Source organism: Glycine soja, chromosome 15, assembly GCF_004193775.1.
Source record: "Glycine soja cultivar W05 chromosome 15, ASM419377v2, whole genome shotgun sequence".
In the NCBI taxonomy this organism is placed as follows: Eukaryota; Viridiplantae; Streptophyta; class Magnoliopsida; order Fabales; family Fabaceae; genus Glycine; species Glycine soja.
In genome coordinates, this window is record NC_041016.1 from 47233895 (window position 1) to 47305983 (window position 72089).

The 72089-nt window shown below is 34.7% G+C and overlaps 6 protein-coding genes across 7 annotated transcripts in view; 2 read left to right on the forward strand and 4 right to left on the reverse strand.

Annotated features, from left to right (window-relative positions):
* The first annotated feature begins 10031 nt into the window (after positions 1-10031).
* LOC114387214 (C2 domain-containing protein At1g53590-like) lies at positions 10032-15943 on the forward strand. 2 transcript variants are annotated; one of them, XM_028347351.1, is made up of 13 exons: positions 10034-10276; positions 10400-10528; positions 10745-10819; positions 11251-11394; positions 11627-11719; positions 11824-11955; positions 12346-12498; positions 12587-12628; positions 12800-12848; positions 13395-13487; positions 13565-13748; positions 14433-14556; positions 14740-15943. In XM_028347351.1, exons 1-13 carry the CDS (start codon positions 10256-10258, stop codon positions 15724-15726), a joined length of 2226 nt encoding a protein of 741 aa, XP_028203152.1. In that variant the 5' UTR covers positions 10034-10255; the 3' UTR covers positions 15727-15943. The 2 variants fall into 2 exon arrangements, with proteins under 2 accessions (XP_028203153.1, XP_028203152.1); XM_028347352.1 differs by lacking the exon at positions 10745-10819 and having other exon boundaries at positions 10032-10276.
* Positions 15944-17163: 1220 nt separating this feature from the next.
* On the reverse strand, positions 17164-18351 carry LOC114386230 (pentatricopeptide repeat-containing protein At3g14580, mitochondrial-like). The gene has a single exon (XM_028346200.1). It carries the CDS (start codon positions 18349-18351, stop codon positions 17164-17166), a length of 1188 nt encoding a protein of 395 aa, XP_028202001.1.
* A 115-nt stretch (positions 18352-18466) lies between these two features.
* On the forward strand, positions 18467-19916 carry LOC114387215. Its single transcript, XM_028347353.1, has 3 exons — positions 18467-18867; positions 19213-19341; positions 19422-19916. The coding sequence occupies exons 1-3, from the start codon at positions 18637-18639 to the stop codon at positions 19674-19676; spliced, it is 615 nt and encodes a 204-aa protein (XP_028203154.1). The 5' UTR covers positions 18467-18636; the 3' UTR covers positions 19677-19916.
* A 6478-nt stretch (positions 19917-26394) lies between these two features.
* LOC114387996 (putative callose synthase 8) lies at positions 26395-48739 on the reverse strand. The gene is made up of 41 exons (XM_028348314.1): positions 48390-48739; positions 47151-47251; positions 46695-46810; positions 46497-46584; positions 46252-46350; positions 46017-46136; positions 45715-45807; positions 45541-45632; positions 45154-45280; positions 44566-44703; positions 44417-44493; positions 44156-44324; positions 43838-43963; positions 43630-43747; positions 41031-41359; positions 40535-40587; positions 40371-40431; positions 40199-40280; positions 40072-40121; positions 39754-39840; positions 39536-39667; positions 39357-39448; positions 39202-39286; positions 38939-39099; positions 38646-38769; positions 38451-38542; positions 38197-38365; positions 37864-38015; positions 37438-37544; positions 37232-37354; positions 37081-37149; positions 36807-36975; positions 36611-36722; positions 35698-35817; positions 35477-35592; positions 29489-29572; positions 28830-28942; positions 28514-28743; positions 27316-28161; positions 27022-27207; positions 26395-26911 (listed from the first exon to the last, which is right to left on the reverse strand). The coding sequence occupies exons 1-41, from the start codon at positions 48640-48642 to the stop codon at positions 26675-26677; spliced, it is 5898 nt and encodes a 1965-aa protein (XP_028204115.1). The 5' UTR covers positions 48643-48739; the 3' UTR covers positions 26395-26674.
* A 16738-nt stretch (positions 48740-65477) lies between these two features.
* On the reverse strand, positions 65478-71149 carry LOC114386232. Its single transcript, XM_028346201.1, has 4 exons — positions 70316-71149; positions 67045-67443; positions 65602-66375; positions 65478-65525 (listed from the first exon to the last, which is right to left on the reverse strand). The coding sequence occupies exons 1-4, from the start codon at positions 71147-71149 to the stop codon at positions 65478-65480; spliced, it is 2055 nt and encodes a 684-aa protein (XP_028202002.1).
* Positions 71150-71647: 498 nt separating this feature from the next.
* Positions 71648-72089, reverse strand: part of LOC114386233 (probable disease resistance protein At5g63020) — a 1360-nt gene continuing 918 nt past the window's right edge. Inside the window, exon 2 of the mRNA XM_028346203.1 lies at positions 71648-72089. This exon is cut by the window's right edge and continues 232 nt beyond it. Within this exon, the coding sequence (XP_028202004.1) occupies positions 71648-72089 (442 nt within the window).

A 72089-nucleotide genomic window follows, 5' to 3' on the forward strand; every position in this document is an offset into this window, starting at 1 on the left:
TATTTGATAGGCCTGTTAGTGTGTGTTTAAATGTCTAAAATAAAAGAAAAATTATGTAATAATGTTTATTTGAAGAAAATTTTATCAGTGAAAATAAAATATTTTGAATATGAAATTTGTAGTATTTTTTAATTAGATTAGGTTGGTGTTAATGATTTATTAGTGTGTTAATAATTGATGAACGTTTGAACTTTCATTTAAAAAAATTTGTCTATCATATTTATTTGAAGTAAGTATTTTGAGTACGAAATTAATTTAATATGAAGTTGTAGTATTTTTTTAATTAGATTAGGTTCATTATTTGGTGTGTTAAAAATTTATAAGTGTTCAAGTTAAAAGTGTTATTTGATGATGTTTTGTTGTTTCTCGTATCATATTTATTTTAATATATTTGTAGTAATTTTGTAATTACCTATTTTCATTTTGAAGTTATTATTGTTAAGATTAATTATTTATACTGCTAACTTCGTTCATGAATTATTTTATTTTGTCTTAAAAATTACTATCTTGAAATTGTTCATTTTTTTAAGTGTGTCCCATGAAATTAATTTGAAGTTAATTAAATTTTTTTAAAAGAGAAATTGAATGTGAAGTTCCAATAAAGGGATCTTTTGTGATTACATTTTATTAGTTTGGATTTAAAGTTTTATAAAATCGTTCGTGTTATTTAAGTGTGTTGATGTGAAATTTATTTAAAGTTAATAATTTTGATTACATCTTGATTAGTTTAAAATTACTACATTGAAATCGTTAATGTTTTTAAAGTGTCTTAATGTGAAATTGATTTGAAGTTAAATTTTTTTTTAAAATAAAGTTTTATTTTGAAGTTCCAATAATGACTTTTTGTGATACCCATTTTATAATTTATTTGACGTATTAAAATATTGTTTTTGTAGGTACACGATGAATTCGGTTATAATAGTGTTGTATTTCAATAGAAGGGTATATGAAGATAATGATGGTGTAATATTTGAAGACAGTAAAAAAGCGATTCAGATTAAACGTGAAATTAGTTTCTATGCTTTGAAGAAAAAAATTGGAGATAAGGTAAAATTACAAAATAATGAAATTATTTCTGCCATCAGCTGTAGATTTTTAGTGTCAGGAAAATATATTGCCTTGCAAATTTGTGATGACGAAGACGTTGAAACAATGCTGGAAAGTTTTAAACAACAAGAACAAATGTCAGTTCTGGAATTGTACATAGAAAAGGATGTGGTTGGTGGTTCAATGTTTCATTCTGTAAATTCGCTTACATCATGTGGAAATTATTTATCTAATGATGAGACACAACCGCCAACAAATATGAGCAATTTACATGTTGACAAAGATGATGATGATGATGATGATTATCTTGTGTCTAACTCATATGTTGAAGAGTCTTTAGACAAAGATGACAGTGTTGACGGTATATCTGATACAGACGATGAAGTCACCGACATGATTCAACCAATAAGAATTGTTCACCCAGCAGAAGGTATAATTTGTTGTATAAAAAAATTAAACAATACATTTATTATTTGATGACAATTGTATTTAATGTTAAATAAGTATGATTTGAATTTTTATTTGGAACTGTTAGGTGCATAAGGAATTGAAAATCCATTTTGGAATGATGCTTTGCATTATAACAATATCAACTGGAGTTATCTTGATGAGGAGGACATTTGCGGTTTGGAGATGCCGTCGACCTTTAATGTTGGCCAAGAATTATATGTTGGCATGAAATTTGATAGTAAAGATGCGGTCAAAAATGCAGTCAAACAATATGTTATGAAGGTGCATCAAAGTTTCAAAGTTGTTGAAAACAAATCGAACAAGTATGTGGTTTGTTGCTTGAATAAAAGTGTAGAGTGTCCTTGCCCTTTCTATATGAGGCAATTTTATCTAAAAAAAACATATACGTGGAAAGTCACACAATGGGGTGGACCACACACATGTCTGAATATGATCATGACACAAGATCACGAGAAACTTGATTCAGATTTAATTGTCACTTGTGTAGTAGGTACGTATTTTGTGTTCATATTATGTTAATTTTTTGTTAATTGTCATTTAAATTTTGTTATGTTATTGACAAGCATGATCAGAGAAGATCCATCAATAAAAGTTTTTTTGATTCAAGAGAGGATTAATAGTGAATTTGCGTACAAGGTGTCGTACAAAAAAGCTTGGTTGGCGAAATAGAAAGCCATTGCAATTGAATATGGCGATTGGGATGAGTCATATGCGAAATTTTCGTCGTGGCTAACACACATGCAAAATCATTCTCCTGGATCATATTTTCAAATACTACATGACGATTTTATCGTTGGGCATACGGTTAGTCGCGAACACCGTCAGTTTCATAGAGTTTTTTGGATTTTTGGCCAATGTAAAGAGGCTTTCAAGTACTGTAAGTCAATCATACAAGTTGACGGCACACATTTGTACGGCAAATACCGTGGGACCCTCTTAATGGCCACATCACAAGATGGAAATGGTGGTGTCCTTCCTCTAGCATTCGTGGTGGTCGAAGGTGAGACGTTGACAGCGTGGTCATGGTTTTTGACACACTTGCGTGAACCCGTCACAGATAAAAATGGTATTTGTCTGATATCTGATCGACACGCGAGTATAAAGTCCGATGTCGCTAACGAAGCACTTGGTTGGCAACCTCCCCACGGTTATCATGTGTACTGCGTGTGACACATAGCAAGCAACTTCAATCAGAAATTCAATAATGCCAAACATAAAGAAATGTTGAAGAAATTGGGTAAGATTTCATATTTGATGGTCATGTTTATTTAACTTTCATATATACTTAAAATTGTTATTCATAACTAATTTTATGCAGCCTACACTCCTTGCAAGCACATTTTTTATCAAAATTTAGAAAAATTTCGTCAACTAAGTCTAGCCATAGCAACATGGATTGATCGCATTTCAAAGGAAAAATGGATGATGGCTTATGATAGAGAAGGACGTCGATATGGCCACATGACAACCAACCTCTCAGAATGTATCAATAAGGTTTTGAAGGATTGTCGCAATATTCCCATAACAGCATTGGTCAAATCAACGTACAGTAGGTGTCGAAAGTACTTTGTTGAGCGTGGCCGCCAAGCCCAAAGAAAGTTAAATGAAGGACAAGTATATTGTTCGAAGCTTGTTAAAGAACTTAGAAAAAATCAAGAACAAGCTTATTCGCACATCGTTCGCGTGTATGATATCCACTCCACAAGGTTTGAAGTAGAGGAGACCTTCAATCCTATTACGCAACGTGGTGGACAAAAGTGGGCAGTTAACTTGAATGGTCATTATTGTCAATGCGGAAGGTATTTTGCGCTTCACTATCCATGTTCACACATTATTGCAGCTTGTGGTTACGTGAGCATGAAGTACTACCAATATATAGATGTTGTTTACACAAATGAGCACATCTTAAAAGCTTACTCCGTACAATGGTGGCCTCTTGGGAATGAAGCGGTTATTCCTCATTCTAATGACGCATGGATACTTATCCTTGACACAACTACAATTCGTGCGAAAGGTCGGCCAAAATCAACAAGGATAAGGAATGAGATGGATTGGTTCGAACCATCTGAGCACCGACAAAAATGTAGTAGATGTGGAGCCGAAGGGCATAACAGGCGTCGTTGTCCAATGCAATCTGAGCGTGGGAGTTGTTCAAATCATTGATTTATGTATGTTAGTCTAGTGACTTGAATTTGTTTAAGTTCTCTTCAATGTATTCAATTTGTGGGGTTCAATGAATTCGTTAGTTAAAAACATTACTTATTTTGGTTTGTGTACATTAGTTATTTGTGGGGTTCAATGAATTCGTTAGTTAAAAGCATAACCATAAACCCTAACCCTAAACCCTAAACCATAAACCCTAAACCCCAACCCCCAAACCCTAAACATAAACCCCAAAACCTAAATCCTAAATCCAAAACCCTAAACATAAACCATAAACCCAAAATCCCAAACCCTAAACCCTAAACCCTAAACCTAACCTATAACCAAACACCCTAAGCCTTAAACCCTAAACCCTAAGCCCTAAACCCTAACCCAAAACCCTAGGATAAAACCCTAAGCCTTAAACCCTAAACCCTAAATCCTAAACCTCAAACCCTAAGCCCTAAACATAACTCCTAACCCAAAACCCTAAGCATTAAACCCTAACCATATACCCTACACCCAAAACACAAGGCCTTAAACCCTACACACTAAACCCTAAACCTAAACACTAAACCACAAACCCTAAGCATTAAACCCTAAAGCTCAAAACATAAACCCTAAACCCTAAACCTAAACCCCAAGCAATAACCCTAAACCCCAAGCAATAAACCCTAAACCACAAACCATAAACCCAAAACCCTAAACAATAAACCCTAAACCTAAACCATAAACCCCAAACCCTAAACCCAAAACCCCAAACCCTAAACCCTAAACCCTAAACCATAACCCCTCAACCCTAAACCTAGGTTGAGTGAAAGTGGGGAGTCCAATGCTATAGTTAAGGGTATTCAAATTGATACTAAAGGAGAACTATCTACAATGATGAACTATGGACTTAGTCAATGTGAAGTATCTGCACATATGGCGTTGGTGTTCGACTTTAGTTATTAAAACTATTTATTTTTCGTTTGTCTACTTTAGTTTTATTTTTAAACTTTCTTTATTATTATAGTTTGATGCGCCACATAAACTGTATATATTAGTAAGGCATAATAAATGAGATGCGATAAATTAACTGTCAAAATCAAATGTCTTACAAACAACAACAAATTTACACAGAGACATCAAAATCATTCATTATGGTGTCCGTGATGTCGTGAGGATGTGCCACATGGTTGATCCCATCTTCGCGCTTGACGATCAGGATTTCTTCTGCCGCGATGTCTCCCCACTTCGACTTGCTCAGCCTCAGCAAAAAACTCCTGATGCAAATCAACACCTAATAAGTCGCCCATATCAGGTATTGCTCCGGGTACATTCCATTGCGGAGCAAATGGGGCGTTAGGTGTTGCCATTGGGGCATCGTGTTGCTGTGAAGGAGTGATAATGGGCCATGAAAAATGAGGCCGTGTTTTCGCAACACCACCGAACAAATGTTCGCTCGCAGAAGTATCAATGTGATGACCTTCAAAAGGATACTGATACATCTGTGAAGGATATTGGGAAAATGTTGCTGGCGTGTAATACATTCCATGACCACGCTCCATCATTTGTTGGGAATATTGTTCCGCTTCAATAGGCTCCCTTCGTCTACCTATGCCCCGAGTTTCAACACTTGATTGAAGAATGTGAAACTCTTGTGCTGGGAATTCACACTCTGATGTTGGACCATGTGACACTGGCTCAGTGATTCTCTCTTGCTCTTCAAATATAATCGCTAACTTTTTCATGTAAGGCACGAGATCATTAACTGTCCATGTGTTCCTCCCTTGTGGTGACACCATATACTGTAAAGTCTCCACAACTTCACCCTACAATTATTAGCGACAAGAAATTAATGCTCATGCTTAACAAAATAATTTGAAGTTAAACATTGAAAAACAGATAAATACCAATGTAGTTGTGTTTACATTGTTTGGGTCGACAAACATCTTTGTTTTACGCCTATACCACACCATGTAGTCCGAGTTAAAACCCAGTAGGCCCTCCTGTCGAGGATAAACGTCGACCCTAAACTCAGCTCGATTGTTCCATTGACTGATGATCGGGGCCAACAGCTGGAACCAATTTTCATCTTGTTTGCCTTTGAGCGTTATGCCATGGAGATTTTGCGGTTGCGAAGGACACCCAAGAATAGGTTGTTGCAATCCAAATTATCGCAAAACTCTATCGGGTTGGTGCCACTCAACAACATGTAAACAAATCAGTGGCGCCATCGTGAACTAGGCTACACTTCCAACCACACAAATTGGAGGTAACGCTGCCATCACAGTTGCTGTGTATGGCTCCCAGACAAACTGCATATAACAACACTGTTGTCAATTTTCAGTCAAACATAACATATTAACATTTCATTTAACAAATACATTACGATCTTCTTACCTCATGTCGTTTCATGATATCCAATTTGCGACGGAAAACTCTAAGATCATCATTGTCAATATGCTGATTTCCACGTCGCAACCACCTACAATAAAAATGAAATAATCATTGTCAACACGTTCCATTATTAATCATTTTCAATTGAAATCTAATTTTTTAAACGACAAACCTGTGTCTGAGTGGTTTATTTTCTATTACGGGAGGCGTCCTCTTTGGAGCCAAAGTCGTGCATCGTTCTCATGCCCACATTTGGATTAAGATGCACATACCTCCGATTGATTTAACTTTGTAATCGGTGGCGCTGCACATCTCTCTATATAAATACGCAAGCACGGCAGGTCCCCACGCATACGTGCTGCATTGTTCAAAGTCACGTAAAAATTGTAGGTACCTTAAGGAAACTCTGCTACTGCTTTTGTTAACAAAGAGGACACCTCCTATGAATCGAAGGATCCATGCACAAGTAAACCTTTGTAATTGTTCTACATTAGCGTCATGAATATTTATGTGAGAAAGATGGTGAGCCAGCCAACTTAATTTTACCACACTGCCTTCAAGTTTGCCTTCCTGTGGTCTGACTCCTAATAATTCTTCACATAAATTGGCCAAATCAAGATTAGTTGAACCAATTAATGGTGCCCCGTCAGTACGAAGACCTAATAAAACTGATACATCTTGAAGAGTAATGGTAGCCTCTCTGCATCTCAAGTGAAACGTGTGTGTTTCGGGCCTCCATCTTTCAATCAACACACTAATTAAGGCCGCATTTATTTTTAGGTATCCCATCTTCATTATCTAATAAAACTCAGATTGCCGAAGCAGAGGAACAATTTCCTCTGGTATTTGTTCTTCACCTTGATACGTCGGGACTGCTCGTCTGATATGTAATTTTCTGTCTGGTTCCCCAATCCAAGCATGTTCTCAAACATGCTTAGGTTGCATCGACAAAATGTCACCATCAATTGGACCAAACCCAGTTTGTATATTTGATGAGCATGACGACGAAGATGTCATTGATCCTGTAAAATAAAATATAATACAATAAAATGAATAATAAAATTTAAACATACTCTCCAAATTTCAAATAAATAACAAATTATATTTTTCAAATTCCAAATATTTCAATAACAAAATATATTACACAATCAACGAAATTTAAATATATTCTACAAATAAATTAAATCACATCCAAACACAACTTTACATAAATAACAAATTATTTTTTAAATTTTAATAACAAAATATATTATACAAATAACCTAATTCATATATATTCTATAAATAAATTAAATTACACACAAATATAAATTTACATATATAACATAATTTTTATATTTGCGACTAAAAATTAAAACAATATATATATATATATATATATATATATATATATATATATATATATATATATTTAGCATCAAATATTTAAACTAAATGAAATGTACCATATAAAAAATTTAATCTAAACCTAATCTAAAATTAATAAGTTACGGAACCTAAAACTATTTTAAATCTACTATATAAATTTTTTTAACTAAACCTAATCTACCATATAAAAATTTAAACTATTTCTAATTTATCATATCAAATATTTAAACTAAATGTAATGTAGCATATAAAAAATTTAAACTAAACCTAATCTAAAATTAATAAGTTACGGAACCTAAAACTATTTTTAATCTACTATATAATTTTTTTAACTAAACCTAATCTACCATATAAAAATTTAAACTATTCCTAATTTATCATATCAAATATTTAAACTAAATGTAATGTACCATATACAAAATTTAAACTAAACCTAATTTAAAATTAATAAGTTACGGAACCTAAAACTATTTTTAATCTACTATATAAATTTTTTTAACTAAACCTAATCTACCATATAAAAATTTAAACTATTTCTAATTTATCATATTAAATATTTAAACTAAATGTAATGTACCATACAGAAAATTTAAACTAAACCTAATCTAAAATTATATCTTTCAAAACCTCAAACTATTCTTAATCTAATATATAAAAAAATTTAACTAAACCTAATCTACCATATAAAAATTTAAACTATTCCTAATCTACCATATAAAATTAATAACTTACACTACCTAAAACTATTTCTAATCTACCATATAAAAAATTTAAACTAAATCTAATCTACTATATAAAATTAAGAACTCAAACTAATAATATTAACAAATCAACTAAATCTAATGTATCTTATAACACAAATAATAACATACTAACTAAAATTATAACATATACATATAACACAAATAATATTAATATTTCAAATTACTACTTAAAATTTATAACTACCACCTAAACATACATAACATATAACATATAAAACAAACCTAACCTAAACATACGTAACATATAACACTTAAAATTTATAACCTAAACACACCTAAAATTTATTATCAGTTAAAAAAAACTTACCAAGAAGTTACAAGCAACAAAAACGAAAGAAGCAAATGAAGCAAGCTTTCTGAATAACCAAGATGAAAGTCGAAGGCTAAGGAGAGTGAGGAGCAATGCAGTGGAGGAGAACTGCATATAAAGGCAACTTTTTTTTTGAAAGCAAATCGCTCCTCGTGATGGCGCCTCCCCCCTGCAACGCGCAACCTCCAATGGCGCGTTCCTGCTGCACTGCACTTTGGGCTACGCTGCTGCACCCTAGGGCCTTCAACGCGCCAGTTTGACTGGCACCATGCTCAACGCGCCATTGCTGCTGGCGTCTCTAGCGCCACGTAGGCACAAAGGCAAGGTGCTGGTGGGAATGGCGACACCAGCGCCACGTGTCACCTCCTCCCCGAAAGCGCCAATGGTGGTGGCGCCATGCATGGGGTTTATGTGAAAAAAGAGCACCCTTCAAGAATATGTTTGGAAACAACCCCATTTGGGGAATAAGTTTCTAAAAGAGCACCAGTTTGGAATTTTTGCCGGTTATCGTGTGTAAGTTAAATTTTTTACGCATAGCATGAAAGGATATTTTAGTCGTTAGATATATTGACATTAAATTAATGGTTAAGATAAATACGAATTATGATGGAATTGTTCACATGAGATAAAATAAAAAAATATGAGATTTTTTTTCCTTTTTTTTCTCTCGCCAGAGCTTCTCCCTTCGGTCTCCGACACCGCCCACACCATCGCCACCGCATAATTCTCTATCGCTGCCTAAAGAACCGTTATCGTTGTCACTACCCAACGGAGAAAGACAAAGCTTCCTTCTTTTTGACCATCGAACATCAAGTACCATCACTATATCTGTTATAAAAAAACAAAGAGATCAACAAAATCTCAAATCTGAGATTGAAAATGAAACAATCATTAGATATGAAAACGAACCCAACCGAGGTTGTCTGGATTTGAAACCAAGGATATCGGGAACAAATGGTTCCTTTTCAGTGACGGCGACGACAATCCTTTAGGCGGCGACAGTGGTGAGTTTTGCGGTGGTGATTGTGAGGATGGTGCCAAAGAGAGATAAGGGTGGTTGGAGAATGTAAAGGGAGAAGGGCCAATGAGGAACCACAACGAGAACCAAAGTCCTTGAATTAAGAGCAAATAATGTGGAGCAACACGATGACGACTCTTGTGGTCGCAAAACGATAAAAACGTTGGAATGTTGTCGTTGACAAAGCCAATGAACAGGAACCTCGTCTGTGGCACAAAACTCGAGACAAGGAGTGAGCAGAAGTGGAGAGCTGACGGTGAAGTGGAAGTTGCATTGACGGGTGACAGAAAAGAAAAAAAATAATAATATTTGAACACTTTCACATTATTTTAATTATCAATTTTAATCGAACCATGGAGATAACTTTCTTACCATGGGAAATATTTTTACTTTTGCCTGGTAGCATCTGTATGCTACTAAATTCTACTACTACTCATCTTTCTCTTGGCCGCGTTACTTCTCCATTACGGCACCGTTTCACTGTTTCCATAATCAATACAATAAAATATTCACAAGGGTTCAATTCAATCCCCTTGGACCCCCCGATTGGGACACACTCATTCAAACTTCACCTTCTCCACTTTCCATAACCATTTTTTTTAATATTGAATTTCTTCGTAATTTTGACACATTCCTGTCCTTCCAGGTTGTTGTCACAACAGTACCTGGATTTGAATATTCAATTATGTATACCCTTTTGGGGCCCCGGATTCAGTTTTTTAATACAAGAGATTTTGGGGTTCCTTTGTGGGCATGCATTTCGCGTGTTATCAGGTTCAGAGTTGGATTTAGATCAATGGGTGTCTATAAAGTTTGCAACTTTGGTGATTTCAGTTAAGGGGTGGTTTTGAAGATTCTTTTTTCTTTTTCTTTCCCACTCTTTTTGGGGGTTTGAAGGGGATGAATTTAATGGAGGTTTCGATCTTACATCATGTGGGGATCGTGCTTGTTGGGCTATGGATTCTCTCTGCATTCAACTGGTGTCACACGGTTGCTTATTTTGTGGCTTTGATCTATCTTTTTCTGGTAAGGATCATGGTTGGAGTTTTACCAACTTTTGGATACTTTTTTTTTTGTGCCTTTTATCTTTGTTTTTTTTTCTTTTTTTGATTGAATAGTTGGTGATGGGGAAAAGAAAGAAAAAATGGCCGGGGGGGGGGGGGGGGGTGTTGGAAATGGAAAAAAGATTGGAATATTATTGTGTTTCTGACTTTGATGTTTTTATTTTTTTTCTTTGGGAAGGTTCATGAGCGTTATGTTACGAGGCTGCGGAGGAAGTTGCAGTTTGAGGAGTGGAAGCAAGCTAATCAAAGAAGGGTAATGCTGCTGGTTTTAGTGTGGTTATTTGATTTTGTGGATCATGAAAAGTAAATCAAATGAACTGTAGTCAATGAAAAAAAAACTGCTAATGAGTAAATTCCTCTTTGAAGTTAGTCCAAGATTCTTTTCTTTATGCTCTTTGAAAACAATGTTTTTCATTTGATGATGAAAATAAAATTATATGGCTTAATTAAAGGAGGATGAAATGACTAAAACTAAGAGAATAAGAAAAAATACGCTCCAGTAGGAAATTAATGTATTAATATGTATTTTATGTTTTTTTTTTCTATTGTAAGTTAATTTTCAGTTCTTTGATTATCTTTCATTTTATCACTGCAAGTTTAAATTTTGAGATGCCATATTCTAATGGCCAAGGATTCTGCTATGATGATTTACTGATACATCTTGGATAATGTCTTGTGCTTCAGGTGCTTTCAGATTCTGAAACAGTCCGGTGGTTGAACCATGCAGTTGAAAACATATGGCCCATATGCATGGAACAGATTACCTCTCAAAAGATATTGTTCCCTATAATACCATGGTTCTTAGAGAAGTACAAACCTTGGACTGCTGTATGATTCGTACTGTTCGGTTATTTGTCTTTGATTGTGCTTGATCAAACAATATGAATTTCAACCATTTTCTTAATTATTTTATATGAATTTCATATATCAAGAAAGATGCAGTTTTTAACTCTTTTGGTCCATTATATGTTTTAGTTATTTTTATGTTTGTGTGAATATAAAATTGTCATTTCAACTTCTGGTATGATCAAATATTGACATCTGTGTACTGTATTTGCAGAAAGAAGCTGTTGTTCAGCACCTATACTTGGGAAGAAACCCACCTTTGATTACTGAAGTCCGCGTTCTTCGCCAGAGTGATGATGATCACTTGGTATGTGAAATTTTAAAGCAGCATACCAAGGGATTGTGTTGTTCTGCATCTGTGAATGAAATTTTGTTCATTTTGATTTATACATTACCGTGTCGTTCATGTAGGTTCTGGAGTTAGGATTGAATTTTCTCACGGCTGATGATATGAGTGCTATACTTGCTGTGAAACTAAGAAAAAGGTTGGGCTTTGGAATGTGGGCAAAACTGCACATTACAGGAATGCATGTTGAAGGGAAGGTATGACAATGGAATTTTGATTTTACAGTGACACATTTGTTGAATATTAAATTCTTTTTTCTATATTTACTCAATAAAAGTTCATGGATACAAGCTTGGATTCAGGGATGTGCATGCGCCGATTTTTTTTAAAGGGAAATTCATAATATTCTCACATGTTATTTGATTCTTAGAAATGATCTTTTGTTGGAAGAAAGAGATGATGATGGTGTATTGAGTGGGGTGGTGTTGCATTTTGTTAGTTAACATTAAAATAATTTACTAATTCTAATTTTAATTTAGTGTTATTATCATTAGGAATGATGTTGTATTGAGTGGGGAATAAAACAAATTTATTAAATTATTATGTTATTATCATTAGTAATATTATTTTATTTGTCTATTCTGTAGGTCTTAGTTGGGGTAAAGTTTCTCCCGACATGGCCTTTTATTGGCCGTTTGCGTGTATGCTTTGTTGAACCTCCATATTTTCAAATGACTGTCAAACCTTTGTTTACTCATGGGCTTGATATGACTGAACTTCCAGGCATTGCTGGGTGGCTAGTAAGTATACCTTGATTTTAGGCAAAATGTGTGTTCATTTTTATTTGCTCATGCTGTAAGTAATTTGTGTTATCTTATCTTTTATCAGGATAAGCTGCTGTCTATTGCTTTTGAACAGACCCTTGTTGAGGTGAAGTTTGTTCTCTGTTTCATTCCCATCTTGTTAGTTTTGGATATTTTACTAATGTTGGCTTCTTGGGGTATTGAAATGATGGGACAAAAATATCAAATGATGGGCTATTAGAAACTGTTGTAGCCTTTTAATTATTTTCCTATATTTACATGTTTGGAATTTTTGCAGCCCAATATGCTGGTTGTTGATGTTGAGAAATTTGTTTCACCACAGCAAGGTAAATATATATCATGCTTTTCATAGACTTTTGCAATAACTGATTTATTTGGTAGCCCTGGGGATTCTTCTTTTAAATAAAAATTAGGTATTGTGCTCATCAACATATCATGGACATGTAAGGTACCAGTTTCTGATAATCAATTATTGTTCAAATAAAGTATGAAATGCTGATTTTACTGGTCTGTGTTGCCTAATCTTTTAATTGTAAAACCTATTTGAACTCAGAAAGTTTGCTAAAACAAGCCTCATGCATATGGATTTAGTTTCTCCAAGTAGGCATGGGGATTAACTTTTTATGTAACATTTGAGTTGTGGAATTACTCATGGTTTCATAGATAGAGGGTTTCGGTTGTGGAAATTTTTAGAGAAACTTATGGTTGTCATCAAACTCTAGCCATTGATCTTCTCTCATCACATATCTTTAGTGAAGAAAGAACATTTCCTTAGCCCTCTCTAGATATATGATGGCTTCGGTTGTGGAAATTTTTAGAGAAACTTATGGTTGTCATCAAACTCTATCCATTTGTGATTCTTAATCTCACAGAGTCTTGGTTCAAGGTGGATGAGAAGGAACCTGTTGCTTATGCAAAAGTAGAAGTTATTGAAGCATCTGACATGAAGCCATCAGACCTAAACGGTTATCCCTTACCTGTGATTCTTATGATCTTTTGTTAGAATTTTTATTTGTGCATAACAAATTATAGTATGATTCAGGATTAGCGGATCCTTATGTGAAAGGTCAAATGGGTGTATACAGATTCAGGACAAAAATACAAAGGAAAACACTTACTCCAAAATGGCATGAGGAATTTAAAATTCCCATCATAACTTGGGAGTCTGACAATGTGCTGGTTATTGCAGTTCGTGACAAGGACCATTTCTATGATGATATCCTTGGGTTTGTTCCGATTTATAAACTTTGTATTTTGTAAAATATGTGTGCGTGCGTGCACAGTTAATTGTACCTTTAAGACACTGCTAAGAAAACAAAATGAGCAAATATTTTCTTACCTGAGAATCAACTTCATCTTGATTTGTTCTTTGCACAATATTATTAATGATATGATATCATTCTTGTTATCATGGAGTACATGCTTGTAACAATGATGTATGCATATCTGATTATCACAGAGTGTGTGCTTGTAACAAGTATGTGTGGTTACATTCTGGGATACAGACTTTATTTATTATTTGTGGTTGATAACAATGATTCTTGCTTGTGCCACATTTGATGAAATCCTTGCAACCATGGGACAGTTAAAGAAGCATTTGTCTCATTCCCAATATCTTGGCTTCTGTTTCCTGACTATAATCCACTCACAGAATTTCAGAATCTGTTTCCCTGACTATATTTTTTCAATCTTTTATTGATTGATTTACTGAGTCGTAATTCTGAATGTTGAGTGTTTCAATTTCCCACGAGTTTGATAATATTTCTTTAAATATGTTGTTTGATCTCTTTTCAACCACTTTGTATTGTCTTGCTATCCTTTATTCATTGTATATGTTTCCCATGATTTCCTGCCACTTATTCTGTCACTGTTGTATTTATCAGAATAATTGAATATTGCACTGTTTTCAGGGACTGTTCTGTGAACATCAATGAATTTAGGGATGGGCAAAGACATGATATGTGGCTGTCGCTTAAGAACATAAAAATGGGGAGTTTGCATTTGGCAATAACTATTCTTGAAGATAATGGAAAGGTAATTTCCGCCTCTCAAATATATTGGTACTTATCAATATTTAATAAAGAAAAACATTCTGATAAGAACAGAGTACAAAAGAAAATGAAAAATAGCATGTGGGGCAATAAGTGGCTTCAATGTTTTTTGACGTGTGGTTGGTGTTTGTCTCTTTTATTTCAATTTTGAATTTTATCTGTACAGGGAGTTGATACTACATGTGAGCAGGAACCAATGGACTTTGAAGAACCAAAAAACTCCTTTGAAGCAAATGAGACCACTGATAATAGTTCCTTCTCACCTGTTCCACCTGAAAAATCTGAGAAGTTGGCAGATAACTATGAGCCTATAGATATCAAAGGGCAACAGGAGACAGGAGTTTGGGTTCATCACCCAGGAAGTGAAGTTTCCCAAAGGTGGGAGCCTAGGAAAGGGAAGAGTCGGCGTCTTGATACAGAAATTCATGGGGAGCCTAATGATTCAGTTGGCAGTGGTAATTCAACTGTATCAGGATCCTTGAACAATGACAGCAGCAGTCCTGATAATAATCATGAAGAAAAACATCGAATGAGATTGGTTAGGAAGGGCCTGCACAAGATTGGGTCAGTATTCCACCGGAGTCCTGTTGGTGAGGAGTTGCTGTCTCCACATGATAACATTTCTAGCTTTCAAACTGGTAAGGTTCAGGCAGAAGGGGGATCAACAGAAGGGAGTAGTCCTGAGAGCCCTGCCAGTGCCAAGGGAAATGTCAAGGATATGGCAAAGAATATTTTGAAACATGCAGAAAAATCGGCTCGCGGCTTGAGGCACGTTCTTTCTTGTAAATCAAGGAAATTTAAAGATGAGTCTCCAACAGTTCCAGAAATAGAACATGAATCTGACTCTTCTGATCAGGAATCTGTTGCAGCTCAGTCTCCCATAGATGTAATAAGAACTCCAGTTGGTTCTCCTGCTGTGGTCTCCGGCAGCAATGGTTCCCCCAATTCTGGGGTGAATGTGGTTCAAATAGTTCCATCAAACACTAATGTGGACAATCAAGCCACAACGGAAATCGCAAATGAAAAAGATGACCCTGAAAATACATGCTCCTCTGACAGGTATAGGGAAGAATTTGTTAAATCTGCTGAACTGGAGCATGATAAAGAGGAAATGGGGGCAGATAAAAAAGATTCCATCAGTTTGTCTCAATGAAGAATGTCTCAAGTAGCATAGCATATTTTCTCCATCATTTCATACCCATGTTCTACAGTTCTAGGCAGATTTTGATTGCAGTAATAGTCCTGTGATCGTCAATGTCAGACTGGTTTTACATAAACATGTTCGGGTTTCAGATGGTGCTGTAGTTTGTAAGCATGTAAATAACTTTACAAGGAATACAAGATTTACAATCTAATTTTGTTCTCCTATAGCTTTAAGAGAGTCGATATTAACCAATTTTTAAACGGCCTATGCTGTCTATGTTTTATTCACACTGTGTTTGTTTGTAAGAGAAGGTAAACATACAGGTACAACATTCAAGGTGGGCATTTTCTATATCCTTGAATAAGAGTTACCAACGAGGCTAGTGATACATTTCCGAACACGCTATTAAACTGTTTCTTACTGAAACTTCCTTCAAAAATACAAAAGAACAGATTGGACTAAATTTTGTTAGATTCCAACACTTCCATGAACTTTCAATCAAATGCAGTCGTCGGCACAGGCACCCAAGTTCTCTGACTTACGAACTGAGCCAGGGCAGAATCATAGTACAAGTGATGTGGCTAGTTCAACTCTTTCTCTGGATTCCCAAAACCGCATACTAGCAGCATTCAGTGATGATGAGTAAAACACGCAGACTAATCCTTGAAAGACATATCCAATCTTAACAGTTCTCGAAACATAATCATATTGGTCCTGATTCTCCTGAAACATGCACCCCGCCAATCAAACTAATCCCGAAATGCAGTGACTGCAAAAATCTTGATTTTTTGGTCAAAATAGTGAGTGGCTGATGCAGTCACAATTGCATGCACACTAACTCCAAAAATGTTGACGTTGTGGTCAAAATAACAGGCTGATAATGCAGCCACAATTGCATACACACTAACTCCAAAAATGTTGACGTTGTGGTCAAAATAACAGGCTGATAATGCAGCCACAATTGCATACACACTAACTCCAAAAATGTTGACGTTGTGGTCAAAATAACAGGCTGATAATGCAGTCACAATTACATGCACACTGAATAAAAAAACCTAGACATTGTGATAAAAAAAATTGCAGACCGCTGATAGTCACAATTGCATGCACGTTCACTCCAAAAACCTTGACATTGCAGAGAAAACAGTGGTCAGCCTGATGTAGTCACAATTGCATGCACAGTGAATCCAAAAACCTTCACATTGTGGTCAGAATAGCCGGAGGCTGATGCAGTTACAATTGCATAATGCATGTACACACTGAATCCATAAACCTTCAAAATAGCAGGTGGCTGATTGCATCCACGATGACTCCAAATTTTTTGACATTGCAGTCAAAATACCAGGCGGCTATTGCAGTCACAATTGCATGCACACTGACTCAAAAAATCTTGACATTGCGATCGAAATAGCTCTCTCGCAGACCAATTTTTAAAACCTTTAATTGTTAATCCTCCAAAACACCATCAATGGCACCAACCACCCACCCATCACTCCTTTCCCTGTCAACAACACATTTCACAATCCTCCTCCACATCCCCATCTTGGGCACAAACCCCTTCCACGCCATATCCCAAACAACCCACTCAACCTCCCCAACCAACCCCTTCTCACAAAACCCTTTAACCAAATCCTTATAGGCCCCAAAGCTAGGCACAAACCCCTTATTCCCCATCCTCTCCACAACCCCCTTCCCCTCCTCAACCCTCCCCTTCTCCACCAACCCACACAACACCTCATTGTAAGTCCCCTCATTGGGACACACCCCTCTCCCCACCATCCCCTCCAACACCCTCCACCCCTCATCCACCCTACCCACTTTCCTCAACCCCCCAATCAACACATTGTACACTGCCACGTCAGTTTCCACCCCTTCTTCCTCCATCTTCTCCAACAACCCAAAAGCCTCCTCCACCCTCCCTTTCTCACACAAACCCTTCATCAGCGTCGCGTAGGTACGCGCGTTCGCTTCACACCCTAACTCATGAAACTCTTCCAACACCCCGAACGCCGCGTCCATCTCCCCGCGCGCGCACAGCCCCTTGATTACAATGTTCAACGTGCACGCGTCCGGGGAGACCCCAAGCGGCGGCGCGTGGAGGAAAAGCTCGCGCGCCGCGGCGTAGAGGCGCGTGTTCACGAGCACGTTGAGGACGAAATTAAAAGTGCGCGTGGAAGGGGAGCAGTGGAACAAGGAGTTCATGTCGTGGAGGGTTTGGAGGGCCATGTCCACGCGCTGGAAGGAGTGCGCGTAGGCTTTGATTAAGGTGTAGAAGAAGTCGTCGGAGAAGCGGCGTCGTTTGGTTAGGGTTTGGTGGAGGGTGAGGATAGGGTTGAGTTGGTGCGCTTGGGCGAGTTTGGAGATTAGGGTTGTGCAGAGGGGTTCGGAGGGGTGGAAGTCCTTGCGGGAGGTGTAGAGGTGGAAGAAGGTGAGGGTGGAGGAAGGGTGTGTGAGGGAGGTTAAGAGGGTGGTGGCTTCTTTCGGAGTGAGCCAGTCTTTGTGTTTAAGACGCGCCAGAATTGCGGTGTCGCGGTTCGGGGTTGTGGAAAATTGGGACAGGGAGAACAACAAGAACCTCGTAGAGGTGATGGGTTTCAGAGGAACCACGACCGGAGCAAGGGTTCGTGGGATCATTTTTGTTTTTGTTGTTGTATGTGGACTGGTCTTGGATTTGATTTGTATAAAGTTATGGTTGGAATTTGGACTGATACTGGCTGAACTCACGAACGGACTAATCACACTCAAGGACTCAGGTTTGCTCGAATGTTAAAGATTGTGATTTTTTTTTTTTGAAAAGAAAATGCTTTGGGAGTTGCTAGGTGCACCCAGCATTATTGCTGGTGCACCCAGCTACTTTTGAAATTGCCAAAATTGCCCCTACTGCCTGCTGTCGCGGCTGCCCCTTCTTTCTCTCTTTTCATGAATAGTGCTGCCATGAACAGTGCCTCCATTTACTACACCCAGCATCCGACTTTTAAAAATGGCACAATGCTTCCATTTGCGCATTGTCTCTTTCTTTTCTCTCTTCGGTGTGCAATGCTTCCTTCCTTGCGATTGGTTTGGTTCGGTGAACGGTTAGGTTGCGTGAAGGTGAAGGTGCATTCTGGTGTTCGGTGTTGCAATGATCGTCGGCGGCATACGGCATACGAGGTACACAATGTTGGGTGCGTTCTGGTGTACGGGAGATTGCGCGGATCAAGTTGATTCGTAAGAAGTTTACGGATCAACTTGATCCGCATGTATATTTCATTGCCTTAGATCAAGTTGCCTGTTACGGATCAAGTTGATAAGCAAAAGGCTTTATTTTTTGAAATTTTAAAGTTTAATTTTGTTTTTAAATTATTACTTTGTATTGTCATTTTTTATTTGAATTGTTTATACGTGTATAATGAAATAGGGTTTTGGCTTTTTACTAATGATGTATAGTTTTGTATGTTATGTGTAGTTCGGTTATGTGTTCTATGTTTGTGTTGAAATTTTTGATTTATTGTTAAGATGGACGGAGATCAGTGGATGTATGAAGGTATAATGCCTAAAGAAGTGGATATGGATTATGAAAATGAAGAAGAATGTGGTGTGAATGAACCGCATGTTTATTGTTCGGATGCGTTCAATACTTCTCAGGTAATAATGTTCATGATTGTGAGTGATTTAATAAAATGAATATGTTGTAGGAAATTGAAATTATCTGGATTGGTTTGTAGGTGTTTGACAGTCGAGAGGATGTTTTGCGGTGGGCTCGATCTGTTGCTTATGAAAATGGATTTATGACGGTGCTTGTAAGGTCTGACAGAAACACAGGTAGTAGAGGAAGGACTTCATTTGTGTTAATTGACTGTGAAAGAAGTGGCGAATATAAGTGTATGAAGAAAGAATTTGTTAGAAGAGACACTGGGACTAGGAAATGTGGGTGTCCCTTCAAGCTTCGTCGCAAACCAGTGGTTGGAGGACAAGGCTAGATGGCGAAGTTGATTTGTGGGATTCATAATCATGAATTGGCCAAGTCATTAGTTGGACATCCATATGTCGGCCGATTGACTAAAGATGAAAAGACACTTATTGCTGATATGACGAAGTCTATGTCCTTGTCGCAAAATTAGCATGGCTTAATTATCGTATTTGATGCTAATTTTATTTCTTTTCACTCTCTTTAAGTTAATGTAATGTTATTTTATGATTGGAATGATTTTACGTTTGAATTCGTGCAAATTTTATGTTATTCGTATTCAAAAATAAAATAAAATCCCTATCTAAAATAAAAAACAAAGATACAAGCTTCTTGCAGATTAAGTTGATCCGCAAGTGACTTGCATATCAACTTGATTTGTGTAATCTTCTTAAGTTGATCCGTAAGTCACTTGCGGTTCAACTTGATCCGCGATTGCCATATGGATCAACTTGATCCGTAACAAACATGCGGATCATCTATGCCAACTACGGATCAAGTATATCTTCTGCGGATCAAAAAAACCTACGCGCGGATCAAATTGAATGAGCTGGGTGCACAAAAATATTATTAAAAATACATGAGGGTATTTTTGGCTTTTCATGTAGGGTGTTGGGTGCACCGACAATAATGCTGGGTGCACCTAGCAACACCCAAATGCTTTTTATTTATTAAGTCCTTCATTTGAAATTAAGAAAATATTAAACAACACTAATTAGACAAGTAATAGGAATTTGTGTTCTTTAATAAAGAAAATTATGATTTTGGCCTTGAAATAGAATAAATAATGATAGAAGGGAAATTATTCACATTGAATTTGAATCCTATTACTTGTTTTTTATTCTTATATATATAAAAAAAACACATGTTAGTTTCTAAACTTGTAGGAACTTTTAAGTAAGTTTTTATACAAAAAAATAATAGTAGTGCATATAATGACTATAAAGGCCTATATCTCAACTTATAAAACACATGAACCAAACAAAAAATGAAAGAAAACTAAAGGAACCAATAATGTGTTTAAACCTAATATTTTAGAGAAAATCATTGTTTTGGTGGTTCTTGAAAGTGTATATCACTCTTTGAAACCAATAAAATTTTAAATAACTATTTGAAAGTAAAATTCATCAATTACATTGATTGTGATAATAAAACATATGTTAAAACACTAAAATGACATTAAGTGGTATAATGACTTATATGAAAAAAATTAGAGATTTCATAAACTTATTTGGAGTTTTTTTAGTTTCAAAAGACTAATGTAACAATGATATACACTTTCACGGATCAAAATAATAATTTAATCTACATTTTTATTATTATTATTATTATTATTATTATTATTATTATTATTATTATATAAAGTTCACATGTAATAGAATATATTTCTTCTATCTCAAAACAAGTGTGGCATCCAAGGAAAAAAAACTTATCTTAATAAGTGTTGTATTTAACTTTTCAAACAAGATTATAGAATCAAAAAGATTTAAGAGAAGACTCAAGATTAAAGAATCAAGAAGATTTAAGAGAAGACTCAAGATATGCAAGAGCCTCAAGAAAAGCATTAAGGTAAATTAAAAAGAATTTTTCAAAGAAAAGATTGAACAACACTAAATTGTCCAAGAGAATTTTTCAAGAAATATCTTTTACCAGAGTTTTTACTCTCTGGTAATCGATTACCATAAGCTAGTAATCGATTACCCGAAGCCCAAAACATTTTATATCTGATTTACAAAGTAGTAATCAATTACCATGGACATGTAATCGATTACCATTGTCTTGTAACGTTCAAAAATATTTTCAAAATAGTGTAATCGATTACACAATATTTGTAATCGATTACCAGTGGTTTTTGAACGTTGGATTTCAAATCTCAACATGAAGAGTCACAACTTTTGATAAAATAAACTGTATAATTGATTACACCATTATGGTAATCGATTACCAGTAACTGGTTTTGAAAAATTACCAAGAGTCACAACTTTTAAAGTGACTAGTTTTGAAAAAATTTCCAAGAGTCACAACTTTAAAAGTGACTGGTTTTTGAAGAAATTGCCAAGAGTCACAACTTTTTTAAAGTGACTGGTTTTGAAGAAATTGCCAAAGTCACAACTTTTAACATGGTTTCTTCAAGAGCCATCAAATGGATGTAAATATGTGACCATGACACGAATTTCAAAATACTTATTCTCAACATCTTTCTAAGAGTTTTTGTTCAACACTTGCTTTGTTAAGAAAAGTTCATTGGGCAAAAACTTGTGCTATTCTATTTTCTTCTTCTCCTCTATTGTTACAAAAAAGCTTTTCAAGAGACCTACTCTTGGTGACTGTTTTCAAGAGAAGGTCTTCTTGGTTGCAAACACTGAACACAAGGGACCAATGTTCCTTGGATTCATTGCAAGAAGCAGGATTTGCTTCTTGGTTGACCACTGGATACTAAAGATCAACGTCTTTTGGGTTCATTGCAAGAAGTGGGTATAACTTCTTGGTTGTTATCACTGGACACAAGGGACCAACGTTCCTTGGGGTTCATTGCAAGAAGTGGGAATAACTTCATGGTTGTAATCACTAAACACAAAGGAGGGAAGTCCTTTGTGGTTCATTGCTTGTAAAGGATTTTACAAGAATAATGGAAATCTCAAGCGGGTTGTGGCCGAACCAGTATAAATCCGATTTTGCATTCTCTCTTTCCTTAATCTCTTTTACTTTATGTTGTGTTTATATTTCTTTAAGTTTACTTCTCCTTATTTGTTATTCGAGTAACTTACAATTAAAGAAATAATTGAATCTAGGGAATATCTAAGTGATTGAAAATTTTCAATTAGGAATAGCCAATGAAATCTTAATTCAACCCCCCCTTCTTAAAATTTCTGAGGCCACTTGTCCAACAAATCACAACCCTAAATCAAGAACCCCAAATCACCAATGACAACCTCAAATCCCAAATAAAAAAGCCACAAATCAAGAACCCCAAATCATAAATCATAACCCAAAACCACAAATCCATCTCAGGTTATGATGGTTTTGAAAAGGAGAGGTTCCACTGGAGGAGGCTGAGGGCCTTTAGGTGGTACTCGTCGACAATCTTGTAAGCGTTAGTAGTGACAAAGATCAAAGTCAACAGTGGTGGAGAGAGGTCAAACATCTCGTCGTGGAGCTTGTTGGTGTTGGTGATGATGAGAACGATGTGACACCCTCTACCCCATACATATATGTATTAATAATAAAAGAAATAAAAATTCAAATATTAATTAAAATTATTTAAAACATTTTTTTTATACAAGCCTTTCGAAAGGGTAAAAGGCTCACATTCACCTTTCTAGCATCATAATAAAACTTGTCTAAATAAATAATAAATTCACTTTGGCTCAAAACAAGGCCGTCCAAAACTTCATACAATTAATATATAACCTATATCCTAATATCACATCCTATCAGAGCATTGTGTTCCTGTGTCCTCTAGCATGAGGTTCTTCATAGTCATCCACCTATTCATCTGCTCCCACGAACACAAGATTCGAGATCATCACAGGATCAAAACATAAATAACACACGGGGAGTGAGTTATCACATTCCTAACTAATGAAGAGTAACGATACATGTAGGTATAAATATCATAAAAACAAAATAAAACTTACTTAAACATAACTCACATCATTTCACCACTTTTTCATCCAACATCACATCATCACACAACACATTTCATTCATTTTCACAACATTCACGTACTCAAGGATCAAAACACAATGTCATCAAGTCAAACAATATCGATCAATACACAAGCGTTATGCAACATATACACTAAGACTCAATCCTATATGCAATGTGGTACCACGTTAGTGAAAAACCACGTCGGGCGCCTAAGAGTACATGACAAGACAAACCACACACTAGTAAGTCAGGTCACTCTCACTAGGTAAGATCGTAGGGAAACCAGTCAGGGTCACGGTGTTTTGTGAGAATGCTCCAACCATATGGGATCAACATAGCCTTAAAGGAGCACTCAAACCGGGTGACCCCCAAGGCCTACACTCTGAAGAGTCCGTTAGGGCCTCTCGCTTCTGGTTCAGGTCCAACCCATAAAATATTTTAGCACACAGACTCTATCTATGAACTGTACAAAACACACGACTCCTCAATTGTTCTCAAATAGTTTATCTCGTCGCTCTTAAAGGGTCTTAACATTAACTCATCGCCCTTAAAGGGACCTAGCATTAACTCGTTATCCTTAAAGGGTCTTAACATTAACTCGTCGCCATTAAAGGGACTTAACATTAACTCGTTGCCCTTAAAGGGACTTAGCATTAACTCGTCGCCCTTAAAGGGACTTATAGTCGTGTGATTGTATAATTCATAGTTCACAACTCAATGCACACAACATCTCAATCACATACATACACAATTTATCACATACACTCGATCTTAATCACAATGGTATAATCTCAATTAACACGTTATCACACCTCATGAATCATATACACTTTACCTATGAACTATGAAATACACACAACTACTCAATTGTTTTCAAAATCATTTTAACTCGTCGGGTTCCCACAGTGAATCCCATCACAATACTCATCGCCCTTAAAGGGTCTTACAATTGTGTGATTGCACAGTTCATAGCTCACAACTCAATACACATCTATTTCACCATTAATCACTGGTTCAAATTATCACATACTCATAATTTGAATCACCATTTCATAATCTCAATATAATAATTTATACAAAAAGTTTATCACAACATGGGGAGTAAAACCCCTCAAATAATTTCACACAATTATATCAAAATCAATTAATCAAAATCATAGATATAAAAAAAATAAAAACACCAAGATCACTCTATTTTATTAAGGAATTTGGATCGGGACATCAATAATGTATTTATAATAATAAAGGAAAAATTATAATTTAATAAACATCCTAAAATAAACCCAATTTAATTTTCTAAGGATCCCTACACATGTTCATTCTAACCCCAATTGCGATAAACTCATCCCTTACCTCTAAGCAGGCTCATGTGTCTTTCGATAGCAATAGCGACATCTCTAGCAAGTTCCTGAGAAAGTTCCTGAGATTCCTCAATTTTTTCCTTTGATTGCTCTGATAGGGTTCCCAAATGTCAGAGAGAAAAAGGGATTGAAGCCTTCATTTTATACTGTCTTCGTGCGATTCTGTTTTCTCTCTCCATGGATATTATTTCACAAATCCCAATGGTGAAGGTGTGTGAAATTGAATCACGAATATTAAAATTTTACGACAATCCAATGGTTAACGAATTCGGGATCGTGGTTTTACCAAGACAGTTTTGGGTTTCTGCAAGAAAAAAAATATTACAATGAAAAGTGTATTTCTCTCAATTCCGACATGATTTCAAAATTCCCAACGGTGAAAAGGCTCGGAATTGAGTTGCGAACCTGATTCTTAAATTTCACGGCGATCCAACGGTGAATGAGTTTGAGATCATTATTTTTCTGAGACAAGTTTGGTGGTCTGCGGGAAAAAGAGAGGGTTTTGGGAGGAGAAGAGAGAAAAACAAAAATGAGGAAAAGAGGAGGCATCATCGGTATGAAAACTGACCTAACATATCACTATTTATATCTAGGATACTCACAGCTTATTATTTACTCTATTTATTTATTTTTATTATTTTATATAAAGGAACTCTATTTTATTTCCCATCAAATAAATAAATCAAATATATATATATATATATATATATATATATACATTATTTTATTACAACTATTTTTTCTTTATTTATTTGATTATAAAAACCTCACCGTTCTCTAAAACTTTATTTATTTATTTATTTATACTAAAAATCCTTTTTAATTTATTTACAAAAAATGAGATGTTACAAACGAGATCGTCACTAAGGTCCTAGGTGAGGATGGTTTGTGGGGTGGTCCTTCCCACGTTTCCGACTTGGTCCCATAATGAAGGTTGCATCAACATGTCTTGGGGGTTTGATTTGAGGTTGAGTGGCAAAGGAGAAGTGTGGGAACTCTAGGGAGAGTGAGGTTGGGAAACATGGGGGTGGGGGTAGTAAGAGAGAATGAAGAAGAGAGTGACCACGTTAATGTTAAGGCTAACAGAAGGACTATTGAACTTTTTAATTAAGATAAAGGCAAAATTGTATTTTTGGTCTCCAGTTTATCTCCAGTTTCGAATTTTGGTCCTCCAGTAATTTAATTCATAAATTTGGTCCTCCTATTTTGTAAAATCGTGCAATGTTGATCCCCTAGGCCACAATTGAACATTGACCGTTAACAAGTGATGTTGACTGCCACGTGTCAAGTTCTTATTGGATGATGACTGTCATGTATCATGTTTTGATTGGTCAATGAAAACAACAATGCATTTCATTTTTCATGGAGTTGACATCCAATCAGAAGATGACACGTGACAATCATCATTAAATAAGAACACGACACGTGATAGTCAACATCACTTGTTAACGGTTAACGTCCAATTGTGGCCTGGGGGACCAACATTGCACGATTTTACAAAATAGAAAAACTAAATTTGTAAATTAAATTACCAGGAGACTAAATCCGAAACTGGAGATAAACTAGGGAACTAAATTTATAATTTTGCCTAAGATAAAAGAAATAAACTTTTGAAATGATAACGTATGAAACTGAAAAATAAAAATAAAAAATAAGGGAACAATACATCATTTAGCCAATTAAAAACAGAAAAGCTCACTTTAGATGGAAAGAATGGTAAAATGATGATAAAGGTAGCAAGTTTTGTATGGTATGTATTATTTTGAGTATAGAATGGTGATCTTTGCTTGAAGCAAATACAGTTTTAATTGCCTTTCCTTCATCTTATTAAACTACGCATTGAGAAACAATAATTTCATCTTTTGTACAATCATGACTATATACCAATATGAATGCAGCTATACACGCTGTAACCTTTATCTAGTAATTCCTAAAATCTTCCTATAGAATATCAAGACATTGTCGCTTGACTGTACAGAAGCAAGTACGAGAATCATGATCAAGTTCTGTGCTTCTTCTTTTTTCCTGCCAGAATTGGTTGGATTTGCAAGTGCCTTTTGAATGCCTCGTTGAAAAGAAAACGAGCATGGAAAGCTTTAATAATTGGTAACCATGCCAAAATAGCTATAGGTCCAAAAAGAACTATCCCCATTCCATAATCAAATTCTCTAGCAAGTGCTCGTGTGAAGTCCCACAACCCTGTGTGCTCTATTTTTGGCCTTGCAGCTTGTGCCATCTGAACCAACAAAAAGTATTTCATGGATTAAGTCCAGGAAAAATATCATGGCAAACAAATTGAAAAGGTGACACAGTTTAGCTCAAGCAAGGTTGCTAAAAGATTATTACCATTATCAATCCCCACGCGGTTGGCATGAATGCTAGACAGCAAACGAAAAGGTCCGTCAATGACAATTCACATATAATAGAAAGAGTAAAGATGATGGCAAGAACAGCCAGGAACAGGAATGCTTTGAAAAATCTGAATCCAAGCTGATAATTAGCACTGAGTAGTTGCCTTCCCATGTTAACAGCCTGCACGGATGTTTAATTATGTTATTAACATGCAATTGTACTATTTGGTGAATTTTGCTGACTAAATTTCTTGAAAGAAGAGTAAGGGAGAGGCCATGGAGAAGTTACCTTCACCAAGAGGAAAATTGCAACAATCACAATCCAAGAAAGGACATAAACCAGAAAGTTTTTGCTATGCTGAGAGATGTCTAGGTGATAGACCAAACCATACTGATAGATGAAAAAACGGAGAGAAAGCAATACTTCAGTCAACCTAGAACCGAAACCTGACCACCGAAGATGAGCTTGCTCATCGTGCCACCAAGAATGCCAACTTTTATCTTGTTGAATTCCTATACCACCCTGTTGTCTGATCCATTTATTCCACTCTTTCCAGTCATCTACTGTCTTGGTCCAACTGAACCCAGCAGGGTTAAAGAGAAAAGGCGCACACAACCAAGTCAATGACATGAACCAAATGGCATATGTTATCAACACATATGCCATGCTACTTTGATAGGACCTCCTGAACATGTTATAAACAATCAACAACAGCAATAGCTCAAACGCCTTAACAAAGTGGCTTCTTGAATACAATCTGTAATTCTCAGTGAAGCTAGCATGGAAGACAACTTTGCGCCCTGTTGGTCTGTACTTTGCACCCCCGTGCAAAAGCGTTCGGCCATAGTAATGTGTTTTCGTTCCAAGGGCGAAAGTGAAGAAAACAGCAGCCAACTGCAATTGCATAAGGACAAAGTCCTTTAGGGCTGTGAGGAAACCTCTCTCAAGCCCTATTTCCATCACCATTGGCAAGCCTGTCAGAAGTCCAAGTTGTATGAAGGACTGGGAGGCAAGAGCCGTTTCTAACGACTGTACATTCTTGATTCGAGCCTCAATGATAAGTGCTCTTTCCAACCCACTAAGCACCAGGTATAGCTGCCCGTAGAGAAATACATAGATTCCTATCACTGAAATCTGTGGAGTAATTCAATACAAATTTAGATTAGTCAAACCTGATGACACTTTCATTTATGATTAAATAAAACATCAGACAAGCTGATGCTTTAGAATTTGGGGAATGACCTATGAATAATATTAATGTGATACTATGTGTTTATCTAAGATGTAATGCAAGATCATGGAAACTGCAAACTTAAAATTTGTTTGCTTTATACAGAATGACTTGTTGTCAATTCCAATACTTCATGTCTTGTAGTGAAAAGTGAATAGACAACAATAATAGGATATGTCAGCATTCCATGTAGTAACAATGTATTGCAATTAAAAGTGAAAAAAGAAAAAGAATTTGATGGTTCAATAAAATTACCAAGCTGCTGAAGTAAAATCCAATTGTAGTGAAATAGCATGATAGCATCCGGAAAAAATCGAATTGCCGCCCAAGACGGAACATGTCACGGCTTATAGTTTGCTCGCAGTTTCCATTTGCTACCTTGGCTTCAAATTTTGAGATCTGGTTTAGAGCTACATCACGACCTTTGCCAATTTGCAAGTATTCATGGTAGGAAATACATCCCCGTCTTAAAGTTGAATTAAATCCTGCATATGGCATAAACACATTTTTTCATGTCTCCATTATCACAAACAAGTGGTAAGAATATAATTTTGAAGTCATCAATTCCTACCAGCAAAAACATCCTCACTCAAGTTAATTGTTTTAGATGCTTTGCTTATTCCTCCTCTCGTGATATGAAAAACCCTATCAAATACATCTGGATGACCATAGTGGAAGCGCACCCTGATTGAGAAAATACATTAGAAATAATAAGTAAGCAAATAATAGAGTTAAAACACATCATTAAAAAAATTGGTGATGTGATGAGATGAATGTAGTAATTCAGAGGAGCAAGAGCCTTTTGAGAAGAACAGAACAGAATATAATAAAACAGAATGAGGGAAAATACTTAATCAGATTTCATATATTTATATATGCAAGAAAATCTAATTTACTGATAGGAGTAAATGAAAATAAGGACCACCATTAATTTAATGAAGAGAAACTAGATTACACAAACATATCCCAGCAAAGATGTCAGAGAAATTTGAAGTAAAAAAAATAAATTAATTCTCTTGATTGCAGATATCCAAATCACAAGTCTTACAATGAAGACCATTTGCTTGCATGACCAATACTACTTCTTGTTTATACAACTAGAAAAAAAATAAGTATATGAAAGTATCAATTCAAAATTATTGCAGGTTTGCTAAATAATCATTCAACACTCAATGACCTTTTCCAATCTTAGTTGCTTATATTTTCAGAATGACATTTTACATTTATTACCTGAGAGGATTAGCTAGAAGCCTTTGACCAATAGTGACAAAGCTGGTCTCTTGATATGACATGAACCATGCCAAAGAAGACACACTGAAGTTAAAAAGAGCATCGAGAACATCCTATTAGTATATTAAACATCTGTCTAATATTAATGTTAAAGACGTTTATGAGTAAGGGGAAAAAGAAAGTGCAGAACAAAAAGATGTGACTGTAAAATAGAAAAGGAAAATGATGGAAGAAAGAGAAAACGTATAAGAGCTATCACAGTATCATGTATTATTGTCAGGTAGCACACTTATAATTAATCTATTCTAAACACATTAGGTTTTATACATTTCTCATATGAAGGGCCAGCCCATATAGCATGGAATAATTTCTTAGACTTAGACCTTGTTCACGCATTCAAAGGAACATGTGATTACCATTGTGCATAATATGAAATATGTATATTATTCTAATGAAAGGAATTTGATGCAGTGCAGGGTTGATCAATATTAGAGTTTTAACAGAATCATATAGAAGATAAGAGAGAAAGAGAGAAATGAAAATGACATTAAGCCACTGAACTTTGTAGTACAGTATGGTATTTATAGACTAGTATAGTCAGTTATAACAACTAACCAACTCACGTTAGCTGAGAGTGCAGTTGAATACTGCAACTCTCAGTATATTACTCTAATACCTCCCTTAAACTCAAGGTGGTTGGGACTTCAAAGAAGCCTCAATCACATCGAGTTTGGCCCTTGAAAAGCAAATCTAGTTGGAGAAAGGGGATTGGTAAGGGCATCTGCCCATTGATCAAGAGCAGGAAAATGCTGAACTATGAGCTGCTTGGTCAAAACTTTCTTGCATGAAGGACTGGGTTGTGGGAAATGACAACTGCACTTTGATTATCACAAAAGACAATAGGAGGGATAAAGGGAACTTAGAGTTCAGTCAACAAGGTCTGAATCCACGAGATTTCTGCAGCAATCTGAGCTAAGCTACATGATATTCTGCCTCCGTGCTGGATCTAGCAACAACTTGCTGCTTGTGGGACCATCAAGATATGAGGTTAGGACCAAAATAGACTGTTGCACTAGAAGTTGACCTTCTGTCATCAACATCAGATGCCCAGCCTGCATTACAAAGAGCTCTAATAGGGTAGGATTGACTCCGGATAGTAGGTCTGAGATGAAGACCACGTAAAACAGTTCTTTTTAAATACCTTAGGATTCTCTTGACTACAACCTAGTGAGATTCTAAGGGATTGGCCATAAATTGACAAACCTTGTTTACTGAATAACTCTCAGGTCGAGTGATAGTTAAGCATTGAAGAGCACCTACCACAGATCTGTACAGAGTAGGTCAGAAAACAGATCTGAGCCAATTTTTGTGAGTTTGCAACTTGAAGCCATATGGGATGAGATAGATTGAGCTTCTGTCATACTAGTTTTCTACAACAAATCTCTGATATATTTACTGAGTGAATAATAGTGACTTGTCAGAAAGAGTTTTGACTTCAATTCCAAGAAAATAATCTAGTGAACCAAGCTGTTTGAGGGAAAACTTGGAATTTAGTTGAGAAGTGAGATGCTGAATCAAAGAAATAGATCTGCCAGTGATGATGATATCATCCACACAAACAAGTAAAATGTGTGAGAATTAGTCTTGTAGATGAAGAGTGAAGGATCACATTTTCTTGCAACAAACCCAAATTGAAGTAATGTGGACTGAAGTCTTTCAAACCATTGTCTAGGAGCCTGCTTAAGTCCATAGAGAGCTCAATTCAGTTTACATACAAAGGTAGAGTAGGAGTTTTGAGCCTAGTGGTTGAGACTCATAGACAGTATCATGAAGAAAACCATTCAGGAATGCATTATTGACATCTAACTGAGCAAAAGACCATTGATTAGTGATAGTTAATGTTAAAATAAGTCTGATGGCAACAGGTTTTACCACAGGTGTAACATCCCATTTTTCGTAGACTAAATTAAAAAGGATTGTTATTTATAAATAAATAGAGTTTTATAAAATGATGAGGTTTTTATAATTAAATAAATAAGGAGAAATAACTTTATTAATTAAAATAATGATTTTAGAGAAAATAAAGAGGATATTTTATTTATTCATTTGATAGGGAATAAAATATAATTTGTTTTTATAAAATAATAAACATAAATAAATAGAGTAAATAATAATTTATAAATACCCTATGTATAAATAGAGACGTGTTAGGTCAGTTTTCACACCGACTATGTCTCCTCTTCCTCTCAATTTCATTTTCCCCTTTTCTCCTCGCAAAATCCTCTCTTTTCCCGCACACCACCAAATCTATCTAAGAAAAATGACAATCTTAGACTCATTCACCGTTGGATCGTCGTAAAATTTAAATACCAAGTTCGCAACTCAATTCTGAACACTTTCACCATTGGGAATTTCGAAATCATGTTAGAGCTGAGAGAAATACAGTTCGCATCGTAGCCTTTTCTTTTCCCGCAGAAATCCAAAATTGTCTCGGTAAAACTACGATCCTGAACTCGTTAACCATTGGATTGTCGTAAAATTTTGATATGTTGGTCACGATTCAATTCCACACACCTTCACTGTTGGGATTTACTAATATCCACGGAGAGAGGGAACAAAATTGCACGAAGACAGTACAAAATGGAGGCTTCAATCCCTTCTCCTTCTCTTTGACGTTTGGGAACTCTACCAGAACAATCAAAGGAAAAGCTTGAAGAATCACAGGAGATTGCTAGAGATGCCGCTATCACTGTCGGAATACACACGTGAGCCCGCTTAGAGGTAAGAGATGAGTTTATCGCAATCGAGGTTAGAATGAACATGTGTAGGGATCCTTAGACTATTAAATCGAGATTTATTTTGGGATGTTTATTGAATTACAATTTTTCCTTTATGATTATAAATACAATATTGTTGTGTTCTACGTACCAATTGATGATCTGATGAAAATTGATTGATAAACTTGAGTTCTCTTGATGTTTTTGTATTTTGACCCATGATTTTAATTAATTGATTTTGATATAATTGTGAGAAACTGTTTGAGGGGTTTTATTCCCCATGTTATGATCAATCTTTTGTATAAATTGTTATGCTAAGATTATGAAATGATGATTCAAATTGTGAGTATGTGATAAATTGAACATGCGATGAATGATGAAATACATGTGTATTGAGATGAGATGTGTGTATTGAGTTGTGAGTTATGAACTGTGCAATCACACAATTGTAAGACCCTTTAAGGGCGACGGGTATTGTGATGGGATTCACTGTGGGAACCCGATGAGCTAAAATGATTTTGAAAACAATTGAGTAATTGTGTGTATTGCATAGTTCATAGGTAAAATGTATATGATTCATGAAGTGTGATAACGTGTTAAATTGAGATTATACTATTGTGATTGAGATCGAGTGCATGTGATAAATTGAGTATGCATGTGATTGAGATGTGTGCATTGAGTTATAAACTATGAATTGTACAATCACACGACTATAAGACCCTTTAAGGGTGACGAGTTAATGCTAAGTCCCTTTAAGGGCGACTAGGTGAATTGATGTGAGCTATGTTTAAGTAATTTTTATTTTGTTTTTATGATATTTATACCTACATGTTGTCTCGTTACTCTTCATTAGTTAGGAATGTGATAACTCACTCCCGGTGTACTGTTTGTGTATGGATCCTGTGATGATCTTGAACTTTGTGTTCGGGGGAGGAAATGACTAGGTGAATTGCTTTAAGGAATCTTGTGCTGAAGGACGTCGGGACACAATACTCTGATAGGATGTGATATTGGGACATAAGTCTGCATATTAATTGCATGATGTTAGTCTATTTCATTTTACCTCACTGATTTAACAAAACATTTTGTAGTTTTAGACGACCTTGTTTTGAGTCGAAGTGAATTTATTATTTATTTGGACAAGTTTTATTATGATGTTAGAAAGGTGAATGTGAGCCTTTTACCCTTTTGAAAGACTTGTATTTAAATATGTTTTAAAAGCTTTTAATTAAATTTGATTTTTTATTTCTTTTATTATTAGTACATGTATGTATGGGGTAGAGGGTGCCACAACGGGAGAGAAAGTCTCAGAAAAGTCAAAGCCAACAGCTTGATTGAAACCTTTTGCCACAAGCCTGGCTTTGTACTTGTTGATGGAGCCATCTGCATTTTATTTCACTCTAAAAACCCACTTACAACCAATTGGTTTTCTGTCGGGAGGAAGAGGAACTAGATACCAAGTATAATTTTTCATTATAGCTTCATACTCCTGTTGCATGGCTGAAAGCCAATTAGGATCTGTAAAACCTTGTTTGACAGATTTGGGTTCACAATGAGCTAGCAGAAATGTAGGATTGGTTCTGGGTAAATAAATACCTGAATTAGATATGGTTTGCATAGGGTGGGTGTTTGGTGGTTTTTGAGGAGATGTAGGGTTAATAGAGGAGGATGTTACTTTTGGACTGATAGCTGGAATAGAAGTAACAATAGCAGGAAGAGACTGATCCGTGGGTTAAGTATTAGGGAACTGAATTGAACTGGATGATGAACTAGAAGCTGGAATAGGTATGTCAGTGTCAGATTGAACTGGCTAATGATTAGAAGAGGGCTGTGTAAAAACAGATGCAGACCGTCCAACATCAGGAGAATTGAGATGACTAGAGACATATGAGGTATGAGTTTGAGTGGGTTGAGGGGAATTAGAAGTAGGATTTGAGGGATTTGGATACTGAATGATAGGAATGAAAGGAAATTGAAAAAGAATGGAGAGGAAGTGGATTGATCGAGAGAAGTAGAAGTCTCAAACAAGTTAGCATAGGGAAACTTGGATTCATTGAAAATGAAATCCTTAGAGATGTAATTCTGCTTGAAGAAGACATACATTTATACCCTTTATGAGAGGTAGAATAACCTAAGAAAAGGCATTCAGTAGATCTAAAGTCTAGCTTGTGATTGTTGTAGGGTCTAAGTAAAGGGAAACAAGCACATCCAAAGGTTTTGAGAAAAGTATAATCTGGAAACTTTTGGAACAACATATGATTGGGTATTGAAAAGTTTAGTGATGATTTGGCTAGTCTGTTTATAAGATGTGCAAAAGGCAAAATCCCAAAATTTAAGAGGTAAGGAAGCATGATGCAGTAATGTAAGACCAAGTTCTACAATATGCCTGTTTTTTTTATTTCAATAACCCCATTTTGATGATGGGTGTGAGGACAAGTTAGTCATGTTGAATGTCATAGCTAGCTAAAACGGATGTAAATGGCCTAAACTCCCCTCCCCCAATCAGTTTGAAGACTTTTAATTTTGGAATTAAAATGTAATTCTGTCATAGCATTAAACTTTTGAAAAACATTGAGGGTTTCAGATTTACTTTTGAGAAGATAAATCAAAGTGAAACAAGAATAAGCATCAACAAAATTTATATAATAGAGAAATCCATTAGTTGAAGACACATGAGAGGATCCCCATAGATCACTATAAACCAAATCAAGAGAAGTATAAACAGATTGAGAAGAAGAGGAAGGAAGTCTAGAGACTTTCCTACTTTTGCATGGAAACCACTTTTTAAGCGAGACCGGATTGCTTCTAGCAATGTGCTAGACAATATTTTAGCCAAATTTCATCTTTTAAGGGGTCGAAACGAAAATTTTATCTTGAACTTATTTTTAGGGGGTATTTTTGCTATTTTCTTAAATGTAAGGGCCTTTTTGGCATTTTATTGTTTCTTGCTTTAGGGTTTCTGGTGTATTAGTACTTTTCTATTTATATGTACCTAAGCCTCCTTGATGGAAGATTTTGATTCAATAAAATTGAGGTTTTTGCAATTTGTCTCAACGTATTCTTAGGAATCAATGAGATGTTGAGCCCTCGTTTCCCCTTCCCTTTCCCTTCATGTTTCGCTGCATCAGGAATCTTGCTCAGTTTCCTCTATTATCATCACAATGTGTTTTTTTTTTGTTTTGTTTTTTTTTTTAATTTAGGGGATACTAACCTTCCTGTGAAAATGTGCTCCCTTAAACCAAGTATTGTAGGAGGACGCCTTCCTTGGCGTTGAAGAAATTCTTGAAGAAGGTTTCTCATTTTTAGAGCTTCTTCCAAGTAATTATCCTGTAAAATCAGATACTCGTAAGAACATAATAGAAATGATCAAGTTTTGTATACGATGAAAGTAAATATTTAATTTGCAAGAAGGTAAATAGAAATTATGCCTACTTGGTTCATATCAATTGTTTGGAGTGCTTCACCACGAGTGAATATTATTGCATTGTTTTGGTTTTCAGGCTTCCCTTCTCCAAGATGTGGTGTACCTGGTAGTTTTATTTGATATATTGTCTATAAAAGAAGCAAGATTCTTATCAAGTCAACAATGATGCATCTGAATAATCACTTAGCTATGCGTGTAATATAATTAAAATTTTTATTAACAGTAAAGGAGCAGATAACCATCTGATTTGGTAAATTTTTGTGTAAGTTTGACACTAGAGATATTAATAAAACCAATTTTTAGCCTTGGCCTTATAAATTGTGCTTTTGGGTGTTGTTCTCATTACATCACATCAAAGTTTGACGGAGAAAACGGTCAAGAGTATTTTCTTTCCAACCTCATTCTCTTAATCGTATCATTGTGGTCTTGCGGACTTATGCTTTGGTCATTTTTCAAGTTGAAGCCCGAAGGACATTATAAGACTGTAGTGATCAAAAGCAAATGTCTAGTACCTTGAGCTTTTGAGAATTGAGACAGTTCCTTAATAGTTTTTTCAATCAAATTCATTAAGGAACATTTTTTCAAAAATTAATATATTGAGAAGATTGTAAAGTCTTTTTTTGTCAAGGGTTAAATTTTCACTTTTCTAAGAACAATATTGATACATATTGGTAGCAACCAGCCATTCATAGAGTACCATTTGATCCTACTGCATGGAATCTGAGCAACTTGTACGTGTTTGACCATCATATTTTCAGATACTTTTGTATTTACAGTGATGCATTCAGCAGAGCTCTATTTTTTTTTCCAAATACTTACATACTATGCAAACAAGAATTTAGAGATAATGCTTGCATATTTCTTTTAGTATCACTAATGCACGTTTCCAAGACTAATGCTTTTTATGTTGTAAAAACATACCTGTTCAAAACCATTGACAACTTTAACCAGTTTAGATGAATATACTTTATGAGGTTTACCCTGAACTATCTCCTCTTTTTCCTCAACATAAGCTACACGAAGAGATGGGTACCTGCAGGTAATACATGCTTGCAAGGTTTATTTTCTACTTATTCAATATGAAGAAGCAAGACATCTTTCTCTTGTAAAAACTTACCTTATCATCAAATCGATCATATCTTGATAACGAGGATCATTCGAAGCCTTTTGTGATGCAAATGACTGACAGGAAATGACATAGGTGTATTTCATGTCTGCTAGTGCTTCTAGACGAGCAAACAATGCCCTATTACCTCTTTCGGCAGTCTCATAACCCTCAAGAATATCTGGTTTAACAGAAACAATCATGCAATGATTTGAGTTTGTTGATTTTATTTTCCTATATTTCTTTGCACCATAGCAAAATACTGGTGGATAATGTTGTTACAAACCTTCTTCTTCAGCCATGTCAAGAAATGCTTGTAATTTTAAGGCTTCTCTGTAGTACATCATCCCTCTAACTGTTACAAATATGATCGCAATGATCAAATATTGACTTACAATTACATGAATATCCAAATGAGAATAGCATAAAAACTGTACCTGTTCTGCTTAGTGTCTGGCCCCGGAATGAAGCCCACAGTCTAAGATCTTCTGTTTTGTGTTCATCTTCTAAACTCTTACGGTTATCACAACCCATGCGTTCCAAAAAATTTGTCCATTCATCTATTGAAATTGGTGAAACAATCTATGAAATGAATTCAAATAGAATGTTTATTATATGTAATTTAATTCAAATGTTTAGCCACCTGGATATATCTTTTGCATGTAGAAGATGATGGAGTCCTCCTCTTTATCTGAACCAAGCTCCTTAAGCGAAAAATTAATGTCCTCGATGTAATGTGGAGTTATAACACTACCAATCATGTCATATATCAGACACAGTTCTGTGATCGAAATACAAGGCTAGAATAATGTTCACTGAATGCTTTTTTACAAGTTTAAAGTCCGTATGTCATTTATCACTGAAAGGTTTGATTCTTAGTTTGATATGTCTTCATTGAATAAAGAAATTCTCATTATGTCATTTATAATTGATGGATAGTAAAGTTGGAGAGTTCAAATTAAATAGTAATAATGAGAGACGTGGTATGAATACCACTTTAAGAACAGAATGAATCGTATAGTTCCAACCTATAAAAGTAAATGCAATGCTCATGGACATATATAATTACCAGAATGGCATCATATTGTGCACTTTTGGAGCATCAGGCATATCTGTAAACAGAGAAGTAGCAAAGAATGATATGCGCCTACGAGCATCTAAGTTTGCAGGCACATCCATTGCTGTATCTTTGACTGTAAGCAACAAATGAAAACGCTTGATCTGTCATGAACAGGATGATTATATCAGCATAGTATGAGTTGAAATCAAATATAGTTTTGAGATGGAATTTCTCATTACTATATATGTGTGCCAGCATTTAAATGTGAACTAGTGAATTTAATTACTAGTCCCAGATTACAGGAGAATGACAAGAAAACATTATATAGGCAATAAACATCACCTTTTCCATCAGAGGACCACTTTCTGGCAATGGAAAATGGATGGAATTCTCATTGGCAAATGGATAGAAATCTCTATTCATTTCCACACTGTCAAATAGTTGATCATCATTTCTAAAATAGACAAAGCCACACTCATTTTGTTCGGGAAAGTGGAACATATCCAATATTCTGTACAAATTTAGTAAGCAATTAGAAACTGAAGCATCGCAAATTGTAATGTAGTAAAGGATAACAGATTCTTAAGCAACAATACCTCGAATCAACCATCATATCATTTGTTACAAGTTCAAACACATCTAACAAGGCCTTCACTACTTTGTGCTGATGGTCTTTATCTCCCTCCATCTTTTGACATTTACATCAAAATTATTAGGACTCGAAATTACTAATCATACAAATTTGTCAACACCAGTACTTAGCCTTTAGTTTAGGTCTAGGAAACAATTACCAGAAGTTCAGCTAGCTCAACAACCTTAGCATGTAGAGCTGGGAGAACTTTCAAGTTAAAGTTCTTTAGAAGACTTGTTTCTTGGATATGCTTTTCAATTTCGCTTAGTATATCACATATGATCCTAAATAAGCATAAACAACTACCATATCAAAAACCATGTCAAACTTTTGTAGGTTAGAAGTAAAGACAAACAGGTAACCTTCACTAGGAGAAAATGATAAGATTCTATAGAATACAACAGTAGTTGAAGAAGGAAGATTGTATCTAGATAAACATTCCATTTTATTTACCTTTTCTCAATGCTACCCACAACAAGAATTTCAAGCACGTATTTCAGTGACTGGTAACACTCTCTTACAGCATAAAACATGTATTTGTCTTTTGTAATTTTCTTGACAAGAATCTCTTCCTTTCCCTCAAAATCTTTAGCAATGGTCAAAGCTGTAGAAAACTAGAATACATAGCAAGAAGAGTTCTTTAATAAATAAAAAGGTGTACAGTTAATAATTCTACAACAGTGATCTCATAATATTTTTGGTTAAAAGTTCATTACCTTATTTGCCAAGAGGAAAACAGGCCAACGAACCTTAGCAGAAAACAATTCTGAAGACACAGGCATCATCATCAAATCCATCTCTCTGTTGAAAAAATCATTGTCAGGTGTTGGAATAAGACAAAGAAGTGCAGGAAAGTTACAACAAACATCACCTGTTACTAATCAAGTCTTCAAGACGAAGATGATTTACAATTTGATTCCATACTACAACAAATTTTGCAGTGGCATTTTTTTCATCTGGCAACTGTGATACAGATTAGTGGTCAACATAAAGAGAACAGATACACTGAAATAATCTCATCTTAATTACCATTACTAATTTAGAACACACCTTTTGGAATATATTACTGAGGAGACCTTTTCTTTTCTTTTTACCACGTTTGGAAGATGGTGGGATCAGACAGACATTAAATGCTGAAGGTAAGGAGTCAAATTTACTTCTCAGCATTCCGAGTGTCCTTATCTATTGTCAATAAGAGAGGTGAGATGACCATTTTGTTTCTGTGGGAAAAGAAAGAGAGAAAGAAGAAAATAAAAACCACAGCTTACCTCACCAAGGTGATGTAAAACGCCATAAAGTCCACCAATTATTGTACAGAAAACAGAATACCAAATTTGTGTGTCCATAAAATATACCTTTGAGGAACATAGAATGGAATACTGTTAACCATCAATAAATATGGTTTTCTTAAAGAAAGAATCATTACATAAGGAATTTTATCTAAACACATAATGCCTGATAGACCACTTCATCAGTAGAGCATATCCACCCCCCCACCCCATAACATCAATGTAAGGATATCTATAATGATGATTGGAAGTTAAAAGCACAGAAGTGTATGTGTCAGAGCAATGATTCAGACTCACAATTACTACAGGGCTCCATACAGCCACAATTGCACCAGCATTACTTTTAACTGCAGCACAATCAAACCGTTGTAAGAGACATTAACTAATCCCTTATGTGACTGAAACAATTAGAAATGAAGCATACCTTTTGGAAAAAGCTCATGCCATTCATACTTCTTTACACCAATTTTCATAATCTGTCTGGTAGGTGCTATGAGTGGTTTTACCTGCATGTATTGATATTGCTTTGGTCACTAAGAGTAAGTTGATGAAACCAAATTAGTATATCCCCATAATTGATACTCTGCTATTATTACCTCAAAACTGTAGCTAAACACAAATTTACATGATAACACCAATATCCAAAACAATGTGTACCTATATTGGAAGAAATTCAACATATTTATATATATTAGGATGGATATACTAAAGCAATTGAATGTAAACAACCAGAACAAGCCAACAAGGTAATAGGATATACTTTAAAACTGAAACCTGGTCTTCTTGCATCCCCCTACCAACATAGATTCTAGGCTGTATGATAAACAAATGTGACACTCAAGTTAGAACATCAAATGCCATGAATGAATATTATAGTCAATTACATGCACATATAAATCAGCTGGAAGATAATTTATACTTATTTGTGAATTCTAGAGCTGACTGACTAATGATGAAAAATCAACACAACAAACAGATGTAGTCCTCCCGAATGAAGGAACAAAAGGAATAGTTTTGACCAAAAGTAATATTGATTGCAGTAAAAGATAATGCATATATAATGATATTACTAAGATGATGTAAGAAAAAATTCTAGACTCATTAAAGCAAGAAACATACAAAAGTAGATACTGGAATGATTATTAAGATCTGTTGTGTAATTGTATTAAAAGTTCATTAAAACAGTAAATTGGTCTAGCAATTCTGCAAAGTTAACATGCTGTTGGAAAATATAGTAACAAATAAGATGAACATACCTGAGTCCACCAAGACAAAACTCTGCATATCTTGTAATTAGAGACCTCAATATACTTGGCAACAGCAGGGACAAAAAATAACACAACTTCAACTGCATTAGTTGTCAGATATATTGCTGCTGCAACCATATAGGAAGTAAAGCACCATTCCTCAACCAAGCTTCCATACTTTGTGGAATAACAAGTATATTTTCTTCTTGAATTAGCATAGCATACAGGAAGAACAATAGTCCATATAGTAGCTAAGACCAGCTTCACCACAAGTTTCACTTTTTGAGAATATTCCATGGTATATCTTGCTTTCCACATAAAAGCAATGTCTAAAATTGCTGTGATAAAAAACATGGGAACCTTTCTTATCATGATTATATGAGACGAAGAAGGGGCACACTATCAATATATAATGTCTAGAATGTTAATAGGGAAACTGAAAAATAAAATATAGAATCACAGATTAGCTGAGGCTGTTCTGTTTTTGTTGATCATTTGTTCATCGTTAAGATGGAATTGAATAATACAGCTAAGTGTAACCTACCATCCGCATAAAGACTGGTATATAAATTTTTGCCCAAAATTCCATCCATGAGTACACTAACTAAATTCTATCAGGTATGGAATTTGTAACTGTAGAAGCAAAGCTTCCAAGAGTATTTTGATGATGCCAAAGATTATTAAAAATTCATTCAAAAAAGATTAAAGAATCAAGAAGATTCAAGTGAAGATTTAAGAGAAGACTCAAGATATGCAAGAACCTCAAGAAAAACATCAAGATAAGTTTAAAAAGAATTTTTCAAAGAAAAGATTGAATAACACAAAATTGTCCAAGAGAATTTTTCAAGAAATATTTTTTTACCAGAGTTTTTACTCTCTGGTAATCGATTACCAAAAGTCCAAAATAGTTTTATAATTGATTTACAAAGTAGTAATCGATTACCATAGACATATAATCGATTACCATTGTCTTGTAATGTTTAAAAATATTTTTAAAATAGTATAATCGATTACACAATATTTGTAATCGATTACCAGTGATTCTGAACGTTAGATTTCAAACTTCAACATGAAGAGTCATAACCTTTGATAAAATAAACTGTGTAATCGATTATACCATTATGGTAATCGATTACCAGTGAATGGTTTTAAAGAAATTGCCAAGAATCACAACTTTTAACATGGTTTTTTCAAGATCCATCAAATGGCTATAAATATGTGACCATGACATGAATTTCAAAAGGCATTAATTCTGAACATCTTTCTAAAAGTTTTTGTTCAACATTTGCTTTGTCAAGAAAAATTCATTGGGCAAAAACTTGTGCTATTCTATTTTCCTCCTCTCCTCCATTCTTACAAAAAGCTTTTCAAGAGACCGACTCTTGGTTATAAAATGTTTTTCAAGAGACGGTCTACTTGGTTCAAGGAACAAGTTTGTTCCTTGGTTGAATCACTGGACACAAAGGAGTAACGTCCTTTGGGGTTCATTGCAAGAAGTGGAATTTGCTTCTTGGTGTAATCACTGAACACAAAGGAGGAAGGTTCTTTGAGGTTCATTGCAAGAGGTGGGATTGTCTCTTGGTGTAATCATTGAACACAAAGGAGGAAAGTCCTTTGGGGTTCATTGCAAGAAGTGGAATTTGCTTCTTGGTGTAAACATTGAACACAAAGGAGAAAAGTCCCTTGTGGTTCATTGCTTGTAAAGGGTTTTTACAAGGTTAGTGAAAACGCTCAAGTGGAATTTGCTTGAGGACTGGACGTAGGCACGGGTTGTGGCCGAACCAGTATAAATCCGGTTTTGCATTCTCTCTTTCCTTAATCTCTTTTACTTTCTGTTGTGTTTATATTTCTTTAAGTTTATTTCTCCTTAATTATTTGTTATTCGAGTAACTTACAATTAAAGAAATAATTGAATCTAGAGAATATCTAAGGGAAAATTTTTAATTAAGAATAGTCAACGAAATCTTAATTCAACTTCCCCCTTCTTAAAATTTTTGAGACCACTTGTCCAACAGTAACACTACTAGTATTAATTCTTTTAAGTACAGTTGTCCAAACAAAATGCTTAACCAGAGATGGAATTTTGGATTTCCAAAGGTATTTATCAAAAAGGAATTTCTCTTTATTGAAATAATTGATCAAGAAAATGGATAGAGATTTACAGGGATATACACTAGACCAATCAAGTGTCGAAATTCTATTATCCAAATTGGAAGACAAATGAAGAGAAACACGGAAAAGGAAAAAGGATTCCAGTACTGAATCTTCTTCAGTTAGATTTCATAAAAACTTTAAATTCCACAAAATGTGAGGAATGAAATCAACCTCCCAACACAAATACCCCAAGAAGATAAAATGTCTAAGGACTTAAGTGGCTGGAAGTAGTCAATGGATTAGCATTGCAACAATTCTGGGGTATGCCATTCTACTCATTATTGTTTGGTCCGGCAAGGAAGAAGGGAAACAGTTTTGGACAGCTGTCCTCCTCCTTAAAAAGCGGCCAATAAAAATATTTAACAGTGATACCATATTAAAAAGTTTACATTTATTTGTTTCATCCAATTAAACAAACTTCAATGTCAATTAATGATATAAAAGAACACCATACCTTGAATAAGTTTAAGATATGCAGAGGTAATGAAGATGGTAATTATGTCCTCAAATACTACGGCATCTAATAACTGTATTGGAGATCCCAAGTCATGACAAGCAATGATTATTATGGCCTGAGAACCAACAAAAAATTCAAATTTATAGATTATCTATCATAAGAAGCAGAAATTTGTAAATAATCAGCACTAGATTTTTGAGTAAACCTGAAGGGATAGAATAAAAAAGCTCCACATTCTATCAAAGCATCTAAAAATTTGCCAGAATGAACGAATCTCTACAAAATTTGTCTTTCCTAGCCATTGTGGTTCATGGATTTCCTCCCTCGTATCCTGTACAAAGAAAAATGAAAACAGGTATATTATGTCAGCATGGAGAGGTAGTCTCTGACAGGTAGTAGAATTATTCCAACCTTTCCTAGTGACATATGAAACAAAGAAAACAAGAGAAATTTCATATTGCTTTAGTTTAATGTTTCAAACAAGAGAAATCTGAAGTACAATGCATGAGAATCGCAGAATCACCTCTGGTTCTTCTTCATCCCTCTTTTCTCTCTTCTTCTTCTCTTTTGTTTTACCAGGTGACACAACAAGAGCATTCTTGACATCTGGTTTTGGTTTATTTCTAGACTTTACAAAGAAAAATTCATGATCAAGACGCATGGGCCAACCAATTTTGAAACAATCAGGGGACCTGCATATATTGAACAGCAGTAAGGACATGATGATATGGAAACGATTTGGAAAGAAGGCAACATAAAAAAACTGGAGAAATTTAATGCTGACCAGAAATACTCATTCAGATCATCATAGTTTCTCCATACAGAATAATCAGCCGCCCCTCCTTTGCTATTGTCAACTTCCTTTGGTTTGAACAGAAGTTAGTTATATTGAAGAAGACAATCCAGAACAAAAGAGGATAGATTAGATAGTACCTGTTTTATGACAGTGTATATTCGGGTGACAACATTGTTAAGGAAAGACTCAGGTTCTCCTCCATATGCAGGCATGACTTTTTCCCATGTTGTTAAACTGATAGCACCACATAAAATTCCATGCAATTCATATGCCATCTTCAAAACACACAGAAAAAAGGACAAAAATAAATTTGAGAATAATCGTAGTTATTAGAAATTTCTATTATGAATGAAAATAGAGGTCATGAGTGATTCTATCAAGCATTTATGTAACTTAATCATATATACCAACCCATTTTTCAATTTAAGATAAAAGAATAAAAAATCTATTAATTTACTAAGATTCTATCAACAACAAGGTTTTTTGCATGGATTAAACAACTCTATGATATTCCATGGTGAATCAAGGATTCAAGATTCTATCCATGAACCAAAATTTTATTATATAATCTTTGTTCATGAAATGTTTAAAATTACATATGGCATTTGTAGTATCACATAAAAAGGACATGTTATGTTTATAAACTAATAGACACTTGTGTAGTCTAACATTGTTCTTTTATTTTAGAAAATAAAAATATAAGAATGTGTTGAGTTTCAATCTACATGATGAAAAATATAGCAGAGACATTCTGGCATGAACCGCAAATTAGCTGCCTCCCCCCATATGAGAAGGTAAAGCCCAATGTATAAAATTTTATATTGTTGGGATTCCTGCTTCACCAAAGGTAAACTGCAAAACAAGTAACGGGCTTACTAAGTAAAACAGAAGGTCAGAAAAAAGAAAGACTGTTCAAACAAAATAATTTATAGTGTAAATGAAATAAATAAAACAGAAAGAAAGCTTGAAGAAATCCATCATCATAATAATAATAATAATAGTCTTACAGAGATAAAGAGAAAGAGAGAAACATACCACCCTGTCTTTTATCAGAAGAACAACTACAATATAAATTATTGAAAGTTACAGTAGAATTAGATCAATAAACATACCGGATATTGCTTTTCCTTTCCAAAAACTTGCACCAATTTGTATAGTTTTTGAAAAACTTTCTCATCAATTCATCTACACCTCCTTCCCCTAACTGATATAAAAACAGGACAGTTATATTGTTGTCAAATATGATAAAGTAAAACCAAAAGATACATGTTCAACAGAAAATGCACCTTCAAAACAGATGTCTGGTTATGAGTTTGACGAGTCTGCATGTTGGCTAAGAGTAGAATAAGATGTTCCCTTTGGTTGGCCACATTGGCTTCCTAATGTCAAATACATCACAAAGAATGAAAAATAATGAAAGAGTAGCTTTTTTTGAAGGCAATGAAAGACTAGTTAGAGCAATGATGATCATACATTACTGCATCATGTCCTCAAAACTGAACAACTGGGGAGTTTATTCTATGCAATAATCAGAATTATACAGAAGTGAAAAGGAAAGTTTGAGTCCAATTTAACAGGGAGAACTGACCTGGAATCCAAAACAATGCTGTAGAAAATCAAATAGATCCACAAAGGCTCCGTGCTTCTTGAAATCTTGTGCTGGGGGTAAACCACGAACATTGCGAATAACTGCTATGGCAGCCTTAATCTGTATCAATTTTGTTAGCACACTCAGTCCATCATATTGCAATTGAGTCTTCTGTGACTTGGACACAAGACATCAATGAAACTGGAAAATGTGAATCATTCAAGAAATATCAGACCTCAGACTTCTGCGTAATTGCATGCTGAATGCCTCCTTGCTCAAGTGGAAGGATGTTAAATTCAGTTTTTTTATGGATTGCATTTCCTTGGATAAGGGCCTATTTTGGAAAAAAAGTGAGAATCTTTAGGGAAAAGAAATACATGGTTAATTGATAATCTGGTTATTCCTGACTAAGCAGATTCATGAAATTACTAGGAAAGAGAAGTACAAGATATATGAAAAGGAAGAAATTAAAGGGTTCACCTGAGAACTAGCTGGATCTGTAACTGTCTTTAGCACCTCAAACAGAACAGTAGCAATATCTCGTGCATTTATCAATCTCTCTCTTCGACTGTTTAGATATAACACCATATGAGTTGGCTCAGTAGGCTACAAAGGCGTTTGCAAATTCGTGTTCAAAGGGAAAATGATGCACTTATAAGTCAAAGCACAGTAAGTTACCTTTGTTCTAGATCAAATGCTTTTTCATGTCTGATATAATAATCCCTGTAAGCACGGTATACATTTTTAAGTTCACGAATGTCACTTGTTCCCTTCTTTTTCGTAACATGCTCATCCTGTATGTCACAATTCACAAAACAACATGCAATGATTAACTTCCCCAACCTCATAAGCAAAACAATGCATCAAGTATTGTTCCCACCATCCCAGTATAAATCCTATAAATGTTTCTGACTAGGGAAATTTAAATAGAGTTAAGAGACTAAAATCTTTTATCTCATGTTTTTCTCGGGTATATAGATGACAAGTCACAACAGGAAAGCTTAAACAGATCACGTCTTAAAATTCCAGTAACTTTTTTATTTAAAACATAAATCATTATTAATTTTTACTTTCATTCAGTTACTGCTAAGGACAATTTCTCTTGACAGTGTGAGCTTCAACATTTTTGTTTACCTGTTCAAGTCGATGAAGTAGTGAAGTTTTGAATTGTCTAACACCCCTTCCACTTGAATTTTTGTCCAAGTTGTGTGCAATCACAAAGGCATGAACACGACCTGCAAATTAGGTTTACTGGGACAATGTGAAATGCATATATTGATAATAATCAATAGGGAAATCTCAGTTTTAGTAAGTACAGGACTACCTATAAAGCAGGAAAATGTCAAATTCTAGAAAATACTCAATTCTTCTCTCTATATATACATGATTCTAATTCGTGTATTTCAACCAAAGTAAAAAGCCCAACACCTAGAAATTGCACAGTATGGAAATTGATCTACACGGATCCAATTCTCCTCTACCTACTTTTTCTTTTTTGATAATCCTCCTCTCCCTATTTGGTTTACACTTCTATTGAGATAATTTGTGCTTTTAGTGCAATTTATGGATTGAGATTAAGGTAATTGGTTGAATTGAGCCTCATTTGCTAACTTTATTTTACTTTTTACAAATATAACTAGTTAACTACAGTTAACAAAAATAGCCTTTAGTGGTAAATTTATTAACTAATCATCACCCATTATGTAACAGGTAACAACCAATTTAACTTACTACATAACAACCAGCGACAATTGTAGTTGCTCTGGGCGTGGCCTCCTAGATACCCATGTCCCACTAAGCAGTCATAACTTCTTTCAAATTACATTAAAACAGCCCACATTACACATCATTTATCAAATGATTCTTTAATCTAGACCTCCCAAATAATAAAATAAAATAAAAAAGTGAAAAATTAAAAGGTTTAAATATGATTTTTGGTATTCTAAAAAAATAGAAAATTTGGGCTCTAATAAATATAACAATTGTTTAATTATTCTAGTTCCCATAAAAAACATTTACTTAGTTTTAGTCCTTTGTTACACTTACACTGATTTTAGTTCCTATACCCAGGAGAGGGATTAAAATTACATCATTTTGTTAAATGCAGAGACTAACAAAGAATGGCCTTATGGCCCTTCCCAGCATAAAAAAGAGAGACTAAAAAAGAATTCTTTTTACAGAGAATAAAACAAAAAATTGTGAAATTTTAAGGACTAAAAACATATTTAATTTTAGCTCAAATTCATACACTTTAAAAAGAAAGTTGCAGAGGATCCTCCAAATTATACACCAATTCCCGAAGAAACTGAATTTCCCAACAATCAACCAACATATGAAAAAAAGAGAGAGACCCAGATAGCAAAAAGGACTCACAAAGATAAGCAACACGAGGCTCTTCCTTTCCAAGCAAGTTAGCCACTCGAAGGAACCTTTGGATTTCAGAAGCAAAAACTGTTGGCAATCTTTCACTGTCAAAGGGTTCTGGAACATATTCAACGGTGTTGCTGCCATTGGTAATAGCCAACGTGACACGGGGTGCCTCTGATGCTGATGCCGTTGCCGTTGATGTCTCTCCTGGCTCGAAATAGATGCCACCAATGGGCTCTGCAGGCACAATCTCTGACATTGCTAGGAACTAAGAAACCAGCAAAAGGGTGATGACATGTATGCAAGGTATATAAGTTGAATCTTCTCCATAATGTTTGCTTAGTGAGGTAAGCTTTGGTGCACTTTGCTTTGTGGACTAATTGAAAAGTTGAATGCATTCTTTTGCTTTTGCTTTTGGAGCTGTTTTTGATTTTGTTTTAACTTTAGAGTTTGTCTATGCGCTTTGCTTTGTGCACTGATTGCAAAGCTTATTGCATTCTTTTGCTTTTGCTTTTGGAGCTGTTTTTGTTTTAGTTGTAGCTTTCTTTCCCTCGGAGATGAGAAGAAGGGAAAAAACACAAACAAAGACACGCGTTCCTGGCTCATTGCTTTCTATATCAAAATTGTTAAGACTTCCTCCTATATAATATTTGCGTAGTCCTAACTACAACGACCACAAGCACGAGTTGTTAATTGTGAATATAATAATAGGACAAGTCCTGCAACGTGACATGCTTTCCTATAACAAATTTCTTAATGCTTAAGAAAGCGAGGTGCATGAAATTTAAAATATTGAATTCATAAAGGAAAAAGTTGCTCAGAACTTTTTGCTAGTGTATACGTAATTGCAATGCATCTACTATTCCACTGGTTTGCTCCATACCAATTGTTTTATAATAAGGGGTCAGCAAACATAACATTTAAGTGATATAATATTTGTACAATGGTTTTTATTTATAGAAAAAAATTAAAAAAAAAAAGACAAAGAGAGAGGAAAGAGAAAAATAAGAAATGTACGTAATATTAATGTGATGGAGAGAGAGAGAGAAAAAATATTGTTGTATGATTTGTTATTATTTGTACAATGATCTTATTTATAGAACAAATAAGGTGCATGAAATTTAAAATATTGAATTCATAAAGAAAAAAACTTTTTGGCTACTGTAATTATAATCCACCAAGCTATTCGAGTATTCAACTGGTTTTCACCATACAAATTGATTTATAATCAGGGTTCAGCAGTCCATTAAATTGAACCTAACATTTAAATGGAAAAGAAAAAAAAGTATCAGAGAAAAAAACTGAGCCAAATGTGGTGAATGTTTAAAAAAACAAAAGTATAAAAATCAAAACACAAAATACCATACCTAGATATCTCAAGTGAGCAAATAATGGCTTCTTTCCCTCAGATTTCATTGTCAGACATTTCGCTGTCAGGCTTTTTGATGCCATACTGAGACGTTTTGATGTTGTCAGACTTAAATTCTTTTGCTATTCTGAATCCACAAAAAAATTATGCATTATCATGAACCCTAGAATTTGGAATAAGAATGAAGATTCATGACATTGTTGCAGTGTTAATTACCTTTCCAGAGTGGTATTAAGGTCACCATCCCAACGATCTTCTTCTCGATCTCCCCATGAATATTGTACTTTTGAGAGACTGGGTCTGATTAAATTTCCGCGACAGAAAGTATTTACTTGGTACACATTATATTGAATCACACTTACTGTTTGAAGAACTGGAAACTTGAAGTTGTAACTTTCCTTGCAAAATCTTCTAAGCCTTGATAAGCCTCTCAAGTTCAATTCCTCTAATTTCATAAAAACTATCTCATCTTGTGCATCTCCCTCATTTCCATCGGGACACTTTCATTCCCACTTCCGGGTTTTAATTCATTTAATTTCATAGGAGCAATTTCATCTTGTTCATCACAACTGTGACTCTTTTTAACAATGTACTTTATATTACGTACGAGACCATGATACCTGATGCACTACGAGCTGTTGAAGCTCCTTAGCCACTGAAACTGGAAAAACATGATGCAGAGCATAACAATTAGTAATGTCTCTATTCAGCTTGCAAAAAGAATTCAGAGTTTAGGAATACCATATTGTTAAGATGTGAGTGTTGAAACTGCAGTTTTGATCCTATTCTCTAGGCATCATCTGTTAGTGGTGTTATATTTTTGTTAGCAGTTACTATCTTTTTCATATTTTTAAATACGTTGCTTCATATCAGAATAAAATAAGTCTTTGCGGTCTCAATTTCTTTTTTTACGCTCCGTCTCATTCTTTAATATTTCTGCTTGCTGTTATTGACAAAAAACAACAAATTGGTATTTAGAGCTCTTATCTTTAAGGGATCTGTGAGTTGAGAGAAATCGCAATGGAGGGAGAAACATCATACACAGCAGGTTCACTACCAATTTTTTTATGGTGAGGAGTATGAATTATAGGCTGCAAGGATGACCGCTCATCTTGAAGCTTTGGATCTTTGGGAGGCAGTAGAAGAAAACTATGATATTCCTGAACTACCTTTAGATCCAACGGTGGCTCAGATGAAGAATCACAGAGAAAGGAAGACCAAAAAGGCTAAGGCTAAAAATTGTCTTTTCTCTGCTGTGTCAAAAATTATTTTTACAAGAATTATGAACTTCAAGTTTGCCAAACAGATTTGGGATTATCTCAGATCAGAATATCAAGGCTGTGAAAGAACCAAAGGCATGCAAGTACTCAACTTGGGCAGAGAATTCGAGATGCAGAGCATGAAAGAGACTGAAACAATTAAAGGCTACGCTGACCGGCTGTTAGGCATAGCAAATAGAGTGAGGCTTCTTGGGAAGGACTTTCCTGATGAAAGAATAGTGCAAAAAATCCTGGTCACTATACCCGAGAAGTATGAATCGAAGATATTAGCATTGGAGGTGTCTAAAGACTTGTCAACCATCACCTTGGGAGAACTCATAAATGCTCTACAAGCCCAGGAGCAGAGAAGAATGATGAGACAAGATGAGGTGGTACAAGGTGCGTTTCATACGAAAGCACAACATTCAAGAGGTGGCAAAGACAAGAAGAACAACAAATGGAGGAACAAAAAACCAGAAGGCTCCAACAAGCAGCAAGGTGAGACCTTTCCTCCTTGTCCGCATTGCAAAAAGACAAATCATCCTGAAAGAAAATGTTGGTGGAGGCCAGATGTCAAGTGTAGAAAGTGTGGCAATATGGGACATGTAGAGCGAATATGCAAGTCCAAATCAGAGGAAGCAAAGGTGGTTGCGGAGGAACGAGAAGATGAGCAACTCTTTGTCGCAACATGCTTTGCCACAAGCAATAGTTCCAGTGATTCATGGTTAATAGACAGCGGTTGCACAAACCATATGACCAATGACCTGAACCTCTTTAAAAAACTTGACAAAACCATTGTTTCCAAAGTAAAAATTGGAAATGGTGATTTCCTCTCAGTAAAGGGAAAATGGATTGTTGTTATTGAAAGCTTGACAGGTTTGAAATATATCTCTAATGTCTTATATGTGCCTGACATTGATCAAAATCTACTTAGTGTTGCTCAGCTTGTAGAGAAAGGCTTCAAAGTTATATTTGAAGAAAATTGGTGCTTGATCAAAGATGCAAAAGGAAAAGACGTATTCAGGGTGAAAATGAGGGCTAAATGCTATGCTTTAAATCTAATGGAGGAGAAGCAAATAGCTTTTTCAAGCATGACCACCGATGTTGAACTATGGCACAAAAGGCTCGGACACTTCCATCTTGCTGGACTTTTATACATGCAAAAACATGACTTGGTGAAAGGTGTGTCAATGCTTGAAGACAAGTTAGCCGATTGGGTGGCTTGCCAATATGGTAAGCTAGTCAGAAAACCATTTCCTCAATCAACTTGGAGAGCAACTCAAAAGCTGCAATTAGTTCACACAGATGTTGGGGGATCTCAGAGAGTATCATCTTTAAATGCATTGGTGGAGAATCAAAGTGATTGCAGGCTGCAAACAATAAGGTCTAACAATGGGAAGGAATACAAAAATGATGTTTTTGATAAATTTTGTGAAGAAGCTGGCATTGAGCACCAACTCACCGTACCTTACACCCCACAACAAAATGGTGTGAGTGAGAGAAAAAATAGAAGTATCATGGAGATGACAAGGTGTATGTTGCATGAAAAGGAGTTGCCAAAGGAGCTATGGGCGGAGGCTGGAAACACTGCAGTATTTTTGCTGAATAGACTACCTACAAGAGTTCTGCACAAAAAAACTCCATTTGAAGGCTGGTTTGGTTACAAATCAGATTTACAAAATCTAAAAATCTTTGGTTGTGTTTGTTTCTCTTATGTTCCACAGGTTAAAAGGGACAAACTTGATAAAAAGGCAGAACCCGGAGTTTTCATTGGATACAGCAACACCTCCAAAGCTTACAGAATTTTCCAACCTCGAAATGGGAAAATTCTTATGAGTAGAGATGTCAAATTTATGGAAGATCAACAATGGAGTTGGGATGAGCCAATAAGGAAGCAGCTGCCAGAAATCTCACAGTTCCTTAATGATGATGAAGATGACATTCCTGTCAGAGGTACAAGATCTTTATCTGAGATTTATCAAAAGAGTAATGTAGCTGTCCTAGAACCTGTAGAATTTGAAGAAACTGAAAAGGCCCTAGGAGCCTGTTTAAGACCATATAATGCCTTTTTCAACTTGTAAACTTTTTGCTCCTCTCCTTTGATTTGAAACCCCTCAGGTTGCTCTACATAAATCTCCTCCTGCAAGTAACCATTTAGAAAGGCAGATTTTACATCTAAATGATAAACTTTCCACCTTTTATGTGCAGTCAAGGCAAGTAGCATTCTAATTGTATCAAGACGTGCAACTGGAGCAAAGGTTTCTGAAAAATCCACTCTAAACACCTGAGCATAGCCTTTTACCACCAACCTGGCCTTGTATTTATTTATAGAACCATTTGGATTAAGTTTGGTTCTAAAAACCCATTTTACCCCTATAGGTTGTTTGTGTTGAGGTCTGTCCACTAGTTCCCACGTGTCATTTTTTTCGATCATCTTCAAGATCTTGGATTTGTCAAAAGTCCAAGTGAGGCTGCATTATATGTGAAATTGGTAGATGCAAATTTAATCATTATTGCTATCTATGTTGATGATTTACTTGTGACAGGAAGTGATGAGAAACTCATAAAGGAATTTAAAGCTGAAATGTTTAAAGCATTTGAAATGACACATCTTGGCTTGATGAGTTTCTTTTTGGGAATGGAGGTGAAACAAGATCATGATGGAATCCTCATTCACCAAAAGAAGTATGCAAGGGAAATAGTCAAGAAGTTTCATATGGAGGACTGCAAAAGCACTACATCTCCAATGAACCAAAAGGAGAAATTTAGCAAGGATGATGGAGCTGATAAAGTTGACGAAATGCATTACAGAAGCTTGATTGGTTGCTTAATATATCTTACTACAACCAGACCTGACATTTTGTTTGCAGTAAGTATACTTTCAAGGTTCATGCATTGTGCTAGTGAAGTTCATCTTCAAGCTACCAAACGAGTTATTAGATATGTTAAATGCACTTTAGACTATGGTATAATGTACTCTCATTCTCATAATTTTAAGCTCCATGGATATTCTGATAGTGATTGGGCAGGTTGTATTGATGATTTGAGAAGCACCTCTGGTTATTGTTTTTCCTTTGGTTCTTGAGTTTTTTCTTGGTGTTCTAAAAAGCAAGAAGTTGTAGCTCAATTAACTGCAGAAGCAGAGTATGTAGCTACTGTTGCTGCAGTGAATCATGCTCTTTGGATCAGGAAAATTATGATAGATTTGCATATGAAACAAGAAGAAAGCACATAGATTTTTGTGGACAACCAGGCTGCAATCTCAATTGCTAATGATCCAGTGTTTCATGGCAAAACTAAGCACTTCAAGATAAAGTTTTTTCTTCTAAGAGAAGTTCAAAGGGAAGGAGAAGTGAAGTTCTGTACCGCAAAACAGAGAATCAAAGTGCTGACATTCTGACCAAGGCACTTCGAAAAGCCAAATTTGAATACTTGAGACAAAAGCTTGGAGTTTGCAGTTCCAAAGTCAAGGAGGAGTGTTAAGATGTGACTGTTGAAACTGTCTAACAAACTATAGTAGATAAGATTTTTTTGCTATTTTTTAGGAAAAATAAAAGTCATGTTGACTGATAGGATAAAACAGTTTTGATCCTATTCTCTAGGCATGATCTGTTAGTGGTGTTATCTTTTTGTTAGCAGTTACTATCTTTTTCATGTTTTTAAATACGTTGCTTCATATCAGAATAAAATAAGTCTTCGCAGTCTCAATTTCTTTCTTTACGCTCCCTTTCATTCTTTAATATTTCTGCTTGCTGTTATTAAAAAAAAAACACATATTGACTTCAAATCTCTCATGCCATTGATAAACAGTGCCCCAAGTTTGGGAATGTAACCTATCATCAATTACATATTAACATATATTCAAACTAAATGCATAAGTGTTAGATCCAATTCGAAAGTCTAGATCAATGATGCTCACCTCTTTTTGTTGGATAAATATCTCCACCAACTCATGGCAAATGAAAATATCAAGATGTTGCAGTTTGAATAGTGCTCTAGCTACTGAGGATGGGAACAAACTTATTAAGTGATGACAACATCTGACTGTCAAAATCGTCAAGTTTTGACTGTAAAAGTGGACTGGAAGTTTATCATCCCATATGTTATGTGAATCAATGTAAGCCAGTTCCAAGATTTCAAGAATGGGCATTGAAACCTGTTGGCACTCACAATATTATCAAAATGTTATTCTACAGATTAATTGATGGTGGAGAGAAGATTACTAATAACGAATTCCAACCAGGTAGGACAAGTATGTTATATAGGTCATGGGGTAATCTTTCTTGTTTGTGAGTTAGAAAATTAAATCAATTATGTCAACACACATTATTTTGTCAAATCCATCATTTTTTTTCTTACAAAACACTTAAATATTGAGTTCAGTATTTAAGCTGCATGAAAGATTTTAAATAGTGAAGATGAAGTAGTCATATACCTTTTCATTAAATAGTGTACTATTGTGGTTAAGTTTCCTTTCATATTTATGACCTTTTTTACCTCTCCATTTATGTTGTCCTATTGTGGTTAAGTTTCCATGAGTAAAAAATGTCTTCATCATGGGACATCTAATCACATGTATTGTTAGTAGTGATGGAAAGTTGAAATTGTAAGTTCCCTTGCAAAAGTTACTGAGCCATGGTAAGTCTGCCATTATTAATTCCTCCAATTTAGTAAAAGCAATCTCAATTGATGCATATCCCTCATTCTTGTTTGCAAAAAATTGTTCTAGCTTATGACAACTAGATATCTTTAGAATGCGAAGACTTGTTGAGACCTTGAATAGCACTGATGATAGGAGTATAGACTTCTATCTATCACATTTATATACAATCAACTTTTCAAGACAAAAACTTTTAACATCTTTAGTATCACTCTCTGGAACAATGTTCTCTATTATTAGATTTGGAAATTTCAAGCACTTGGAGCTGTCGAAGCTCTTTAGCCACAACAATTGGAAAAACATGATGGAGGGAATTACATCCATTAATTTCTACTTTATTCAGTTTGCAAAAAGAATTTGGAGCTTGTGGATTGTTCCATATTGACCTCTGACATTTCATGCCATTGATAAGCAGCGTCTCCAAGTTTTGGAATATAACCTATCATCAGCGACATGTTAACATATATTCTAACAAAATAGCTAAGTGTTTGATCCAACTGGGAAGTCTAAATCAACGATGCTCTCCTCCAAATCAGGGCATAATGTAATCTCAAGATGATGCAGTTTGACTAGTTTTCTAGCTTCTGAGGATGAGAACAAACTTACTATGCTACGACATTCTCTCACTGTCAAAATCGTCAAGTTTTAGTAAAAGTGGACTGAAAGTTTATCATCCCATATATCTTATATGAATCGATGGAGGTCAGCTCCAAGATTTGAAGATTGGGCATTGCAACCTATTGGCAGACACAATCTTATCAAAAGGTACGTTATTCTACATATTAATTGATGGTGGAAAGAAGATTACTAAGCTAAAGTAAATTATTTATGTAGCTATAATGAATTCCAACTACTAAAGACAAGTGTATTAGGTTATCTTTCTAGCGGGTGAGTTAGAAAATTAAATCTATGCACACACTGGAACTTGGGAAAATTATTTGGATTAAGTCATCACACAATCCACCATTCTTTTTTGAGAAAACACTACCTTTTCATTAAATAGTGTAAAATCAATTGACAAATTATTACGTTCATCCTCCTTTTGATTTTTTTCACCTCTCCATTCATTTTGTAGTATTGTGGTTAAGTTTCCCTGACCTGAAAATGTCTTCATTTTCTGACATCCAATCACATGTAATGTTTGCAATGAGGGAAAGTTGAAGTTGTAACTTGCAAAAGTTTGTGAGCCATGGTAAGTCTTCTAGTTTTAATTCCTCCAATTTTAAGAAAGAAATCTCACCTGACACATCATCCTCATTCTTGTTTGCAAAAACTTCTTTTAGCTTATGACAACTAGATATGTTTAGAACGCGAAGACTTGATGAAATCTGGAATAGCACTGAGGATTGTAGTATAGTCATAAATCTATCACATTTAGATATGTTAAGATGTGACTGTTGAAACTGTCTAACAAACTATAGTAGATAAGATTCTTTTGCTATTTTTTAGGAAAAATAAAAGTCATGTTGACTGATAGAATAAAACAGTTTTGATCCTATTCTCTAGGCATGATTTATTAGTGGTGTTATCTTTTTGTTAGCAGTTATTATCTTTTCCATGTTTTTAAATACGTTGCTTCATATCAGAATAAAATAAGCCTTTGCAGTCTCAATTTCTTTCTTTACGCTCCCTTTCATTCTTTAATTTTTTTGCTTGTATTTATTAACAAAAAACAAAAAATTGGTATCTGGAGCTCTTATCTTTAAAGGATCTGTGAGTTGAGAGAAATCACAATGGAGGGAGAAACATCATACACAGCAGGTTCACCACCAATTTTTGATGGTGAGGAGTACGAATTATGGGCTGCAAGGATGACCGCTCATCTTGAAGCTTTGGATCTTTGGGAGGCAGTAGAAGAAAACTATGATGTTCCTAAACTACCTTTAGATCCAACAGTGGCTCAGATGAAGAATCACAGAGAAAGGAAGACCAAAAAGGCTAAGGCTAAAAATTGCCTTTTCTCTGTTGTGTCAAAAATTATTTTTACAAGAATTATGAACTTCAAGTCTGCCAAACAGATTTGGGATTATATCAGATTAGAATATCAAGGCTGTGAAAGAACCAAAGGCATGCAAGTACTCAACTTGGGCAGAGAATTCGAGATGCAGTGCATGAAAGAGACTGAAACAATTAAAGGCTACGCTGATCGGCTGTTAGGCATAGCAAATAGAGTGAGGCTTCTTGGGAAGGACTTTCCTGATGAAAGAATAGTGCAAAAAATCCTGGTCACTATACCCGAGAAGTATGAATCGAAGATATTAGCATTGGAGGAGTCTAAAGACCTGTCAACCATCAACTTGGGAGAACTCATAAATGCTCTACAAGCCCAGGAGCAGAGAGGAATGATGAGACAAGATGAGGTGGTACAAGGTGCGTTTCATACGAAAGCACAACATTCAAGAGGTGGCAAAGACAAGAAGAACAACAAATGGAGGAACAAAAAACCAGAAGGCTCCAACAAGCAGCAAGGTGAGACCTTTCCTCCTTGTCTGCATTGCAAAAAGATAAATCATCCTGAAAGAAAATGTTGGTGGAGGCCAGATGTCAAGTGTAGAAAGTGTGGCAATATGGGACATGTAGAGCGAATATGCAAGTCCAAATCAGAGGAAGCAAAGGTGGTTGCGGAGGAACGAGAAGATGAGCAACTCTTTGTCGCAACATGCTTTGCCACAAGCAATAGTTCCAGTGATTCATGGTTAATAGGCAGCGGCTGCACAAACCATATGACCAATGATTTGAACCTCTTTAAAAAACTTGACAAAACCATTGTTTCCAAAGTAAAAATTGGAAATGGTGATTTCCTCTCAGTCAAGGGAAAAGGGACTGTTGTTATTGAAAGCTTGACAGGTTTGAAATATATCTCTAATGTCTTATATGTGCCTGACATTGATCAAAATCTACTTAGTGTTGCTCAGCTTGTAGAGAAAGGCTTCAAAGTTATATTTGAAGAAAATTGGTGCTTGATCAAAGATGCAAAAGGAAAAGACGTATTCAGGGTGAAAATGAGGGCTAAAAGCTATGCTTTAAATCTAATGGAGGAGAAGCAAATAGCTTTTTCAAGCATGACCACCAATGTTGAACTATGGCACAAAAGGCTAGGACACTTCCATCTTGTTGGACTTTTATACATGCAAAAACATGCCTTGGTGAAAGGTGTGTCAATGCTTGAAGACAAGTTCGCCAATTGCGTGGCTTGCCAATATGGTAAGCTAGTCAGAAAACCATTTCCTCAATCAATTTGGAGAGCAACTCAAAAGCTGCAATTAGTTCACACAGATGTTGGGGTACCTCAGAGAGTATCATCTTTAAATGGTAATAAATACTATATTACATTTATTGATGATTATACTAGATTTTGTTGGATTTATTTCTTTAAATCCAAGACTAAGGTTGCTAATATTTTCTGGAAATTTAAAGCATTGGTGGAGAATCAAATTGATTGCAGGCTGCAAACAATAAGGTCTGACAACGGGAAGGAATACAGAAATGATGTTTTTGATAAATTTTGTGAAGAAGCTGGCATTGAGCACCAACTCACCGTACCTTACACCCCACAACAAAATGGTGTGAGTGAGATAAAAAATAGAAGTATCATGGAGATGACAAGGTGTATGATGCATGAAAAGGAGTTGCCAAAGGAGCTATGGGCGGAGGCTACAAACACTGCAGTATTTTTGCTGAATAGACTACCTACAAGAGTTCTGCACAAAAAAACTCCATTTGAAGGCTGGTTTGGTTACAAATCAGATTTACAAAATCTAAAAATCTTTGGTTGTATTTATTTCTCTTATGTTCCACAGGTTAAAAGGGACAAACTTGATAAAAACGAAGAACCCGGAGTTTTCATTGGATATAGCAACACCTCCAAAGCTTACAGAATTTTCCAACCTCAAAATGGGAAAATTCTTGTGAGTAGAGATGTCAAATTTATGGAAGATCAACAATGGAGTTGGGATAAGCCAATAAGGAAGCAGCTGCCAAAAATCCCATAGTTCCTTAATGATGATGTAGATGACATTCCTGTCAGAGGTACAAGATCTTTATCTGAGATTTATCAAAAGAGTAATGTAGCTGTCCTAGAACCTGCAGAATTTGAAGAAGCTGAAAAAGATGACAAGTGGATAAATGCTATGCAGGAAGAGTTGAAGATGATCGAAATAAATGACACGTGGGTGCTAGTGGACAGACTTCAACACAAACAACCTATAGGGGTAAAATGGGTTTATAGAACCAAACTTAATCCAGATGGTTCTGTAAATAAATACAAGGCCAGGTTGGTGGTGAAAGGCTATGATCAGGTGTTTGGAGTGGATTTTTCAGAAACCTTTGCTCCAGTTGCACGTCTTGATACAATTAGAATGCTACTTGCCTTGACTACACATAAAAGGTGGAAAGTTTATCATTTAGATGTAAAATCTGCCTTTTTAAATGGTTACTTGCAGGAGGAGATTTATGTAGAGCAACCTGAGGGGTTTCAAATCAAATGAGAGGAGCAAAAAGTTTACAAGTTGAAAAAGGCATTATATGGTCTTAAACAGGCTCCTAGGGCCTGGTACAGCAGGAAAGATGATCATCTTCAAGATCTTGGATTTGTCAAAAGTCCAAGTGAGGCTGCATTATATGTTAAAATTGTAGATGCAAATTTAATCATTATTGCTATCTATGTTGATGATTTACTTGTGACAGGAAGGGATGAGAAACTCATAAAGGAGTTTAAAGCTGAAATGTTTAAAGCATTTGAAATGACAGATCTTGGCTTGATGAGTTTCTTTTTGGGAATGGAGGTGAAACAAGATCATGATGGAATCCTCATTCACCAAAAGAAGTACGCAAGGGAAATACTCAAGAAGTTTCATATGGAGGACTGCAAAAGCACTACATCTCCAATGAACCAAAAGGAGAAATTTAGCAAGGATGATGGAGTTGATAAAGTTGACGAAATGCATTACATAAGCTTGATTGGTTGCTTAATATATCTTACTGCAACCAGACCTGACATTTTGTTTGCATTAAGTATACTTTCAAGGTTCATGCATTGTTCTAGTGAAGTTCATCTTCAAGCTACCAAACAAGTTATTAGATATGTTAAAGGCACTTTAGACTATGGTATAATGTACTCTCATTCTCATAATTTTAAGCTCCATGGATATTCTGATAGTGATTAGGCAGGTTGTATTGATGACTTGAGAAGCACCTCTGGTTATTGTTTTTCCTTTGGTTCTGGAGTATTTTCTTGGTGTTCTAAAAAGCAAGAAGTTGTAGCTCAATCAACTGCAGAAGCAGAGTATGTAGCTGTTGCTGCTGCAGTGAATCAAGCTCTTTGGATCAGGAAAATTATGACAGATTTGCATATGTAACAAGAAGAAAGCATACAGATTTTTATGGACAACCAGGCTGCAATCTCAATTGCTAATGATCCAGTGTTTCATGGAAAAACTAAGCACTTCCAGATAAAGCTTTCTCTTATAAGAGAAGTTCAAAGGGAAGGAGAAGTGAAGTTACTGTACTGTAAAACAGAGAATCAAAGTGCTGGCATTCTGGCCAAGGCTCTTCCAAAAGCCAAATTTGAATACTTGAGACAAAAGCTTGGAGTTTGTAGTTCCAAAGTCAAGGAGGAGTGTTAAGATGTGACTGTTGAAACTATCTAAGAAACTATAGTAGATAAGATTTTTTTGCTATTTTTTAGGAAAAATAAAAGTCATGTTGACTGATAGGATAAAGCAGTTTTGATCCTATTCTCTAGGCATGATCTGTTAGTGATGTTATCTTTTTGTTAGCAGTTACTATCTTTTTCATGTTTTTAAATACGTTGCTTCATATCAGAATAAAATAAGTCTTTGCAATCTCAATTTCTTTCTTTACGCTCCCTTTCATTCTTTAATATTTCTGCTTGTTGTTATTAACAAAAAACAAGATAATCAATTTTTCAAGATAATCACTCTCAAAATCTTGACTATCACTCTCTTTAACAATGTTCTCTATATTAGATGTGGATATTTCAAGCACCTGGAGTTGTCGAAACCCCTTAGCCACAACAACAGGAAAAACATTTAACAGAGCATCACAACCAATTATTTGTATTTTATTCAACTTGCCAAAAGAATTTGGATCTTGTTGATCATATATGCCATATTAATTCAGAGAATTCAAGCCGTTGATAACCAATGTCTCCAGTTCTTGGATGTAACCTATACCATCGCACATATTAATATACATTACAAATTGCAACTAAATATAACCAGTGCCAACAAATACCAATAGGCCTATTAAGTAATATTTGTTAAGGAGGAGACAAAATAGAGAAAGAATATATTTATTTTTTCCTTGTTTACAATGTAACACAGGAAGATTATATATACTCAGTACATGAAGCTATTTTTGGTAGAAAAATATAATCACACTAATTCAGGCTAGAATAATTCAACAGATATTCAATGATATAAATTTGGTAACAAGAATATTATTGTTTTCTGTCATTCCTCTTTGACAGCTCACGTCAACACTCCCCTTCAAGTTGGTGCATAGATATCTTCAATGCCCAACTTGTCAAGTGAGTTGCAAAATATTTTGCTAGAGACAGTCTTTGTAAGTATATCAGCTAGCTGATCTTCTGACTTCACAAAAGAAAACTGAATTATCTTGTCTGCGAGCTTCTCCTTGATAAGATGTCTATCCACTTCAACATGTTTAGTGCGATCATGTTGAACTGGATTGTGTGTGGCTGCTTTATTATCACAAAACAGATCCATTGTATCTTGAGCAGAACACATGACTTCTTCTACTAACCTTTTTAACCAGAGAAGCTCACACACTCCTTTAGCCATACCTCTAAACTCCACTTCTGCACTAGATAGAGCAACCACCTTCTGTTTTTTACTCCTCCAAGTGACAAGATTTCCTCCCACAAATGTGAGGTAACCTGATGTGGATTTTCTATCAGTAATACTCCCTGCCCAATCTGCGTCAGTATAACCTTGAATGTGTAGATGCTGTTTTTTTTTGTTGCAAACTCCCTGGTGAAGATTTCAATTACCTTAAAATCCAAAACACAACATTCATATGGTCTTCACTAGGACAATGCATGAACTGACTCACCAAGCTCACTGCATAAGAAATATTTGGTCGTGTATGCGATAAGTAAATTAATTTTCCCACTAGACGTTGATATCTCTCTTTATTGGTAAGGGTCTGGTCTAGAAATTCTCCTAAACCATGGTTTTGTGTGACTGGTGTATCAGCCGGTCTGCAATCAAGCATTTCAGTTTTTGATAGTAAGTCAAGTACATACTTCCTTTGTGATAGAAATATGCCTCATTTTGATCAAGCTACTTCTATCCCCAAAAAATACTTCAACCCTCCAAGATTTTTCATCTCAAACTCAGTTGCTAAATGCTCTTGTAGTCTAGAGATTTCCTTTTCATCTTTCCTTGTAATTATCATATCATCAACATAGAGCGTTCACCTTCCCTTGTTGATGCTTCAAGAAGAGAGTATGATCCAAATGACTTTGTTTGAAACCATGTTTCCTCATTGCAAAGCTAAATCGACCAAACCATGCTCTAGGGGATTGTTTCAATCCGTATAATGCCTTTTTTCAGCTTACAAACCACACTCCTTTGTGTAGAGGGAACGAAACCAGGTGGAATGTCCATGTACACTACCTCTTCAAGATCCCCATGGAGAAAAGCATTTTTTACATCAAATTGGTGCAACGGCTAGTCCAGGTTTGCAACAAGTGATATTAATACTCTTATGGTATTCAATTTTGCTACTGGAGAGAAAGCTTCTTGATAATCAAGTGATATTAATACTCTTACGATATTCAATTTTTTACCTCCCAAACACAACAGTAAGAAACAGACTTATTAAGTTTTTCATTTAACATATTTTTTTTGCAATCAATTTTGTGAAGAATAAAATGTGCAATCGCATAGGAGAAGATAAATGGTTCATAGATTGTTGGTTAATTACATAGACCAATATTTTTTATAGTATTTCCAATGAAACAATCATAGAACATTTTCAATAAAAATGCATAATGGACAATTGTAATTTGTGGAAGATTTAGTATTTTGGATTGTTCTTTTGCCATGACATTATGTATTTTGTAAAATCTAGTGATATTTTTCTTTTGTAGGATATTATAAGCAATTTATTGCCCCCACTAATAAAAATTCTTGGATCCGTCATTGGTGGTGGTAGATGAGGCAACAATGCAGGGGTGTGGTGGTGGTTGCGGCGAAGGTAATGGTAGGAGTAGTGTGGAGGCAACGGCAGTTGTGGGGGTAGTGGCGATGGTGGCAATGGCGGTAGTAGTTAGAATGTATTTTTAAAATTCAAATTCAAATTTACATAACCTTTTTTCTTGATTTTGAAGATGAATGTAAAACTGTTTTGAAATTGAGTTGAATACCAATTCAGCTTCATTTTTGTCAAACACATTTTGATTTGAAAATTACATTTAAAAACCGTAAGTCGGAAACTCACAACCACCCCGAACACGGCCTAAGAAAGCAACAAAGTGAAATATTGAACCACTTAGCCACACAAGAAAGAAATACTGATATGGGATGAAAGGATTAACTTAATTCCAAAAGCCATATATCAGGCTTCAGGATTTATATATTATAAATAAAAAATAGATATTTACATCTCCTTACACAATCAATATTATAGGTTTTATCTCTTGAATATTCCTGTGATTGATCCCCTAAAAAACACATGAACCTTTTCTTTTAGATCTACCAATCCAACATAAACCTGGAGTTTTTTTTTTTTTTCTTTTAGATTCTGTCTTTCGAAGTTACCAGCAATCTTCTTCACAGCCGCAGACGAGTTGGATAATAGCACGTAAGAAATTGCATTTGCAAGCTCTATCTCTCCAAAGTTAAACACAATGGACACAATCACATTCATGAAAATTACCGTGGCGATGGAATTCACGATTTCATATTTGACAATAACTGAACAATTGCTAAGTGGCTACACAATCAAATGTGACTTGGGCTTCCTGACTTCACGTGCTGAACCCAACTAAGTAGCAACCTCATATTTTGAAGTTATGATTCTATAAACAATGTAATTTGTTCAGGTAACAAGTGATTTTTGTAAGGATGTTACATATACACAGTTACAACAGGACAAGAAAAATAAATTTCACATCTCATGTTAAGTAAATTTCAATATTTAAATACAAAAAAGAAATTAGAAAACATTTTAAGTGTTGTTGTTGATGACAAGCATGGAAGAGACCGAAGAATGATAATTTATTGGCAAGGACTCGCTGGCCAAAAGGCAAGTGTCGGATGTGTAAAATTCAAATCAAACCCAGTACCTACAGAAAAGATAGTAAGGAAAATTAATATATGATCCATTGGAGTAAATTGCAGTGCTAAAGTAAAACACACAGTTTAGGCGCTGATGGGCACCCAAATATAACAAGACTAACCCTGAATATTCACTCTATAATAGATACATTACATAATTCCTGTAACAAAAGAATACGGAACCTGATGGTGCGAAAATGTGTAGAAAATAAAAGCCGAAAAAACTATAGGCAGCTGAGTGGCTACTATTCTTTACACAAGTTCCAGCTAATCCCATCCTACCCTTCCCATTCCCACTCATATAACACTAAAAATGCAAAAGAAATAAAGAGTAACACAATCCATTAAAATCATGGAGCAGAACTCTAATAGCCCAATGCGCCGAATGATTAAAAGTATGATGAAAGATATAAAAATCAATACACAAAATAATAGCAATACCTAAATACCTACAACTTATTTTCTTAATAGTAGACACTTTCAGCTGTCGTCTGATTCTGATGATGAAGTCAAATCTTGTTCTATATTCTGCATACTCAAAAACATAAAACAGAACATTAAATTCTTAACCACAAAAGTAGGAGTAAGAAATGGAGCTAGAAACCTGAAGTTTGGTTGACATGTACCTTTCTAGTGAAAATTTTCTAATAGTAGTATTAAGGTCACCATCCCAATGATCTTCTGATTCTTCATTACGCCATCTATATAGGCATCGCACCTCAATGTGGCTTGTTGTGGTTAAGTTTCCATGACAGAAAGTCTCCATCATGGGACAGTCTTTCAAATGTACCTTTTGTAAGGATGGAAACCTGAAGTCGTAACTTCCCTGGCAAAAGCTTGTGAGCCTCGGTAAGTTGTTCAATGTCAATTCCTCCAATTTCATAAAAGCAATCTCATCCAGTATTGGTGCATCACCCTCATTACTGCTTCCATAAATTTCCTCTAGCTCATGACATTCACTTATCCTTAAAATGCGGAGGTTTGTTAAACTTGTGGTTGTTGATGGCCTTATAATATTTACTAGTCTTTCACACCAGTACACATGCAATACATCTAAAGAATGAAACAGAACAGAGGATGGGACTATGGTCATCATATCATGACACTTCTGTACTTGAAGATAAACAACCATCATATCACAAGTACTATCACTTTCTTCGACAATATTCTCTATGGTACAAAAGCTTATTTTAAGAACTTGGAGCTGCCGAAGCACTTTAGCCACATGGATGGGAAACACATATTGGCTTTCACAGGAAGAAATGACAATTTTCGTCAGGTTAGGAAAGGAATTTGGAGTCACTAGATTTGGCCATATGGACTTCAGATCATTGTTGTCTCTGATAGCCAGTTTCCCCAAGTCTGGATTATATTGATCCTACAATATATATTCCAATTAAATACACAAGTGCCATATGAAATTCGAAGGTTGATTATTTTTAACGGCAAAGGAGAAATTTTGTTTCAAAATAATGAAATAGTATAGACTTTAAGTCGTTTACACTTCTGAACTCTCTAAAATGAAATCCTAAATATGAGCAATGGTTTTTTATTTTAAATATAAAATAAGCAACAAAATAATAAAAAAAATAAATTGTTATCAGTATAATAACGTTTTTTTGTTTTATATTTTAATGATCAAATACAAAATATTTACTTCCACACATGATATTAATTTTTTTATAAAAGAAAATTGTAAGTCATAATTGTCACTTCCTCTAATATTAAATATAAGAAAATTTTAATTAATTTGATCTCATTTAATGTTATTATCTCTAAAAAAAATTTAATTAATTGAGGTCTTAATTCCAATAATAATTTCTTTTTATTCCTAATAAGTTTCAATAAAAAATAAGTTAAAGAAAAATTTAGTAAAATTCTGTAATTAAATATGGTTCATTTAAATCGAGTAGTATGTATCACTTTTAACTAATATACGACTTTTAATTTCATTAACTATGCATGTATAACACAGCATAAAATTCTTAACCTCAAAGGGTTGGAATAAGAATTGGAGTTAAGAACCTGAAATTTGGTTGATGCGTACCTTTTTAGTGAAAACTGTTCTAACAGTAGTATTAAGGTCGCCATACCAATGATCTCCACTCGTATACCAATTATCTCCACTCAATCTATATTCCACCTTTGTGAGGCTTGGTGTGGTTATGTTTCTCTGACAAAAAATCTCCATCATTGGACATTCTTTCAAACGTACAATTTGTAGTGATGGAAACCTGAAGTCGTAACTTCCCTGGCAAAAGCTTCTGAGCCTCGGTAAGCATTTCAATGTCAATTCCTCCAATTTCATAAAAGCAATATCGCCAAGTGGTGGATCACCCTCATTACTGCTTCCACAAATTTCCTCTAGCTCATCGCATTCACTTATCCTTAAAATGCGGAGTTTTTGTAAACTAGTGGTTGATAATGGCGATATAGTAATATTTACCTGTCCATCATAACTGGGCACAATCAATTCATCTAAACACTGAAATGGCACAAAGGATGGGATTATGGTCTTCATATTTTGACACTCTCGTACAGCTAAAACTTCAATGTAAACATGCGTCATATTACAAGTAGGACTAACGGCTTCTATTTTCTCTATATATAAAAAGAAAACTAAAGTCTCTATCGTGATATATAATATAACTTTGATCATATTATATTATATTTATTAATTATATGAGTCCTCGCTCATTTAAGTTAATTTACATGAATATAACAATTTTATTTAGCTGTATTAAATTAATTATTTTTACTAGTCTCCGTTAATTTAATTTATTTTACACAAATGTTGTTTTAAGGAAATTTAACGCAAATGTTATAAATTTATTAAATTACATTCGGTTATTATGTTCATATAATAATTTTATAACTTACACTTTAATAAAAAGTAAATAACAAATGACTTACAGTCAAAACAAAATATGATACTGTATAAAACAAAAATTAAAGTTATAGAATTTAGGAGTCGGTGAATCTGGTCGGTCTAGTAATCAAAACTTTTAATAGCTAAATTTATATTATAAATTTGAATCTTGATCTTTGAATGAATGAAAGTTGTTTTAGAATTTATTTTTGCTCTGGATAAGTCACATAAGTTATATTGGTTCTCATATTGATACAATAGTGGACGCTGTTAACTAGGCCTGTTGGGAACGATGAAAATCTTATATTAAGTTGAAATTGTGGTGGGCTTGGGAATCTATGAACAGTGGGAACTTGGAGAAAGCTATAATCTTGTGAAGATCTCTATCATTCTTATGGAAACAAATCTGATAATATGGAAGGATGCAACTGTTTGTACATTGGCAAGAAACGGATCTGATCACAATCTGATGATCCCCTTGGATTTCTGCAGGCAAATTGTTTTTATCCGATACTTGATTTTTTTTTTTCTCATTGCTTTCAATTTATTATATTTGTTTTTAAATCGAATTTCAAAATAAATTATTAGTAATTATATTAAAAATAATATTATAAACTGTTTTATCGAAACTATAGAATATTAGATATATATTTGAAAAAAATGTTTAACTAATTTTTTTTTTAATTATAATTGAATTTTTATACTTTCATCTATTATAAATTTAAGTTATATATAATTAAAATTTATATATATTCTTTACGATTTTTTTAGACACCATCAATATGTTTGATTATTTTCTTCACAACTTCGGTAATCTCAACTTTAATCTTATATTATCGATACTTTTATACTATATTCTGTATTTTTTTACTACTATACATTCCGGCGATGACGAGATCTTTTTTATTGCTTTTTTTAAATATAAATTCATTTCTATTTTACTCTAATTAATGAATTGTGTTTTTTTTTCTTTTAACTTTTATCATTAATGAATTGTTTTACTCTATTTTGTTTTTGTCCTCTCCTTTTTTCGTAATTTATCCCACGATAACTTTTTTCTAGTCAAATGAAATAATAATTGTAAAAAATAAAATAACAAAGAACATTTCAGATGGATAAAAAATTATATTCTTTCTTTTTTTAATCCTCTCGTTTATTATGAAAAGAAAATTCTGATTAATTCAAAGTTTAACTGAAAAATTAATAAAATTTGATCAATAATTATATCTGACAAGAATAAAAATTAATATCCTTTTTTTTAGTCCAATAATAAAAAAGATTGATTCACAAAATAAGATGTATACAAATTTTAAATAAGTGATAATAACTTTAAAAATTAATTCACTCTCATGTGTTAATACTTTCCTAAAGTGGTTAACTTCACTCTCCTAACATACATCTACTACATCCTCCTATGTCACCCACTTATGTTTTTAATCATAAGAGAACATTTTAACAAATCATAACTGAATATGGAAAATCAATTTCAATTTTAAATATATATTTTATCTTCAAATTCAATAAGCTTTTGACATACATATGATATATCATTTTATTCTTTTAATACCAATGGAATGGTTTAACATGATTTCTTGTGTCTTTCAATCTATCATTTTTAATATTTTTAATTCTAATTTGAATTTAAATATTTTTTAAAAATTACCTATAATTATAATATTGTTCAATTCTGAAATGTTTACCTCTTCTAGGACAAATATGATTTTCAGCCTTTCGCATGAGGAAATCTCAACATGTTGTAGTTTGACCAGTGCTCTTGCCACTCCAGATGAAAATAAACTTGTCAAATGTTTACATTTGATAACTATCAAACGCGTCAAGTTTTGAAAGCATGAAAGGACTGAAAGTTTATCATCCCATATCTTGCATACATTCATGTCATACAACTCCAATGTTTCAAGTTTAGGGATCAACACCTATGAAAATATAAAATATTGTAAAAATAAATGGTAATGGGATACACTAATAGTATGTATCTGCTACAGGAACCCTTAGGACCATTTCTGTAAATGAAAAAAATTAAATTATAAATAAATTAATAAAAGAAAAAATATATATATATATATAAAGTTTTTGAATTGATATTTGTTTAAATTTTTTTTAGTTGTAGATCAGATTTTTAATTTTATTCATAAATTAAATAATTAATATTTTTAAACTTATTATTAAATAAATAAATATTTATTAAAAGTAAAAATATTTAAATAATTATCTAATAAAAAAAGTTTGACCCCTCTTAAATACATTTCTAGATTCGTCTCTGTCTATAATAGGTAAAATAGAAAATTATATCTACAAACTTAAGAAAATAAATTATGATTGAAGTATACATTTTTTGTTAAATCAAACTTTCGAGAAAACAGTTACAAGTTAAATTTTTAAGTAGCAAAAAGAATTCAAATATTGAAGGCATCGTAAGACATGAGTTTACCTCTTGATTATTAAACAGTGCCAAAGTATTGCTCTGATTGGATGGATTACCCTGATCGACGGTTAATAAACAATAAAAACTCTGAAGCTCAAGTAAACGTCGTAAAGTGACAGAATGCAATTCAGGCAGAACAATCTGTTGAAGTTCTTTCTGATCCTCTTGTTTTTCCACAGCTATGATCTCTGACATACCTTCACAACTAGAAATTTCAATCTCATGAAGTTGAGAAAGGTTTACTGTGAGAGAATACAAAAACAGATTCTTCAACCGATGGCAAGATGTAACTTTAATAACTTTTAGCTTTGCAAAAGACTGTGTGTGCATTGGACCATGACATATTTCTTCAATCTTATATAGATTGTCAAGAACCAAAGTCTCCAAATTGAGGAATGCAGAATGGGGATTCATCAACCTTCTTGGGTTAATGAGGTGTAACAATTCATCAGTGTCTTGGATATACAGATGCTTTAATTGAGGAAAACCTTCCACATCCAAATCATACAACAAATCCTTAACACCCTTTAATTTAGCAAAGCTCAAGTCCTCAACTGTGGTAAACAACGATCTGCTCGTCCAACTATAGTCTGTGAGCTTAAGTGTTCTTTCGAGAGCTCCACCATACCATAATGAAGAGAACTGACAAATCCCAATCAATATGTTGTATCTTTTTAGATTTGCAGGGAACTGGAAGTCCATTGGCAAAACCGAAGTATTTTTGAATGATATCTCCAAAGTTGTCAAATTATGCAAATTCTGTAACTCACGTACGTTAGTATTGTAGCTTTCACGTTTGCTTCCTTCAACCTCCCATTCAATACTATCACAACCTCCCATGTACAATTCTTCTAAGCACATCAAACTTGATATAAGATTTGGAGGAATGACTCTTAGTAAATTGCAGTATGTTAAATTTAGCAAACGAAGACGAGTCAGACGTTTTATTTCTCCTGGGAGCTCTGCAATACTAGACCCCGCCAAGGAAATAATTTCTAAATTTGAGAGTTCTGCCACTATCCTAATATACAACTATTTAGATTCAATGAGCGAAGGCTTATCAAGGGATTGAGGGAGGGTACGAAAGGGATGAAGGGCATTTCATATACACTCAAAGTCATCACTTCTCCCATCCCAGAGAAAAAGTTATCATCTTGGACTTTATTGAAAGACTCGGATATAATATAATGGCACTTGCGAAACTTATCTGCATAGGTAGGATAGGTCGGGTCGGTCAGACGAGACTTAGATGCAATTGATTTAGCCACGTCGCGCACTACATCATGCATTCGAACTCAGCCATGTTCACCTTCAAGCAATAATGAAGAGGCCCTAAGCTCATTTATTAATGTGTAATGTGTCTCTTGCCTCCATCAATTTGGCCATGCCACCATAAAAGCCCAACCCCCAACAGCATATTAACAAATCTTCAGTGAGCATCTCATTTAGTCCAAATGAACCAATGAATAAGAATAATGACTTCAATTCCTCTGTATCTAAAGAATCATAACTTAACTTCAAAGCAGGGTAGACATTATTCTTCAACTCTTTATGCTTAAATTCCTTTAGTTGTTTTAGGGCAACCCTCCAAGCATGGACTTCCTTTTTTTTCAAACCCTTCGAAACGGCTGTGATCAAAAGAGGCAAACCAGCACAACATTTTGCCACTTCTTCTGCAATTGGTTTTATACTAACTTCATTAACAACATTACCTGCTGTTTTCTGGAACAAATTCCAACTATCCTCCTCCAGTAAAGCTGTAAGATTAAAATCTTTTTGA

Bases quoted from the DNA above. Each gene is read 5' to 3' on its own strand.
- LOC114387214 (XM_028347351.1), top strand. From the start codon at position 10,256: ATGCATTTCGCGTGTTATCAG. The intron at 11,395-11,626 runs GTATGATTCGTA...CTGTATTTGCAG, and splicing joins AGTACAAACCTTGGACTGCT to AAAGAAGCTGTTGTTCAGCA. The intron at 12,849-13,394 runs GTAAATATATAT...TTAATCTCACAG, and splicing joins ATTTGTTTCACCACAGCAAG to AGTCTTGGTTCAAGGTGGAT.
- LOC114386230 (XM_028346200.1), bottom strand. From the start codon at position 18,351: ATGATCCCACGAACCCTTGCTCCGGTCGTGGTTCCTCTGAAACCCATC.
- LOC114387215 (XM_028347353.1), top strand. From the start codon at position 18,637: ATGAATAGTGCTGCCATGAACAGTGCCTCCATTTACTACACCCAGCAT. The intron at 18,868-19,212 runs GTACACAATGTT...TTTATTGTTAAG, and splicing joins GGCGGCATACGGCATACGAG to ATGGACGGAGATCAGTGGAT. The intron at 19,342-19,421 runs GTAATAATGTTC...ATTGGTTTGTAG, and splicing joins ATGCGTTCAATACTTCTCAG to GTGTTTGACAGTCGAGAGGA.
- LOC114387996 (XM_028348314.1), bottom strand. From the start codon at position 48,642: ATGTCAGAGATTGTGCCTGCAGAGCCCATTGGTGGCATCTATTTCGAG. The intron at 43,964-44,155 runs GTGATTCTGCGA...TTCTTTGTACAG, and splicing joins GGGATGAAGAAGAACCAGAG to GATACGAGGGAGGAAATCCA. The intron at 37,545-37,863 runs GTAATTATATAT...CATGATTGGTAG, and splicing joins CACAATATGATGCCATTCTG to TGTTATAACTCCACATTACA.
- LOC114386232 (XM_028346201.1), bottom strand. From the start codon at position 71,149: ATGGGAGGTTGTGATAGTATTGAATGGGAGGTTGAAGGAAGCAAACGT. The intron at 66,376-67,044 runs GTACGCATCAAC...TATATATTGTAG, and splicing joins GAACAGTTTTCACTAAAAAG to GATCAATATAATCCAGACTT. The intron at 65,526-65,601 runs GTTTCTAGCTCC...TTGAGTATGCAG, and splicing joins ACATGTCAACCAAACTTCAG to AATATAGAACAAGATTTGAC.